We start from the raw sequence: 72,089 nt of genomic DNA, 5'->3' as shown, positions 1-72,089 counted from the left end.
TAATCAACGACTTAAGAAATTAACGATTTCTTAATCAACGACTTAGGAAGTCAACGATTTCTTAATCAACGACTTAAGAAATCAACGATTTAGGAAAATAACGATTTCTTAAATCAACAGAACAATGTTATCAAAGGTCCAAACATCCGCAAACAAACATCCTAAGAGCATTGTAGATTCGCAATGGTTTCGGACGCTTGGACAACGGATCTCAGTCCACGGCACAAAACAGATCGCAATGGCGATCAGGTCACGAACAAGAGCTCGGTTGCTATAGCAAACAGATCACGGGACCACGCTCGGTCGCTATAGCTACCGAGCTTCGATTACAGCTCGGTCGCTATAGCGACCGAGCTCCGAACAGAGCTCGGTCGCTATAGCGACCGAGCTGCGGATAGATCTTGGTCGCTATAGCGACCGAGCTACGGAACAAGTCCAGTCGCTATAGCGATCGAGCATTCGTACATCGACTATTTTCCGAAACGTCTGAAGTCTTCCGAAACGACGTAAAACTATGCATTCTCGACTATCCGTATAGCCGTTCTCCGCAACTCGCGACTATCTGTTTCTTGATCTCTCGATCAAATGGAATCGTCCGTTTGGTTTACGATAAAACCGCGGAAACTTAACCTTATCGGAGAAATCGTAAAAACGTCTCAAATCAAAAATACGGCCCAAGGGGGTCCTAAACTTGATTCGAGGCCCACTTACGATTTCTTAAAAACCCATAAACCTTATGACGGTTTATGCTTGGAGGATAAGCATCAGTTTCCGCGGATAAATGACAACTTTCCGCAGATAATCATGAAGATAGGAAAAATGGAATATTCCCATTTTTCGACTATGATGGCTTAAGGGAAAAAGGGGGAAGCATAAACCGACCTTGGAGGGAGTATATAAGGAGCTCAGGGCGAGAGGCATAGAGGCATCACTTTTTTCAGAGCAACTTAGCACTTAGAGCATTTTAGGCAACTTTCCGTTTTTATTTTTCGAGCTGCGACTCAACTAGGTTTAGCCACCTTCGAATATTAGAACTAGGATCTCGCCGACAGATCTCGTAGCCGAATCACGTTATCCCGTTGTTGTTACGCTCATACGCAGATTCGGAATAAAATCCTTCTTGCTCTATTTTACGATTTTTTATTTTATTTTCCGTTATTGTCGTGTTCTGATTGCTTGGCGTGTGGTTTCTCAGAAATCCGGGACCTCTGGGAAATTAGGGTTTTCCTACTTTCCTAATATATATGGAATATTGACGGTGCGAATTTCAGTTCCCACAGTTTGGCGCGCCAGGGAGGGGGTACGGATCAATCTTACTCACGACCAGCTCACGTTCAACCAGACATGACTAACAACGATTCAGCGAACTTGCAAACTCCTCTAAACGGAGCACCCAAGGACGTCTTGAACACTCCAGCAGCAGATGTTTCCGCGGCCAACACACTTGCTAACGCCGCGTCGCTCGACGAGTTCAAGAAGCTGCTTTCCGCCTACGAAAAGAGGTCGGAAGAGCAGGATAAACTCGTGGGAATCCTTACCAAACATGTTCAAACCCTAACGGCCGGGTCCCGCGCAGTCTTCCCTCGCGGAGCCACAAAACTCCGCTTCAGGAGACTCGAGTTCGCGACCCCACACTATAGGCCTGGAACTTCGCAGGAACGTCCTTCCGACAAAAGCCTAGCGAAACATCCTCTGTCGAGAAAGGCAACTTAGAAAACCCTCTACACTACGAAAACGCCGTAGTGTTCAATAAATTCGAAAACTTAGTCGTGACCTTCCGTCACAGGAAGAGCACTAAATCGAGCTCGTGATTTTTCCCTCCAAACACAAAGGGCAACGATAAAATCTTTCCAACCCCGTGAAATTCTTCTTATTACCGAGTTGGAGAAATCTCAGCGCATAAGGATTCGACCAAGACGATTTATCCGAAAACGTTTCGGAAAAGTAAAACTCGCTCCCCTAATAACTGCGGAAAAACCCTAGGTTACTCGCAGAAAGTTAAACTCAAAAACAAGCTCGGTCGCTATAGCGACCGAGCACCGAGACAAGTTCGGTCGCTATAGCGAGCCAAGCATGGTCGATATAGCGACCCAGCCCCAAGAGGAGTTCTCCTCTGCGTTCTCCTTTGTATCCTCTTCGAAACGCTTTTTATTTCGTCTCAATTGGAGTTTCCATTGAGATTTTACGACGAAAACAAGTTGGACTCGTCTTGGCTCTCTTCCACTCGCTATAGCGACCGAGACACATCCTCACTCGCTATAGCCACCTGTCAGGCCTCAAAGGAGTCTTCCTTTGTGTTCTCTTTTGATTCCTCTTCGAAACGCTTTTCGTTTCGTCTCAATCGGAGTTTCCGTTGAGATTTTACGACGAAAACAAGTTGGACTCGTCTTGGCTCCCTTCCACTCGCTATAGCGACTGAGACACATCCTCACTCGCTATAGCAACCTATCAGGCCTCAAAGGAGTCCTCCTTTGTGCTCTCCTTTTATTCCTCTTCGAAACGCTTTTCGTTTCGTCTCGATCGGAGTTTCCGTTGAGACTCGTCTCAGCTTGCTGTCACTCGCTGGCGCCCGGCGGCCAAACCGACGTCACGGTCCTTGGCGCCGGGCTGCGGGTCAATCAGCAAGTGCGGCCGATTCCTCGTGAAACCATCCCGACACTAGTCCAATCACGTACTCTGCATCCTCGCTCGAAGCCACGTAGTGCAAATTCTTAAAATCGGGAATCTAAAACCCCCATTTCATTCGGTGAGAACGATCAGGAAAGTTACGGAAAAACGCGGAAGTTCCGGATAACGAATGGAATGCAATTCATCGTATAAAACGATTACGGTTATTCTAAAACACCAATCATCTTAACTATTCGAGGAATAGGAATTCATTTGGAAGACCGATACCATTACCGTACTTCTTCCAAACAACTCTTTCGAGCAACTCCCGTTGTGAATGTGGTTTGTCTCAACTCTGTCCCGACCAGCTCCCCATCCTTCTCAACCAGTTTCGAAAAATGGGGTGATTTCTATAAAATCACTCGAAACTTAAAGTGGTTAACGAAGACTAAACAAAGCCAAAACGAGAGATCATATCCCTCACTGCTAAGACGTTTTCTGACACCTAGGATTTTGGTCGTTGCGGACTCTCGACTGTTGTCTACTAAGCTTACTTTTGAAAAACTACTCAAAACTCTTTCGGGTCAATCCTACGGAAACGAGAAAGTTTATGATTAAGTTTAGTCACCAAAATTACGCCTCACCGCAGCAAGGATTTCTGATATTAAGTTCGATAACATTTTACGGAACACTTTTCGTAAAATAATACTCGACAATATTTTACGAGAAGGATTTTGTACAATTAAACTCGAAAACAGTTTTACGAAATGACTTCCCGTAAAATTTACTCGGCAACAGTTGTGGAATAACTCTCGAAAAATAAAAAGTTCGACAGCGCTTTAGGAAACAGCTTTCGTAAGATCAAGCTCGACCATATTTTACGAAACATCATTCATAAAGCCAAACAATATCGTATCTGGAACATAACCAGTTCGCTCACAGCCTGACGAACTGAGAGCCTCACTCGAGTGATGCCTTGTCCATTGAACCGTCTTTCCAAAACGCCCCTCTTTGTCTGCTTCTCCTCCCTTTGGTTCAACGATTTCGTAAAATTCCTTCGATGCATAAAACACAATGTGATTTTACCAGATTCTGCCACATTAAGTCGAAAACATCTATTCATAACGTTCGATAGACTTTTCAACAATATACAAAGCGCACATGGTCAATTTGGTAAAACCAAAGATACAAAGAAACGAGGACGAACTTGGACATTGATATCCCTTCTCATTCCGATATTCTCGTCAGAATTTCATCGGAAACCAATTCATATGAAATTCGGTAACTGACTTTTCGAAGTCCTTTGACGTTGAATCGAAAGTGGCCATTTCTAAATGCATAATAAACTTTCGATAAAGTCAGAAGAAAATAGGAGAAGAAGAAGGAAGAAGGGGAATCTCAAATCATCAATGAGACTAAGATACGTCCGACTAAAAATTCCGTCAAGGTTTTAATTTTTTGGTAGGAAAGGAACGAAAACGTCTTGAAAATTGTCGTAGAATTTAACGAACTTAGAACCTAGGTGGATAGTCTAGCAAGCTAAGTCTTAGGAAAATTTTCCAGTCTTGTTCCATTGTTCATTGACTTTCCAGGCAGAGCATGCAAACCGATCTAGTCTCTCGAAAAACCGAGAAACGATCGCCACGCATTCTAAGGCACACTCGTCATGCTTCCTAAAGAAAGAAAAACCTTCGACAGAACGGTTAACCCATTTTCTTTCGTAAAATAAATTAACGGATCCAACGGATATCAGTCGTAGATAATTTTTTCTCCATAATGTTGTTGATTCCTGCTTTTACTACCCTCGGCCACGTCCAAACAGGAAATGACCCTGCAACCGAATCCGCACATATTTTACGACGATCCTCTACCAACAACTTCCCTGGCTATACGGCTGCACCTAGCCTCCATGCCAATCCAAAACTACTGAGCAACCACCGCTCCAACCGCTTAAACGGCTAACGGTTAATCGACAATCCACGATTTGTCGTGAAACGCCAAATGACTATTATGCAAGCAGTTTGTCGTATAACCCAAAATCGGAAATCATACGATGAATTCTTCGTAACAAAAGTCAGTCGTAACAACCATATGGTTAACGGAAGATGTAAACTTATCATCAATAGATTAAGTTCTATATGCCCCGTAAAACGCGGCATAAAAAGAAACACTCGTAACAAAGCTCCTAGAGCTATACGAGTTATTCTTAAAAATTCAAAAACAAGTTCCGGAAGGCCAACACTTCACGAAACACAGTGAAGTTAGACCCTTCTCCCAGGTAAATTTACACGACCCTTCGGTCCAAAATCCTCAAAACAATTCGCCAACTACTAAACGGCTATGACAACGGATCCAGTATCCACAAAATGATTATCACATTCAGACACATGTCTCCCATCGCTTACAAATAAAAACGCTTGCTAAAAAGTAGCATACGGACAAAGCGACAAAATCAAAATCCGAAATGACTACTCGGATTCTACCATTTACACTTGACGAAAGTATAAATCAAATCATAAGCCAAAGCCCATAATCCTCTTATGGCGTAAAGAAAAATAAAGTCGCAGCACTGCGAGACGTCGCTTCGTGCTCGAATAAACATTTTTCGACCAAAATTTCATACGCCTTCTAAACGGCATCATATCGTTGTTGCTGATCACAACAAACGAACTCTAACGTCCTAAACAGACAAGCCACCTAAGGGTAGGCTCTCTTACATCTGACCAGGATACCATAGCGCGCTATACAAGAAAACCGAAATTTCGTTTGAGTGCTTCGTAAAGGAAGTAGCTCCGACTTGTACCCATAGAAATCATAATAAGCCGATAACACTTCGCGGATTTTAAAACGGTACGAGTCAGGTTAAAATCGCAAACAGGCAAAACGAAAGCCGATTTGTCATCGCAAAGCCTCAGTCCGAAAGTAAACCTAGGTCTTGCCCTAAACCCAGCCTTGCTGGTACTTAACATCTCACAGACATAGTATCAACACCCGATACGAGATCCCAAAACTTGTCTCTTCACTTAATTATATCCGTTTCACGAACCTTCGCATAAATCAGTAAACCGCGAAAAATCTTGCTTTGTACAATCGATGGATACGGTGATCATCGGAGAGGCAGGAATGAGACGACAACTCACACCATGTCCCTCTAACTTCGATAAACGGAAGTTCTCTCAAAAACCACGATTTTATAGATTTGAGCAAAATATTTTTTACAGGCCAAACTTGGCCAAAATAAACAGCCTCCTAGGCTACTCTTGCGGCCGACAAAGGTCCTATACGAAATACCATCGACAGCAACATGCTCGAAATTCACTACACATAACTAGACAATAAAGTCTCACTGGAAAACAGGTCATAAGAATCTTAACTCCAAGACGAACTACGAATATCTTGATCCCCTTTGACAAAGGGTACGTAGGCAGCTTTCATCAAGCGCAGCCCCAATCTTATAAGATTCAACTCTTCTTAGAATGAAGGTACAACTTTCAACGGACATTTTCAACCGTTAATTCCACCTAACTTGACTAACTTGTCTTATCGCCCGCTAAAACCTCGCATCTACGATCCACGGTTCTAACGGGCTGGGGGCTAACTGTTGGGGTCAAAAACGGTCACAACGAAATTAACTTTCGAAAATATTCCTCGAAAAAGATAATTCTCGTAAAAATTGCTTAAACTAATTTTTACGATAAAATTCTTGAATAGATTTGTCCGCAGCGTCGAAACAAGCTCCAATGGTTCGTGTTAACGACGAAGTTAGTATCAAAACATTCGATAAAAATATACGTCTTAAGAATTTCTACGTTTTCAAGGAAAACTTATACGAAAAACTTATACGAAAAACTTGCAGGAAAATCTTGTTTTAAAAACAACGATTTCTTAAATCAACGATTTAAGAAAATCAACGATTTCTTAAATCAACGATTTCTTAAAATCAACGATTTCTTAAATCTACGATTTCTTAAAAATCGTCTCCTTGCAAAAGGTTCCGCGACTAAACAAAGTTCTCGTTAAAACACGATCATCGGAGATAACAAAAGATCGTTAAACCACGAGGATGCGGCTTGGCAATCGCGGAACAACCAAGGGGTCATACAACCTCGGTCGCTATAGCGACTGAGCTAGAGGACCGAGCTCACCAGACCCGTCTCGGCGAGGGCTTCGATTTGATATTTTGATCGTTTTCTGGGTCCTCACGGTTTGAGAGAACGGCCTCTTTGAAGTTCCAAGGCAGATTCCTTAAAATCTTGTTTTAAGACAACGATTCTTTAAAACAACGATTTTTTAATCAACGATTTAAGAAATCAATGATTTCTTAAAACAACGATTGCTTAATCAACGACTTAAGAAATCAACGATTTCTTAATCAACGACTTAAGAAATCAATGATTTTTTAATCAACGACTTAAGAAATTAACGATTTCTTAATCAACGACTTAGGAAGTCAACGATTTCTTAATCAACGACTTAAGAAATCAACGATTTAGGAAAATAACGATTTCTTAAATCAACCGAACAATGTTATCAAAGGTCCAAACATCCGCAAACAAACATCCTAAGAGCATCGTAGATTCGCAATGGTTTCGGACGCTTGGACAACGGATCTCAGTCCACGGCACAAACCAGATCGCAATGGCGATCGGGTCATGAACAAGAGCTCGGTTGCTATAGCAAACGGATCACGGGACCACGCTCGGTCGCTATAGCTACCGAGCTTCGAATACAGCTCGGTCGCTATAGCGACCGAGCTCCGAGCTGCGGATAGATCTTGGTCGCTATAGCGACCGAGCTACGGAACAAGTCCAGTCGCTATAGCGATCGAGCATTCGTACATCGACTATTTTCCGAAACGTCCGAAGTCTTCCGAAACGACGTAAAACTATGCATTCTCGACTATCCGTATAGCCGTTATCCGCAACTCGCGACTATCCGTTTCTTGATCTCTCGATCAAATGGAATCGTCCGTTCGGTTTACGATAAAACCGCGGAAACTGAACCTTATCGGAGAAATCGTAAAAACGTCTCAAATCAAAAATACGGCCCAAGGGGGTCCTAAACTTGATTCGAGGCCCACTTACGATTTCTTAAAAACCCATAAACCTTATGACGGTTTATGCTTGGAGGATAAGCATCAGTTTCCGCGGATAAATGACAACTTTCCGCAGATAATCATGAAGATCGGAAAAATGGAATATTCCCATTTTTTTGACTATGATGGCTTAAGGGGAAAAAGGGGAAGCGTAAACCGACCTTGGAGGGAGTATATAAGGAGCTCAGGACGAGAGGCATAGAGGCATCAATTTTTTCAGAGCAACTTAGCACTTAGAGCATTTTAGGCAACTTTCCGTTTTTATTTTTCGAGCTGCGACTCAACTAGGTTTAGCCACCTTCGAATATTAGAACTAGGATCTCGCCGACAGATCTCGTAGCCGAATCACGTTATCCCGTTGTTGTTACGCTCATACGCAGATTCGGAATAAAATCCTTCTTGCTCTATTTTATGATTTTTTATTTTATTTTCCGTTATTGTCGTGTTCTGATTGCTTGGCGTGTGGTTTCTCAGAAATCCGGGACCTCTGGGAAATTAGGGTTTTCCTACTTTCCTAATATATATGGAATATTGACGGTGCGAATTTCGGTTCCCACAATCGCTAGAAGTCTTTAGTCAAAGCCTAAAAGCGAAATGATTACGTTTGCAGTGCAAACCAGCTGTATAAGATTGTCGAAAAGACTCCTCTTTGATAAGACAATTCGAAGAAACCCTTTCTCTTATAACAGTGATTTATTTTTTAGGCTTGCGTTTGCCTTGCTGAGCCTTGCCATGTTTGTGGAATGAGTTGCAAAATACAAGCGGATTTCTGTTACTAGTTTTTGGTGATCGATGACGTCATAACTTTTTTTAAAGGGTAAACTGTTAATCCAAAATTCTCATGTATCAATCTTCAAAGGACCCGTTATAAAACATCAATATTATTGTATCTTTGTTTAATCAGGATAGTGTGTAAAAGACAAGAAAACCATAAAAAGTTCAGTTATTTACGAGTTATACCTAGTTGTACCGAACCACATCGAAATTCAATTCGATTTAATTCAAACCGCGAACCAAACATAACCCAAAAACAGAAACCCAAGGTAACCTAGACGGAATTGAAAACCCAGACCGACTTCCTCCCCATTCCGGGTTAATGAAACCCTAATTTCCAATTTCGAATTGAACGAAGGACGAAATCAAATCTTCCCGTTGGAAACAAAAAATTGGATCATTCCTTCCAACATTCTGTTTCTTCCTCCCCCCTCTTTTCCCTTTGGACTTTCTTGGTCGCGGAAATCGATTAGTGTAAAAGGCGATGATGGAGACGCCGGATGACGGGTCGCAAGAAGGAGCAACGACGATGGAGACAGATGGAGTAACATCGGAGCCGATAAGTGTCCTTCTCGAAGCTGTAGATGACGACCAGGTAACAAATAGGAGAATTCCCAAATTAGGATTGGATTTGGGGAAGGTAATTATGGAAAATATGGTATAACTATTCGTAATACTAGTAACACTCAGTGAGACATTGAGAATTTGGTAAAATTAGTAATAGGTAGGTATACTAGAAAATACCATTGTATCTTTGGTAAAACCATTTGGAAAAATATCGTGTTTGATCTTAGTTATACCGAAGAAATTAGTAATACAGAAGATATTGATGTGCTTTTGTAGTAATACCGAAGATAATGGTTTGTTTTCCGAGTTTCATAACAAGATAAGATAAGATAAGAACAAGCATACAAGAGGTTCATAACATAACAAGAGGTTCATAACAAGATAAGAACAAGCATACAACATAACAAGATTAGAGTTTTCCGAGTTTTTACAAGTCTTAAAACAACAACAAAAGAAGACTTGAGAGCTCCACCGAATAAACAACAAACAGAAATACCAGATCCGACATCTCAAGGATGGGTTAAACGCCTGAGCTGGTCCTTGAGCGCAGCTATCTCTGCTGCCATTTCATTGTAACGTGTCAGTAAATCCTTAACCTCGTCCTCGATCGCGAAGACCCATGGTTGACGGAAGTGGATTCCATCGTCCTGCATAAACAATAAAATCAAAACCATAAAACTAATATTAGTTTTACTGAGTACTATTAGTTCTACTGAGTACTATTAGTTTTACTGAGTACTATTAGTTCTACTGAGTACTATTAGTTCTACTGGTACTATTAGTTCTACTGAGTAGTACGAGTATATCAGATCTACATCGAATCTACCGATGAATTCATTAAAAAGGAAGAACATGAAGAACCCTAACTTTGTAAATCGAAAAAATCCAGAACAAAACAAACTCTATCAAAGATAACTCATAAATTCTAGATCTAGTTCCGAGCAGATCTGAAAATCGAAAAGTTCGGATTTTGTTTTCCAGATTTGTTGATAGGGAAGTACCTCAAACTTGTCGCAGGTGAAAAATCTTTTTCCAGGCAGAGTATCGAACGTTTTGTCCGCAGCAACCTCGTCCACCATTCTTCCCCCACAAGGACACTTGTTCGGGATCCCGTGATGGGCGTCGTTGACGAACATCCGCATGTCTTGTTCTCTCTTCGCTGCCTTCATCATCATGTACTCCTCGTCTGGATGCGTCATTGTTCCCGGAGAGAGAGAGAGAATTTTGAGAGAGAGAGAGGGAATCCGAGAGAGAGAGAGGGAATCCGAGAGAGAGAGAGTGTGAGAAACAGGAGAGAGAGATTGGTTTCGCAAAAGTGAAAAGTGAAAAAGTGTTCCGGAGGAGAGAGAGATAGATTGGAGAGATAGAGAATTTTTTATTAGGCGGCAAAACAAATTTCATTTCCCTCCTAATATTGGTTCTTAGTTATACAAAGGATACTAGTGTTACGAAAATTGGTCATAGTTCTACTTTTGCTTGTTTCTGATATAATTAGTGTTCCTAAATTTTAAATTTTGTTTTTTAGTTTTACTTTCGATCTTAGTACTTTAAAATACAAGTTATATTGTTCTATACAATAACATTGTCGTAATAGATATAACTCAAGATTTTCCTTTTGCAAGAAGTTCTTGTTTGAAAAGTGTGATTGGAATTACAAGGTTTCGTAATGTATATATCAAGGGTTCGTGAGAAATTTTCAAAAACGTGATGACCGAATTTTCTTATACTTATAAACTTTAATATAGAAAACAAATGTAAAACTACCACAACCGAGATATGATATAGATAATATTATGATAACCTTGTATTGATTATGATATAGACAATAATAGTGTCATTAGAAATGTGATGACCTAGCTTTGTTAGCATTATAAATCATAGCAAAGAAACAAATGTAAAACTATCACATTTTGATATAGATAATATTATGATAACCGAGTTTTGATATAGATAAGACTAATGTCATTAGAAAACAAAGTAGATAACCAAGTTTTACGCAGTTTTCCGAAGCATACAACAGAGAGCTTAATGCATTACTCGTAGATCCAAATAATTAAAATAAACTCTTTTCCTTCCCTTCCGTGTGATGCGATCCGGAGGCATGATCTTCACCTCCCTGATGTAATCCGGTACATTCCAAGAAGACTTGTCGGGCACAACATAAAGTGTCCTAGAATATGCAAGTGCCCAAGTTCCGTCCCAGTAGTATTCTGAGCACAGCTCATGGATATGAATGTGGCTGCCAACGATATGTAAGCAGCCAGTCCGTGAAGACAAGAAAACTTTTCATAATCCCACACCTTACAAGTACAACTTCTCTCAACTAAGCTCACCAAAAACATCTTTCCTTCAGTGTCGGTGATCTCGTACTCAAACACATAACTATCAATCTTCCGCACGTGTAGCTTTTGTGCAACAGGCCATAGCTCGTGCAAGCAGTTCTTAACCCGAGGCACCAGTTTGCTATCAATTGATCCAGAAACAGCATCCTTCCAATGTTGATTGAACCAATCAGAGAATTTTCCGATGATGCAATCCAGCATTGGTATCAAGGCCCACGTCGTTGCCTCTTTATTTATGTTCTTCATTGATTCCACACTATTGCTTGTATCCAAATTGTACCTATCACGTTGAAAAAAAACTCTTGCCCATCTGTCCTCTTCAGTTTGTTCTTCAACATACTTGTAGGCTGAAGGATAGCTTATCTTAAACGAATCGTAAGCTGAGTTGAAGTCAGCCACCGTGTAATATCTGCCCAACTCCATGAATCTATGCCCGACTATATCCTTTCTGACGCCACAAGCATGCAATTTCACATTTTCCTTCAAATGCCATAAACAATGACCATGGTGAGCCTGAGAAAACACGTTTACTATAGCGGAGATCATTATTCTATTTATGTCACTCATGAAAACCAGTTCACAAGAGTCTGGTATAACACTCTTAAGCATCTCGAAAAACCAAGTCCAGCTAGCATCATTCTCTCCATCTAACACTGCAAAGGCAAGTGGATAATCGTGTTGATTAGGATCTTGAGCTTTCGCGAACACTAGAACACCACCATATCCGTTCTTCAGCCATGTCGCATCCACAACTATCACTTTCCTCATAACTGCAAACTCTTCAATGCAAGCTCCCAAGGCGACAAATAGGTACTTGAATTTAGATCCCTCATCCAATTTCACACAGGTTTTTTGTGGGAACCGAAATTCGCACTGTCGATTTTAGTTAAGTTAATACGTAGGAAAACTAAGTTGACCTAGTTTTCCCCGAGGATCCCGGCTATCTGCTGGGCCACGCACGACAGAGTTAAGACAAGTCTAATTTGAGAATAAATGCGGAAAATAAATAGAGCAAAAAGAAAGAATCTTATTTCCGAATCTGCGGAGAGCGTTTGGACAACAGGTCGAGATCTTGGCTGTAAGAGCTGTCGATCCTCGCTAGTCTTGAATCCTAGATCTAACCTAGTTGAGTCGCAGCTCGCTAAAAAAGGAAATAAGCGCCTAAGTTCTAAGTTGCTCTGGGGTGGTTTCTTTCTTCTGATTTCGGATCCCCCTTCCTCTGCTCCTAGCATTGCTTATATACTCCCATAGGACGGTCTATCATTGATGGGCTGAGTCTGCCGTGGGCTGGACTTTTTCCATTTTCGTCGGTTTTCGTGCTTATCGGGAAAGTTGACATTTATCTTTTCGGAAAGTTGACATTTATCTTTTTGGAAGTTTAACATTTATCTTGTCAGGCGAAGATAATTGTAAACCGTCGTATCTATCTTTTTAGAAAATCGTAAACTGGTTGTCCGATCGGAGTTGGTCCCTTTCGGGCCGTATTCCGATCTTCCGCTGTTTTTCTATGACTTCTCTAAAAGGATGCTCCTACTTGGATGTCAAGTCTTTCGGAAGATCTTCGATCCATTGCTAAGGTGAATGGTGTTGTAAGATAACCATCACCGTTCTATACGAAGTCTTCCTGTCCGTTGACGTCTTAGGGGTTTTTAGAAATCCCGGAACAGAAAAAGGAGTTTTACTTGCAAGGACTCGGAAAGTCGCGAAACACGGATTTCTGGCGACCCGGAGGTTTGGAATTTACGCACGAGGACTAGCCGTCCGACGACCCGAGCCAGCACGGGGCTAGCCGCCCGGCGACCACGGCCGGCACGAGCGCTAGCCGCCGGCGGCCACGGCCAGCACGGGGCTAGCCGCCCGGCGGCCACGGCCAGCACGGGCGCTAGCCGCCGGCGGCCACGGCCAGCACGGGGCTAGCCGCCCGGCGGCCACGGCCAGCACGGGCGCTAGCCGCCGGCGGCCACGGCCAGCACGGGGCTAGCCGCCCGGCGGCCACGGCCAGCACGGGGCTAGCCGCCCGGCGGCCACGGCCAGCACGGGCGCTAGCCGCCGGCGGCCACGGCCAGCACGGGGCTAGCCGCCCGGCGGCCACGGCCAGCACGGGCGCTAGCCGCCGGCGGCCACAGCCAGCACGGGGCTTAGCCGCCCGGCGGCCACGGCCAGCACGGGCGCTAGCCACCGGCGGCCACGGCCAGTACGGGGCTAGCCGCCCGGCGGCCACGGCCACGCTCGGTGTTGGCTGCTCGGTTCCTTTGGCGTCTTCGTGTTTCTTGCGTTTTTAGTTTTCCGTAGGTTTTTCCTTGTGTAGAAAATGTTTCTAGCAGTTGATTTCAAGACGATGAATCTCGAACTTAATTTTTCTTAAGGTTTCTCGATTATCAATTAGTCTCTCGAGGTTGCTTTTAACATTTTTCATGTTTTTCCGAGACTTTCGGACATCGATTTCGTCTTGACCGATTTTGACCCCAACAGTTAGCCCCCCAGCTAGCTAGGAGCCGTAGGGTTCGTAGGTCCTAGCTTGCGGTATGGTTCATGAGGAAAGTATGGAGACGAAATCGTGCCGAAGGTCGGGGTGAATAGTAAAAAATTTTGCCTATAAAGACTTGTGAATTCTTTACCACTCTTACTTCACCCAAGATTCTCAAGTTAATCTCTCTCTTGCAAATTCTCTCTCTGCTTTTAAGAAAAGAATGACTTCAAGATCGAAAATCTCGAGGAGGCAGTCTCACTCGTCCTCGGATAGTTTTCGCGCTGAGGAAGAAAATCCGAAGCCCGAGGTTTCGGAGATCAACAGGAACGCGTACTGCAATGTTGTCTTTGGCACTGATGCTCCCCTTCCCGTGATCCCGATTCCCCGGCGACCTCTGAAGGCGCGTGGAGAAATCGACTCACCGAGCGAAGTATCCCCCGAGTATCTTGAAACTCTGCGAGAGTACTATGGAGTTCCGGAGGGAGTCGTGTTCCGCATTCCCCGCGGGAATGAGAGTTCGGAGCATCCTCCGGAGGGTTATTTTACTTGTTACGAGGCGTTCTTGACGCAATGTCGATTGTGGTTCCCAATCCCTGGGGTCATCGTTCAGGCCCTTGACCGTTTCGGAATCTCAATCAGCCAGCTGAACGTGTCAGCTTTGGAGAGCTGGCTCGGCGTCGTGATTCTGAGTTACGAGTTAGGGATAGATCTTAGCCCTGCCGATTTCGAGGGGTTATGGAACTCCAAGGCGACGAGTATCAATGGAGTTTACTCCATGAAGGCGAGGACCAATTTTTCGGTGATCAATGGAGTCACTTCGCATGCCAAGGATTATGTCGATCGTTTCTTTTTTGTGAGGATAGACGGAGAGTCTGTTGAGGAAGGCTTTCTCCACCTATTCCCGACGGACTGGTTGTACCAGCGAGGTAAGAATTATTGCAGTCCTTCTTTTAACATTCGAAAGGCGAATATTGAACGTGTGTTTTTTTTTTTTTTTTTTTTTTTTTTTTTTAGAGAACAGGTGTCTCGCGCATGTTCCTTCCGATCTTGCGGTCAGGAGGGATCTTTTTAGGTCGAGGCCTTGTTCCTGGAACTCCTTCACTCTCGACCGGATTCGAGGGGCTGTCGCGCTTCTCCGATCGCGAGGTGGTACACGTCCTTGCGTCAACGATAGGTCCTACGTTTTTGCCCCTTTAAGGCAGAGGCGGAGACCTCGTAAAGATAAAGGGATCGCTTTTGAGGCCTCGTCGGGAGATGGCGCGACGCCGAGATATGACCCTGGCTTCACCTCAGAGAGTCGGGATGTTCCTCCCCCGGGTGACTTCTTTGACGAACTTCCTCCGGCGTTTTCCCGTGACGAGTCTTTGGACAACGAGGAAAGGGATAAAGTGACTGCGGAGGGTGCTCGCTTGGTCAACGAGGTTTGTTCTTGAAACTCGAGTAACTTCTCTTTTCTTTTTGTTTGACCTAGGCTTCTTTGCAGGCCGTGAGAGTTTGGAATGCATCGATTGATGGGAGTTTCCGCACCGCCCGGTTGGCCCGTTTCAAAGCGGAGGAAACGGCAAGGGAGTTTGCTAAGTATCGATTGGAGATGGAGGAGCAAAATCGCCGGCAAGTCAAAATCCAGGCTCGAGCCCTTGTTCGCGCGGAGAGGAGCGGACGGAGAAGAGCTGCCGCCGAGATGAACCGAAGGGCTGAAGTTTTTTCTACTGAGTTCGAAGCATACAAAGATGCTCAGGACTTTGTAGGTGATTTTCGCGAGTGCCGTGGTTCGGTCGGTATTCTCGGCAAGATGCAACGTGGGAACTTCTCTCTTTCCGGCGAACTTGCCACGATGGATGGCTCGATGAGGATATGTGCCAACGCCGAATCCTTTGTTCCTCCGATTGAAGGAAGAATTCGAGAACTGTGGAATCCTATCCAGGTCTCGGAGGATACGGCGGATGTAGGCGAGGACCCAAACGTGGGCGACGGGGATGAGGAGGTTGATCAGCCCGACTCTTCGTTCGGAATATCTCTAACCGACTGCTATGAATTTGATTATAATTTATGATTGGCCAAGTGTGGCCGTTTGTATGTATGTGTTGCGACCCTTAGGAGGTCGCGTGACTTTATGTTTTTTGGGATCAGCCGTTGGTGGCTTTCGGATCCCTGTTATAAATGTTTTTATGAAATCTGCGTTTTGATTTATACTTTCGTCAAGTGTAGAGGGTTTGAATACGTGTAGTCACTTCGCATTCAATCTCTTTTTTTTTGTCGCTAGGTCCGTAGGTCACCTTGTAGCGAACGTTAGGTTTGTAAGCGATAAGAGGCAACTTTTGGGATCTCGTATTCTGGATACTTATGCCTGTGAGATGTCTTAGATACCAGCAAGGCTGGGTTTAGGGCAAGACCTAGGTCTACTCTCGGACTGAAGCTGTGCGATGACAAATCGGCTTTCGTTTTGCTTGTTTGCGATTTTGACCTGACTCGTACCGTTCTAGAATCTGCGAAGTGCTTATCGGCTTATATGATTCGTTTGGATACGAGTCGAGCTACTTCCTTTACGAAGAGCTAACCAAAATTTGGATTTTTTGTATAGCGCGCTATGATATCCTTGTCGGATGCAAAAAGGACTTCGTTAGAAGCCGGACTACGAATTTGATTGAGTGAAACGTTTCTATTTTTTCCGTCGGGGCCAATCGACGGAAACGAGTTTTAGAGTCGCGGACGGACTGTTTGTTGGTGTCTTTAGAGTCGCGGACGGACTGTTTGGAGGAGAAAGGAAAATCGAGATTTTTCGGGAACTAACGACGTCTCGTGTTCCCCAAAGACATGATTTTCGTTTTCCGTAATGTTTATGCTTTGAGTAAGCATTTGAAAAAGAAGATTTTTTTTTATTCATAAATAGGTTACATAAAGGGCGTTTTTGCGGGAGTACAAGGATGTCCGTCCCTATCTTCCCCCCCCCCCCTTTTTGGTGAGGGGGATAGCTGAACTCGTCGGGTTGCGACGAGCTGCCTACGTACCTCTTGCGAGGATCAAGCCATCTCGTAGTTCTGTTTCTATCACGGTTGTTATTACTCCACGATTTCTGGCGCCTTGACTGTTTCAGCTAAGTCGGCGGTCGCGTCGGGAGTTGGATCATCCGTTTTTTCGGCGACGGACTCGAGGATCTTTCCAGTATCCTGAGTTGTGGCCTGTTCGGATAAATCCGAGTTGCTTTTTGCTGAGTTCTCGGAGGTACTCAGGTTCCTCTTGGTTCGCTTCGGGTTAGCTACTGGGGCGTTCCGATTGCTGCGAAGTTTATGTTCGGCTAGGAAGCAGAGTCGCGACTGTTTTTGGCTTCCCCAGATTACCGCTGTTCCAGTTGGTGTTGGAAATTTGACGCCGAGATGGTAAGTGGACGGGACTGCCTTCATGGCATTTATCCAAGGAGTTCCCATTATGGCGTTATAGATAGCCGGGTTATCCACTACCGCGAATTCGACGATCTTTGTGACTTCTTTAGCCATGACCGGGAGTCTGATTTTTCCGAGGGTCATGGATGTGACGCCCGAGAATCCAGTCAGTGGTCTTGGCTCTGGGATGACTTCTCCGAGGGGTATGTTCATCCTCTGCAGAGTGTCGCGGAACATGATATTGACCGTGCTTCCTGTGTCGATGAGGATGCGGCCGACTTCGAGATCTTGAATCACCAAGTCGATGACCAGAGGATCGTAGTGGGGTTTATCGAGTCCGGTCGTATCCTGTTCCTCGAAGGTGATTGCGTGACTGGGAACGTCGTCCTCCGGGCACCATCCGGGGCTTGTCTCGGCCTTCCGTCCGTAGGCTTTGATTGACGACACAGAGTCCTGGTAAAAATGCGATCCTCCGATGACCATGTTGATCCTTTGGCGGTTGTTGTTGTTTCCTTCGCCGTCTTGTCTCCGTTCGCGTTTTTCGCCCGATTGAGTTCCAGGAGCGTTATTGGGATTGGCTCCGTCGGTCCTCGGCGGACGGTCAGAATCTAGGATCAGGTCTTTCATGCTCTTGACCGTTGCTAGTTTGCCGTCGAGCAGCTTCATAATGAGTCTAGCGCCGAGGACTTTGCAGTTGGCGGTGGAGTGACCTCTCGTCTGATGGAACTCGCAGCTGGAATTGTCCTTGTACGAGTTCCGCGTCCAGGTGTTTCCGGAGGTCCTTCCTTGCTCGGAATTAACGGCGTAATTATGTTCGCCTTGGACGTCTTCCCCCTCGTGATGGACGTACTTGTCGTTACGAGAGGTTTTCTTCTTGCCGGACGCTTTCGGCGGTCCATGCTTTTGCGCTAGGATTTTCATCTCTTCTTCCATGATGATGAAATCCGTTGCCTTGTGGAGGGTATCTTGGATGGTGCGTGGCCTTTCCAGAGAAATCCACTTTCGAAACTTCGACTTGTACCAGAGGTTCTTCCTCAGGGCGTCGATGGCGACTCTATCGCTGAGGCCTGTTACCCTGGACATCACGAGTTTGAACCTCCTTATGTAGTCGCGGAGCGGTTCGTCTTCCTTTTGAATTAGGCTCCAAAGGTCCACGTCGGAAGTTTCCCTGTCCATGAACATGGAGAATTGCTTCAGAAAAGCTGAAGCGAGCTGGCGGAAACTTCCGATGGAGTTTCTTTTCAAGTGTGAGAACCATTCGAGCGCAGCACCTCTAAGGTTCTCGACGAACAGGAGACAGCAGCCGACATCCTTTTCCCGCTCCGGAAGTTTAGACCTTGCCATTGCAATCTGGAAAGACTGCAGATGTGCCTTTGGATCTGTGGTTCCATCGTAGGTGGGAAGCTTTATTTTCCCAGGATCCGAGACTCGCGCCTCCGTGATTCGAGAGGTGAACGGGGTTTTTCTCGACTCCTCGAGGAGCAGGTCGATCTCGGGGGCAGTGCTGGTCACGTGGTGAATCTGCGATTTTACCGCTTTCACCTCGGCTGCAGTTTTGGCGATGTACTCACGTAGATCGTGAATCTCGCTGGTGCCGTTTGCGCTCTTCTGTCTACGCTGGCGGCGATAGGCCCGAGTCTGGTCCTCAGCCAGCCTTTCTTGCTCTGACCAGTAGAGGTCTTCTTCCTCTTCTGTCATGGGCTTTTCGAAGGCTGCCGCCAGTCGAGCTGACTGACTTCGGGTCCTTCGGTGGTGGATGTCGGCGTCTTCGTCGGACGGATCCGATTGATCGCTGACATCCAGATTGATTCTTTCGACGTCGTCTCCTTCGTTGTCCCTTGCGGGAGGTGGAAGGTTGCCCGTCGTTTTCTTCTGCCCCGTCGGAGTGGTATCGTCAGGGACGAGTTCCGGGGACTTTCTCGGGGCATCTTTTTCTTGGTCTTCGGAAGGTCCGAAGTCCAGCCTCCTGACACGCCTCACCTTGGTGGCCCCGCGCGGGAGTTTGCTTTTCGCTGTTAAGGTATTAACCTGTTTAGCGAGTGAAGCCATTAGTTTCTCCTGTTCTTCCGACCGTTTCTGGGCGGTGGCGAACAGTTCCTTCATCTGGTCCAGCATCGCGGTGTTTGCCTCGGCAGTGACCGTCGATACGTTTCTGTCAGGAGTCTTCTCAGCGTTGACATCGACGGCTGGTCCGTCGTGTGTTTGCTTGTCTTTTTCCGCGTCGACAGACATGCTTAACCGGGCGTGCGTAGTTGCGAGAAAGATAAGCCGTGAATCCCCCTCCTTCTAGCGCCAAACTGTGGGAACCGAAATTCGCACTGTCGATTTTAGTTAAGTTAATACGTAGGAAAACTAAGTTGACCTAGTTTTCCCCGAGGATCCCGGCTATCTGCTGGGCCACGCACGACAGAGTTAAGACAAGTCTAATTTGAGAATAAATGCGGAAAATAAATAGAGCAAAAAGAAAGAATCTTATTTCCGAATCTGCGGAGAGCGTTTGGACAACAGGTCGAGATCTTGGCTGTAAGAGCTGTCGATCCTCGCTAGTCTTGAATCCTAGATCTAACCTAGTTGAGTCGCAGCTCGCTAAAAAAGGAAATAAGCACCTAAGTTCTAAGTTGCTCTGGGGTGGTTTCTTTCTTCTGATTTCGGATCCCCCTTCCTCTGCTCCTAGCATTGCTTATATACTCCCATAGGACGGTCTATCGTTGATGGGCTGAGTCTGCCGTGGGCTGGACTTTTTTCATTTTCGTCGGTTTTCGTGCTTATCGGGAAAGTTGACATTTATCTTTTCGGAAAGTTGACATTTATCTTTTTGGAAGTTTAACATTTATCTTGTCAGGCGAAGATAATTGTAAACCGTCGTATCTATCTTTTAGAAAATCGTAAACTGGTTGTCCGATCGGAGTTGGTCCCTTTCGGGCCGTATTCCGATCTTCCGCTGTTTTTCTATGACTTCTCTAAAAGGATGCTCCTACTTGGATGTCAAGTCTTTCGGAAGATCTTCGATCCATTGCTAAGGTGAATGGTGTTGTAAGATAACCATCACCGTTCTATACGAAGTCTTCCTGTCCGTTGACGTCTTAGGGGTTTTTAGAAATCCCGGAACAGAAAAAGGAGTTTTACTTGCAAGGACTCGGAAAGTCGCGAAACACGGATTTCTGGCGACCCGGAGGTTTGGAATTTACGCACGAGGACTAGCCGTCCGACGACCCGAGCCAGCACGGGGCTAGCCGCCCGGCGACCACGGCCGGCACGGGCGCTAGCCGCCGGCGGCCACGGCCAGCACGGGGCTAGCCGCCCGGCGGCCACGGCCAGCACGGGCGCTAGCCGCCGGCGGCCACGGCCAGCACGGGGCTAGCCGCCCGGCGGCCACGGCCAGCACGGGCGCTAGCCGCCGGCGGCCACGGCCAGCACGGGGCTAGCCGCCCGGCGGCCACGGCCAGCACGGGCGCTAGCCGCCGGCGGCCACGGCCAGCACGGGGCTAGCCGCCCGGCGGCCACGGCCAGCACGGGCGCTAGCCGCCGGCGGCCACGACCAGCACGGGGCTTAGCCGCCCGGCGGCCACGGCCAGCACGGGCGCTAGCCGCCGGCGGCCACGGCCAGCACGGGGCTAGCCGCCCGGCGGCCACGGCCACGCTCGGTGTTGGCTGCTCGGTTCCTTTGGCGTGTTCGTGTTTCTTGCGTTTTTAGTTTTCCGTAGGTTTTTCCTTGTGTAGAAAATGTTTCTAGCAGTTGATTTCAAGACGATGAATCTCGAACTTAATTTTTCTTAAGGTTTCTCGATTATCAATTAGTCTCTCGAGGTTGCTTTTAACATTTTTCATGTTTTTCCGAGACTTTCGGACATCGATTTCGTCTTGACCGATTTTGACCCCAACATTTTTCTTCCCGGATTCAGTTGTTTTAACATGTACAAATAGCTGTACATCATCTTGTAGCTCTCTTCCGGACTAACAGGTATATCAGAAACCGCCACATTCCTTCTGCGCAACGATATCATGCGATTGCTCCTTGTACCCTGCAAAAAAAAAAACACTAGAAACTTACTATAGTTATCCAAAGTTATACCAGTTGTTCCTAGTTGTTTCGGTTATCTACAGTTATACCAGTTCTTCCTAGTTTTCTAGTTATCCTTCAGTTACAAAGAACAATTTGAATTATCATGGACAATTCCATTCTCATTCCAACACCGAAATACATTAGGATAACCAATTTCCTTTACAATTCGACCCCCAAACATGACAACGCCGTTGTGATATGAGGATTCCTACTTCTCATCAGATCCCAATTAAAAAAGGAATAAAAAACGGAACCACTAAAACCTACTTCGCAAAGAAAGCTCAGAACTTCCAGAAAGCTTAGAAAGATCGGAACTTCCAGAAAGCTCGAGCCAGAGAGCACAACTAACCTGCAACTCGACCGGCCCCGACAAAGATGGAGAACCTGTGAGTGGAGGAGGAGCTGAGCTATCTTAAAAGTATACAGTGTTTACCACTACTCTTTACTTACGCCAGTAATAATGCTCAATTTTATAAAGTTAAGGGTTTATATCTCTGTTAAAATCATACAACATCAATAATTTTAAAAATAAACATAAAAGCTACAACATCAATCGGCCTTAAAAATAAATAAAACATCAAAAAATTTAAAAAGAAACATAAAGTTCAATATAAAATCAAATTTGCACAGTTTAAATATAATATTATTAACATCATAAATTTGACGAGATGAAAACTATAATAAGAATCAATATGAAAATAAATTTCAACCGCTAGAAGTATTTAGTCAAAGCCTAAAAGCGAAATGATTACGTTTGCAGTGCAAACCAGCTGTATAGGATTGTCGAAAAGACTCATCTTCGATAAGACAATTCAAAGAAACTCTTTCTCTTACAATAGTGATTTATTTTTTAGGCTTGCGTTTGCCTTGCTGAGCCTTGCCATGTTTGTGGAATGAGTTGAAAATACAAGCGGATTTCTGTTACTAGTTTTTGGTGATCGATGACGTCATAACTTTTTTTAAAGGATAAACTGTTAATCCAAAATTCACATTTGTTTAGTGATCTAAAAATGAATGTAAATTTGTTTTACTACAAATCGTCGTAAAAAACTGTCATGTTCGGCATCTTTTCCAAAATATCCCCTCAATCGAACAACACAACCGAAGACACCGAGAGAGGTAAATTATAAGATACATAGAAATCTATGGGTGAGTATAAACATTGATGATAGTAGGGTTAACGATTTTAAATCCTCAGCCGCTAACCTGCCGTTGCCTTGCCATGTATAACTGATTAAACTTAGGTATAACAGTGCAAACAATAATATTAAGATTGTTTAATGTCAATTTAAAAACAGAGAAAACAGACTATAGTAGCATTTCTTTATCCGAGCCGTATTTTGTGGGACCCGTTGTGGTACGTGAGTAAAGTCCGAACTTGCCAATATATTCGCGAAACACCCCTAATTCGGAATATAGTCCCAGCCGTTTTTTGTGGGACCCGTTGTGGTACGTGAGTAATTGGTACGGGTTTATCTGTTTTTCGTATTTATCACTTACATATTAATTTTAAGAAAATAAAAAAAATCCACAAAATAAGGAGAGAGATAGAGTTGTGATAAATACGAAAATACAGATAATGACGTACCAATTACTAAACAGGAAACACACAAAAAAACGAAAATATAATAAAATAAACATAAAAGCACACCGCAAAACAAATAAAACACTCGTAACTTAATTAGTACAGTGTACTCAGTTTAGACACTTGAAATTTTCATTAACCGCGGAACATTCCGAATTTTTCACAAAAGTCACCAGATCTGATTGTAATTCGTGGTTGACATTTGAATCCCGCAACACGGATCTCGCACGTACTTGATTTGCCGCTGCATTATATCCTGTGAAATATCTTCTCTTGCTACGAGATAGAACTCTATCTTCGATTTTCTTTCGACGCTCCCTAAAGTGGTTAACGATAAATCTTTCTTCGATTTCAGACTGCCTTTTGTAAGATTGGATATCAAAAAGAAAATCTGGTGAATCCATTGAATTTTCTTTTTTGCAAGGTGAGATTTGTGGTAGTGGTACAAATACAATAATGGAAGAATGAGTCTCATTTATAAAAAAATAAGAACGACAGGAGTTATTGGTTGGAAGATAAGATTCTCAATTATTAAAGCATAACATGACAATATAACATTTTTAGCAATATTTGTTTAGATTTAGTTACAACCCCCTATGTTTTCACGTTTCATATAAAATTCCGCTTGTAAAATGCATACTTTTTTAGATTTTTTTTTATCTTTCATGTTACTTTTATGATAAATTTTTTTAAATGTTATTTTGGAGATTTATTTTTTATAAAAATAATTAGTTACCTGGAAGTGATCGAGCATTTGCAAGCCAAATATGGGATTGATGGCTCAAAACCAAATCCTTTTATTCAAGACTTTATCTTCTCAGTGGATGATATCAATTATACTCACCCTCAAAACCTTCCAGGTAACTAGTTTTCAAAAAAAAAAAAACTAGTTACCTGGAAGGTTTTGAGGGTGAGTGTAGTTGATATCATCACTGAGAAGATAAAGTCTTGAATAAAAGGATTTGGTTTTGCTACGAGATGGAACTTTATCTTCGATTTTCTTTCGATGCTCCCTAAAGTGGTTAAAGATAAATCTTTCTTCGATTTCAGACTACCTTTTGTAAGATTAGATATCAAAAAGAAAATCTGGTGAATCCATTGAATTGTTTTTGCAAGGTGAGATTTGTGGTAGTGGTACAAATACAATAATGGAAGAATGAGTCTCATTTATTAAAAAAATATTCATTTTTAAAAAAAAATAAGAACGACAGGAGTTATTGGTTGGAAGATAAGATTTTCAATTATTAAAGCATAACGTGACAATATAACATTTTTAGCAATATTTGTTTAGATTTAGTTACAACTCCCTATGTTTTCACGTTCATATAAAAGCACAACATTATATCATTTTTTAAAGTTGAAAAGCAGTAATATCATTTAGTTAGTATAGTGAGTTGAAAATCCTGTTTTATGTAAAACCAACATTCTTATTATACTATAAATAATTAGTAAGAAATAAGAACATAAAGATTTAAAGGACCATATCATTAAAAATAAAAGTTCAACTCCAAAATGGAGTAGTTTAACCCTAGCCATTACTATATTTTGGGGGGCCCAAAAACAAAAACGCATTAGCGAAGCAACTGAAACGACTTAAGTATATAAATTGAATTATTTATTACACTGGGTCACACCATTTATGCAAACCCTAATATCTACTCCTCCAACATCTCCGCCATCCAAATCAAAAAGCTTTTTTAAGTTTTGATTTTTATCTATTGAACGATTCAAATATAGATTTAGAAAACATTTTCTCGATCTTACTTCTATTTAGAAACTGTTTGTCTACTTTCTTGAATCCTAACCTGAAGAAGCTCAATCCACGTAGCTTGAAATTCGATGGAGCAAGTTCTAACCATCTTCCTTGATTGTTCAGCTTCTCTTACTTCTATTGACGTTTATTTTATATGGGTTTTTTTACTGAAGATCATTAGGTCTTATGGATTTGTGAAACTGTAGATTATCTAACTAAGGTATAATTGCGTTGTGGAGTTATACGATCATTGTCTTATATAAAAATAAAAAGATCGTGAGGAATATGGTTAGATCCCATTTCGATGGAAGTTTTTGATCAATGTGTTCTACAACATTATGCCTAATTTTAAGAATTCTCATCGTAGATGATCCAACATTTGTAGCCTGTTTTGTAATTACTAAAATAATTGACCGATAAATTGTTAGATCTTATTTCCTTGGAAATTGATTTTATATTCTTATAGTTTCTTGAACATTAGTTTAGACTTAGGGTAATTCAATTGTTTTTATTTCACATGCGAGATGTCAGACAAGATGAACTTTGCGACAACTCAGGAAGCTTATCTGTCGGGGAAAAGGGAAAGGGAAGAGCATTACAGGGCCATGCTTGCAATTTACAAGGTTCGAACAATTGCTTTGGAAGCCAAGCATGCCCAGGAGATCGAAGTTTGCCGGATTGAAGCAAAGCTGGAGTTGCTTGAAGACCTTATTCGTCTGAAAGCTCTGAAGGTTGAGAAGGCAAAGCTTGAGGCGGATCTGAAGGTTGCACAGTCGAAGGTGGATGATATTAGGGGTGCTGAGATGGATTGGTTCAATCTGAGTGAGCCAAATATGGAAGCTTAACCCTTTCATTTTATTAATCTTTAAAACTTGGTCTATTTGTTGTTTCTGTTTATTTGTCCGCCAGATCTGTTCTAAGATCCTGTTTGGTAAACCGGATAAACTAAAAATTTAACTTATTTTGCTTCTCAATTAATCATTTTTTTAATATTTTGTTGTCAGTAGTTGGTAAAGCTACAATTATAATTTTGTTGTCAGTAGTTGGTAAAGCTGATAATCGATAGAAGATTAGCTGTTGGGAACACATAACAATTGATTGAAAGGAATTTTTTTATAATAGATTGATTTAGAGATTTATATAGATGTTTTTTCTATAATTATTTATATTCTGATAGCATATTTTATGTACTATATGGTATGTGACACAAACTTTGAAAATAAAAAAGAAACTGGTATAGATTGTAACCAAAAGTACAAAAAAAGATAATATGAACGACATAAATAATCAACACTATTCAAACAACTCACGCACACAAATATTAAGACTTGCTTATTTTTTCCGATAACTCCGAATTGGACTTGCTTGTTCGGATAGATTACAATTTATTACGAAAACTTAAAAGTACAAGAACAGATTGGTGTAGTGGGCGGATGTTGCTGTTGCTCTTTCCTTTTCTGTATGATTCTTGCTTGTTCGGATCGAATATACTCACGTATATTATTATCACCTATAGAGCTTAAACTCGTTAGTAATAATTTATTTTCCACCTCCATTTCTTTCAGAGCTAATTTTTTGGCTTCAATTTGTATACGCATTTGAGCCACCATGTAACCCTGTTCACTGGTTGCTGCACTTTCTTTTAAGAAACAAAGGAGTAGCTCATATGAGTTATTACCTTCATCAAGTTTTCTTTTGAGTTTTGCTTTAGGCTTACGAATAGGAGTTTGTGATGAGTTTTGATGTGCTTGTTTTTCCATTTTTTTTGGTTGAGTAATATATAGGTAAGAAACTGTGGTTTTTTCTTTCGGCTGAACCTATTATTTTATACACATTTATGAGTGGGTAAGAATCAAGATGATCGGCCTTAATGGGGTTCAACCTATTATCAACCGCTAGATTTAGACAAAATCGATGGACCAGATCTCTTGACTTTCTTCGGCTCTCTGATTGGGTGTTATATTTATCACGCGGATCACGATCTTGGCTATTGGTCAGAATAAACGGACCAGATATTTCGGTTTTCTTCCTCTACATGCCTTCTATTCTTCCACATCGTGTACGCATTCCTTCATTCCAAACCCTAAACTATACCCCAAAAATGGCAAAACTTAAATTTTATAATACTTACTCAACTATTCTAATAAAACTTGGATCTCGTATTTTATATGTATAGTTACTCATAAAAATAGCACCAAAAAAATAAAAGGAAAATGACCAAAATGGCACCTTTACCCCTTAAATCTAAATCCTAAGTCTTAGATTAATTAACCCAAGGGTTATAAATGCATATTTACCCTTCAATAAAATTTCTTTTGGTCATTTTCTTCCTTGTAATGCTATTTTGTGACAAAAACTTGGTTTGGTTCTATCTTGGAGATGTTTGATTTTCTCCTATAGAATTAGTTTACTTCTACGAAAAACTTCCATTGCACCTGGATGATGACTCGTGACGAGGTCGAGACAAGTTGCAATTATTATCAGCCGCTAAATTAGACAAAATCAATGGCCCAGATCTCTAGGTTTTCTTCGGCTCTCTGATTGGGTGTTACATTTATCACGCGGATCACGATCTTGGCTATTAGTCATAATAAACGGACCAGATATTTTGTTTTTCTCTTCTACATGCCTTCTATTCTCCACATTGTGTACGGCTTCCTTCATTCCAAACCCTAAAATTTAAAATTTATAATACTTACTCAACTGTTCTAATAAAACTTGGATCTCGTATTTTATATGTATAGTTATCATTGAGGTAGCAATACTCTGTTTTGTATGTATTAAACTGACCATAAATCGATTAATTATCTTATATTTACATATGATCTAAACTACAACAATACTCTGATTATATTCGGGGGATAATAACTAAAATTGAATTTTGTAAACTACAGCAATACTCGGTATGCGAATATAATCTTGTTTTTAAGCCCTAGAATTTGTTTACTTGTACATAAAACTTCCCTTGCACCTTAAGGATGATGACTCGTGAAGATTTCAAGACCCCATTGAAGTTGTAATTATTGTGAACCGCTAGATTAGACAAAATCAATGGACTAGCTCTCTAGGCTTTCTTTGGCTCTCTGATTGGCTGTTACATTTGTCACGCGGATCACGATCTTGGTTAATCGGCAGAATAAACGGACCAGATATTTCGGTTTTCTTCATCTACATCCCTCTTCTCCACACTGTGTACGCCTCCGTTCATTCCAAACCCTAAACTATACCCCATACCCCAAACCCATTTTTCAAAATTAAGAATTAGCTTATTTCTTAAAATTTTACTCAAAAACATCAAACATTTAAATTTTATAGGGCAAATCTCTCAAATAGCACTTTTTAAGTTTTTGTCATAAAAATAGCACTAAAAAAATAAAAGGAAAATGACCAAAATAGCACCTTTACCCCTTAAATCTAAATCCTAAGTCTTAGATTAATTAACCCAAGGGTTATAAATGCATATTTACCCTTCAATAAAATTTATTTTGGTCATTTTCTTCCTTGTAATGCTATTTTGTGACAAAAACTTGGTTTGGTTCTATCTTGGAGATGTTTGATTTTCTCCTATAGAATTAGTTTACTTCTACGAAAAACTTCCATTGCACCTGGATGATGACTCGTGACGAGGTCGAGACAAGTTGCAATTATTATCAGCCGCTAAATTAGACAAAATCAATGAACCAGATCTCTAGGCTTTCTTCGTCTCTCTGATTGGGTGTTACATTTATCACGCGGATCACGATCTTGGCTATTAGTCAGAATAAACGGACCAGATATTTTGTTTTTTTCTTCTACATGCCTTCTATTCTCCACATTGTGTACGGTTTCCTTCATTCCAAACCCTAAAATTTAAAATTTATAATACTTACTCAACTGTTCTAATAAAACTTGGATCTCGTATTTTATATGTATAGTTATTCATTGAGGTAGCAATACTCTGTTTTGTCTGTATTAAATTAAATAGATTAATTATCTTATATTTACACATGATCTAAACTACAGCAATACTCTATTTATATTCAGGAGATAATAACTAAAAGAGAAAAACCCATATTTTTATTTTCACAATAATTATAAGTGTCATTATAGACTTCATACTATATATGACTTCGTCTGTATATAATGGTAATCCCACCGAATTCGATTTCTTCAAATACATAATCATTCATAACAAAGAATAAAATATGAAATTGTAAAAATCAAATCAGTAGGGGTACACGAATAACATCCGATTAGTCATATAGAGTATACTCATAACATTTGGAAGGACAAAAATCAACCATACTATTTTGCTTTAAGAGTTTATTTAACATTGATACTATGCACCTTAAATAGAGGGGAGTATTATTGGTGTCTAGATGAAGCCCCAGTGTGAGTTAAATAGAAAAATTAAAGTGTTCCACTAGACCACCAATATTGCTAACCTAAACACCTTTATCAAAGAGTTAATGCATCAATCTATACTATTAAAGTGTTCCAATGGTTAGCTTCATTTTCTGCTTCAAAAATGCACTTTATTCAAATGAAGCACTCATCTTCAATGGATTGCTTCTAAAAGGAATATTCCAAGTATATTCTTTATTCACTTTATCACTAATTATTAATAATATCTTATACTTTTTCGTATTTAGTATTTTTTACCCAACTGTTTTGTTTTAACAATAATTCAACATAATTATTATTTAATATAAATTAAACACTATCATATAAGAAATTTATTATATAACATGAATAAAAACACAGAACACCATATTTTGTAAAAAACAACTTCTTATATATATTTTTCTTAAAAAAGATAATAAAAGTGTTTAGAAGTGAAATGTGAGCTTTTTATCTTCCATTATTTTTAAATGAGTTAAAGTTATTAAAAATGAATATTCTTATGTTTCTAATATAAATATATAATTAAATGAAAAAATAGCCGAAATTTTGAAATTGATTGGTTAATATCAATGTATATTAATTTATTTTGGTAAAAGATAAGAACAAATAAAAGTTAAGAACAAATTTATAATTTAGAAAGTTCAGCTTCAAATATGAAGCAATGAACAGTATTGCTTCAAATTTGAAGCTTTACTGTTCATTGTTTCATTTTGAAGCAAGAAATGAAGCATCATTATAGCAAAAGTTACTTTAAAATGAGGCAAAAAATGGAAAATGAAGCACCATTGGAGATGGTCTAATATCTGATACAACAAATTTGAAAGATAGTATATACAAATAAGATTTTGTGATTTAACTATATGAAAATATAGATTGGGCTTATACAACTCATATTTTGGGCTTATTATATAAGTCGAGTATAGTTGCAAACTTTCAGGCTTATTTATTGGGCTTATACAACTTATATATTAGGTTTATACAACAACATCCTTAAACAATATATTTTATTATCAATTCATATCTATGTATATAGCCACTTAATTTCTATACAATTATCATCATAATTCTTTCTGAAATAATTATACATGTTTATACTCCCTCCGTTTCTTAATATAAGTCGTTTTAGAGAAGTTCATTTGTTCCAAATTATAAGTCGTTTCCGGTTTTCTATGTAAAATTTATTTACACTTAATGCAGTCTAACCAATGAATAAATATCTTCTATTTTTGTATTAGTTAAATTGTGATTAGATAAACAATTAATGACGTTTTTGTCTAGAAAATGTAAAAAATTAATGATTTTCTTAATCCATATGCATAGATCTTCTGCTTTGAAATTTGTTTTCTTTTGATCTCCTCGAGGTTTCAATTGAATATTCCGAGTTTATATAAATGATTTGGTTTTTTTAATATATAAATTAATTAATAAAAATCTTTTACGTACACGCTTCTACAAGCTTCTTTTCTATATAAACTCTCCTTATTCACTTCTCATATACAACCTAACAACATCTCGCCTTTCTGTATTCTCTCTCTAAGATCAAGATCAAGATCAAGGTGTGTCTCTCTGTTTACTTTGTTACAATTAATATTATTTTAGATTTTTTAGTTGTGATACATATAATAAGGTACGATTTTATATACATTTAGATGATCAGAAATAAGATGGATCAAGTTGTCTTTTTGATGCATTATTATCAAAGATATATCCTTAGATTTGTTTTAAATATATTCTGATTGTGATTTGAATGTCTTTCAGTCTTTTAGGGTTTTATTTTTGTATAGTTGTATATGTTTGACGAACATGTACTAATTTCTTATACCATTTTATAGCCATTTTTATTTTAATTGATTTACCTATAGAACAAATATTTATATATTAATTGTCTTCAATGAGTTTTCTTACTTTTATCTGCTTTGAACTCGCTCAATGTACTCTCCATTGCAAACAAACAAGAACTCAAACTCAAAAGTCCAATGGAAGCACACATGGATGGCAAGATGGAGACTAAGCTCCGTTACGAGGCTATTCTTGCACTGGTGAATGAGCAAAACGAGGCTATCCAGGAGAAGCATAAAGAGGAGCTCAATGTCGTGGAGATTCAATCAAAGCTCTCTACTCTTGACCAACTCGAACCCATCTTTACATCTATTATGGATGAGAGGGAGAAACTTGTATCCGATCTTCAGCTTGCCCAAGCCAGGATGAATAATGTGAGTGTTCCTACTATTGATTGGTAAAAGTTGGATGAACCTCAAATGTATAATTAATCTCGGTGATAATGAAGCTCGGTGAAGGTCTTTTGGTGGTGGTTTTCCAGATCTCTAATGTTGTTCTCTTCTTTATTTTGTAATGTTTAATTTAAGAACTTATTTTACGGTTGTTAACAACCGTTTATTGTATAATTATGGTGGATGATGAACTTATAATTATGTTTTAAATTAATTTTCCTAATATTGTTTCATCTATCCTTTTACATCTATCATTTTATATGTTTATTCTTACAGTTGATTGCATTATTTTATTACTAAGATATTATTGGTTTAGCAATTTATATATCATATTTTCTTATATAGAAATCGTGTTTGAAAATTCAATCTATGTAACTAATGATGTTTTTTTGACCACATACTACTCTTCTTCTGACATGATTGTGATATATTAGTTCACAAATTAATCTTCTAAAAATTTCAAACAAAGAAATCGACTGAATCAATGTATCTACTAATGCTCTTTTAAATTGACAATACTTAGCCTCTGACGTGATTTAACAAGCAAGACATGTTCTAAAGCGAATTTTAAGCATCTATGACATCATCAAAGCGAATGGTAGGTTATAAGGGAACAGCAACACTTGCCGAAGTTTAAGGTGATTATTCCCTTACCGATTGCTGGCTGTGGCTAGATTAGACAAAATCATGATGATCATAAAAGGAATAATTGTAATTATTCTAGAAATTATTTCGTTCGTTGCATAATATAAAAATGTAATAGAAGGCAGAAGGCTTAATCTGGGAGATGCCTTAACTGGAACAAGCAAACAACAAGCAACATAAGTTGGTTATACAACAACCACCAACAAGCAACATAAGTTTAACCATAAATCAACGTGATAGTCATAGTAGTAGTAAGCATTTTTCACCATATTTTAACCAAACCACGTAAAAAGCTCTCATTTTTTGCTTCTTACACTTAGGCATTGTCCTGCTCAGGTTGTCATCCAGCTTGTGGTCTGTCCTTTTAACACCCTTTCCCTTTTTCTCCCCCTTCTTCTCATCCTCATGTGAGTCTCTTCACCTACTTTCTCGACATAAGCTTCTGTCTTGTTCCCGACCTCTTTATCATGTCCTTCCAATGTAGCGACTATCTTGTCTAAAGCCTCCATCTTGTTCCCGGCCTCTTCATATCGTTCTTCTAATACAGCGAATCTCACGTCTAACTTGTCTAAAGCCTTCATCTTGTTCCCGGCCTTTTCATATCGTTCTTCTAATGCAGCGACTCTCACGCCCAACGCCCTATATGCTGCGTCCACTCTTCCATAGCGTCAACGAGCTCCTCCAAATCATTTACCGAGATATCTAAGCTACTGAGCGGAGGTTTGAAATTGTGCAATTGTCAAACAATGGGAACAAGAGTATACATCAGACTAGTTTTAGTCCAAATTACCCACTAAATCAAAACGACAATCACTAGTTCACTCCATTTCTCCCAATCAAAACGAAGATGTCATCTTAATTATACCAATTACTTTCACAAACTAAGAAACTTAGAATCACTAACCCGCGTGTCTCCATAGTTGCTTAAGGTCAGGCGACTACTTCCCTCATCCTTATATCCTTTTTCTTCATTTGGCTGAACATCATCAACAACCGGAGTCTCGTGACTCGATCTCTCCTCAGATCCTATTTATCTGTCTTCCTTGCCAGCATTCTTCTCAGAGTTCGCGTTTTCTTCTTCAACCGAGTTCACGTCCTCTTTTACTTCTACGCAGTTCTTTGCATCTACATCTTGTTCTTCACCCGAAATCACGTCTTGGTCTACTTCACCAGTGTTCGGGTTTATGTCTTTATTCGCATCGACCAAGTTCGTATCTCTATCCTCTTGCTCAGGGAGAGTAGGTGTCGCTCCCTTTACCTTGATGACCATTTTTCCAAACCTGCAACAGTCAGTTCGTTTAGCATGGACCAACAAACGAAATCCAAGTTATAACTATTATCATGTGAGTACCGTTGGCGACAGTCGTGAGTAGACTAGATTCGAAAAGCTTGTCATTTTTGTACGACTTCCTTTCAAAACGTGAGAGCGGTCAAAGTTAGGGATTTCGTCGTTGTTTTTTCAGATAATTTTGATATAAGCAATATAATAGATCTGAGATGATTTCTTGCTTTCTTTTGCTGTTAACGTTTGCCACCCTAACAATCAGTTGACTAAGGCCCATTAGAGAAAATAAAGCCAATTCAAACAATCATGCGGCCATTTAGAGGTTTCAGCCCATCTGATGAATAGATAAATGAAATCTATCTTATCTTTTTTTTTTGGTCAACTTATCTATCTTATCTATTTACCTCTAATAACACAGGAGGACTCAATTCTTCCTCAAAACATCTTTGTTTAAAGGTTTTTTTTATATTTATGTCTCTAATAACCCAATAATTTTTTTATCATTTTGAAATCATATTGAAATAATTATTATATGTTCCTACTCATACAATAACCAAGAATACACAACATTAGAGACCAAGATTTCCAAAATAACACATGATGATCATAAAAGGATTTGCACACGACATATAAAAGGTTTATAAGATCAACAAAGGAGCAAATGCTGATCAATCAGAAGAACAAATTCCTTGTCATTAAACGAAAACCTTTTTATCATTGCCATTATCTTGCCATGAAGCCGTGCCATTAACCTGCCATTTCGTATCATTGCCATTAGCTTTCCAAGGGTTTGCTTGCCAAGGGTTTGCCATTAGTTTGCCAATTATGAAAGGTAGCGCTGGTATTTTAAAAAAGGGGACCTGAGGGAACCGAAATTCGCACTGTCGATTTTAGTTAAGTTAAAACGTAGGAAAACTAAGTTGACCTAGTTTTCCCCGAGGATCCCGGCTATCTGCTGGGCCACGCACAACAAAGTTAAGACAAGTCTAATTCGAGAATAAATGCGTAAAATAGAGCAAAAAGAAAGAATCTTATTTCCGAATCTGCGGAGAGCGTTTGGACAACAGGTCGAGATCTCGGCCGCAAGAGCTGTCGATCGTCGCTAGTCTCGAAACCTAGATCTAACCTAGTCGAGTCGCAGCTCGCTAAAAAAGGAAATAAGCGCCTAAGTTCTAAATTGCTCTGGAGTGGTTTCTTTCTTCTGATTTCGGATCCCCCTTCCTCTGCTCCTAGCTTTGCTTATATACTCCCATATGACGGTCTATCCTTGATGGGCTGAGTCTGCCGCGGGCTGGACTTTTTCCATTTTCGTTGGCTTTCGCGTTTATCAGGAAAGTTGACATTTATCTTTTCGGAAAGTTGACATTTATCTTTTCGGAAGTTTAACATTTATCTTGTCTGGCGAAGATAATTGTAAACTGTCGCATCTATCCTTTTAGAAAATCGTAAATGGGTCGTCCGATCAGGTTTGGTCCCTTTCGGGCCGTCTTCCGGACTTCCGCTGTTTTTTTCTACGATTTCTTTGAAAGGATGCTCCTACTTAGATGTCGAGTCTGTCGGAAGATCTTCGATCCATTGCCGTGGTGAATGGTGTTTTAAGATAACCATCACCATTTTATACGAAGTCTTCCTATCCGTTGACGTCTTAGGGGTTCTTTGAAATCCTGGAGCAGAAAAAGGAGTTTTGTTTGCGGGGACTTGGAAAGTCGCAAAATACGGATTTCTGGCGACCCAGAGGCCTGGAGCTTACGCACGAAGACTAGCCGTCCGACGACCCGAGCCAGCACGGGGCTAGCCGCCCGGCGACCATGGCCAGCACGGGCGCTAGCCGCCGCCGCCACGGCCAGCACGGGGCTTGCCGCCCGGCGGCCACGGCCAGCACGGGCGCTAGCCGCCGGCGGCCACAGCCAGCACGGGGCTAGCAGCCCGGCGGCCACGGCCAGCACGGGCGCTAGCCGCCGGCGGCCACGGCCAGCACGGGCGCTAGCCGCCGGCGGCCACGGCCAGCACGGGGCTAGCAGCCGGCGGCCACGGCCAGCACGGGGCTAGCAGCCCGGCGGCCACGGCCAGCACGGGCGCTAGCCGCCGGCGGCCACGGCCAGCACGGGGCTAGCCGCCTGGCGGCCACGGCCACGACCGGGGTCGGCTGTTCGTTTCCTTCGGTTTGTGCGTTTTTCTTTGTTTTTAGTTTTTCCGTAGGTTTTTCCTTGTGTAGAGAATGTATCTAGCTGTTGATTTCGAGATGATTTAATCTCGAACTTTAATGTTTTCCCGAGGTTTCTCGATTAACAATTGGTCTCTCGAGGTTGCTCTTACATCTTTCATATTTTTCCGAGATTTTCGGACATCGATTTCGTCTTGACCGATTTTGACCCCAACAGTTAGCCCCCCAGCTAGCTAGGAATCGTAGGGTTTGGAGATCCTAGCTTGCGGTATGGTTCATGAGGAAAGAATGGAGACGAAATCGTGTCGAAGGTCGGGGTAAATAGTAAAAAATTTTGCCTATAAGTACTTGTGAATTCTTTACCATTCTTACTTCACCCAAGAATCTCAAGTTAATCTCTCTCTTGCAAATTCTCTCTCTACTTTTTAAGAAAAGAATGACTTCAAGATCGAAATCCTCGAGGAGGCAGTCTCACTCGTCCTCGGATAGTTTTCACGCTGAAGAAGAAAATCCGAAGCCCGAGGTTTCAGAGATCAACAGGAACGCGTACTGCGACGCTGTCTTTGGCACTGATGCTCCCCTTCCCGTGATCCCGATTCCCCGGCGACCTCTGAGGGCGCGTAGAGAAATTGACTCACCGAGCGAAGTATCCCCCGAATATCTCGAAACTCTGCGAGAGTTTTATGGAGTTCCGGAGGGAGTCGTGTTTCGCATTCCCCGCGGGAATGAGAGTTCGGAGCATCCTCCGGAAGGTTACTTTACTTGTTACGAGGCGTTCTTGACGCAATGTCGACTGTGGTTTCCAATCCCTGGGGTCATTGTTCAGGCCCTCGACCGTTTCGGAATCGCAATCAGCCAGCTGAATGTGTCAGCTTTGGAGAGCTGGCTCGGCGTTGTGATTTTGAGTTACGAGTTAGGGATAGACCTTAGCCCTGCCGATTTCGAAGGGTTATGGAACTCCAAGGTGACGAGCATCAATGGAGTATACTCCATGAAGGCGAGGACCAATTTTTCGGTAATCAATGGAGTTACCTCACACGCCAAGGATCATGTCGATCGTTTCTTTTTTGTGAGGATAGATGGAGAGTCTGTCGAGGAAGGCTTTCTCCACCTATTCCCGACGGACTGGTTGTACCAGCGAGGTAAGATTGTCGCATCCCCTCTCTTATAATCCGAAAGGCGAATACTGAACGCGTGTTTTTTTTTTTTTTTTTTTTTTTTTTTTTTTTTTAGAGAACAGGTGTCTCGCACATGTTCCTTCCGATCTTTCGGTCAAGAGGGATATCTTTAGGTCGAGGCCTTGCTCTGGAACTCCTTCACTCTCGACCGGATTCGAGGGGCGGTCGCGCTTCACCGATCGCGAGGTGGTACTCGGCCCTGTGTCAACGATAGGTCCTACGTTTTTGCCCCTTTGAGGCAGAGGCGGAGACCTCGTAAGGATAAAGGGATCGCTTTCGAGACTTCGTCGGGAGATGGCGCGCCGCCGAGATATGATCCTGGCTTTACCTCAGAGAATCGGGATGTTCCTCCCCCGGGTGACTTCTTTGACGAACTCCCTCCGGCGTTTTCCCGTGACGAGTCTTTGGACAACGAGGAGAGGGACAAGGTGACTGCGGAGGGTGCTCGCTTGGTCAACGAGGTTTGTTTTTGAAACTTGAGTAACTCCTCTTTTCTTTTTATTTGACCTCGGCTTCTTTGCAGGCCGTGAGAGTGTGGAATGCATCGATCGATGGGAGTTTCCGCACTGCCCGGCTGGCCCGTTTCAAAGCGGAGGAAACGGAAAGGGAATTTGCTAAGTATCGGTTGGAGGTGGAGGAGCAAAATCGCCGGCAAGCCAAGGTCCAGGCTCGAGCCCTCGCTCGTGCGGAAAGGAGCGGACGGAGAAGAGCTGCCGCCGAGATGAACCGAAGGGCCGAAATTTTTTCTACTGAGTTCGAAGCGTACAAAGAGGCTCAGGACTTTGTAGGTGATTTTCGCGAGTGCCGTGGTTCGGTCGGTACCCTCAGCAAGATGCAGCGTGAGGACTTCTCTCTTTCCGGCGAACTTGCCACGATGGATGGCTCGATGAGGATATGTGCCAGCGCCGAATCCTTTGTTCCTCCGATTGAAGGGAGAATTCGAGAACTGTGGAATCCTATCCAAGTCTCGGAGGATACGGCGGATGTAGGCGAGGGTTCAAACGCAGGCGACGGGGGTGAGGAGGTCGACCAGCCCGACTCTTCGTTCGGAATATCTCTAACCGACTGCTATGCATTTGATTATAATTTATGATAGGCCAAGTGTGGCCGTTTGTATGTATGTGTTGCGACCCTTAGGAGGTCGCGTGACTTTATGTTTTTCGGGATCGGCCGTTGGTGGCTTTCGAATCCCTGTTATAAATGCCTTTTATGAACTATGCGTTTTGATTTATACTTTCGTCAAGTGTAGAGGGTTTGAATACGCGTAGTCACTTCGCATTCAATCTCTTTTTTTTGTCGCTAGGTCCGTAGGTCACTTTGTAGCGAACGTTAGGTTTGTAAGCGATAAGAGGCAAATTTTGGGATCTCGTATTCTGGATACTTATGCCTATGAGATGTCTTAGATACCAGCAAGGCCGGGTTTAGGGCAAGACCTAGGTCTACTTTCGGACTGAAGCTGTGCGATGACAAATCGGCTTTCGTTTTGCTTGTTTGCGATTTTGACCTGACTCGTACCGTTCTAGAATCTGCGAAGTGCTTATCGGCTTATATGATTCGTTTGGATACGAGTCGAGCTACTTCCTTTACGAAGAGCTAACCAAAATTTGGATTTTTTGTATAGCGCGCTATGATATCCTTGTCGGATGCAAAAGGACTTCGTTAGAAGCCGGACTACGAATTTGATTGAGTGAAACGTTTCTGTATTTTTCCGTCGGGGCCAATCGACGGAAACGAATTTTAGAGTCGCGGATGGACTGTTTAGTGGAGTTTTTAGAGTCGCGGATGGACTGTTTGGAGGAAAATGGAGAATCGAGACCTTTTGGGAACTAACGACGTCTCGCGTTCCTTAAAGATATGATTTTCGTTTTCCTTAATGTTTATGCGTTGAGTAAGCATTTGAATCAAAAGGATTTATAATTTATAATGTAGACTACATGCGAAAAGTGTTTTTGCGGGAGTACAAGGATATCCGTCCCCATCTCCCCCCCTTTTTGGCGAGGGGGATAGCTGAACTCGTCGGGTTGCGACGAGCTGCCTACGTACCTCTTGCGAGGATCAAGCCATCTCGTAGTTCTGCTTCTATCACGGTTGTTATTACTCCACGATTTCTGGCGCCTTGACTGTTTCAGCTAAGTCGGCGGTCGCGTCGGGAGTTGGATCATCCGTTTTTTCGGCGACGGACTCGAGGATTTTTCCAGTATCCTGAGTTGTGGCCTGTTCGGACAAATCCGAGTTGCTTTTTGCTGAGTTCTCGGAGGTACTCAGGTTCTTCTTGGTTCGCTTCGGGTTAGCTACTGGGGCGTTCCGATTGCTGCGAAGTTTATGTTCGGCTAGGAAGCAGAGTCGCGACTGTTTTTGGCTTCCCCAGATTACCGCTGTTCCAGTTGGTGTTGGAAACTTGACGCCGAGATGGTAAGTGGACGGGACTGCCTTCATGGCATTTATCCAAGGAGTTCCCATTATGGCGTTATAGATAGCCGGGTTATCCACTACCGCGAATTCGACGATCTTCGTGACTTCTTTAGCCATGACCGGGAGTCTGATTTTTCCGAGGGTCATGGATGTGACGCCCGAGAATCCAGTTAGTGGTCTTGGCTCTGGGATGACTTCTCCGAGGGGTATGTTCATCCTCTGCAGAGTGTCGCGGAACATGATATTGACCGTGCTTCCTGTGTCGATGAGGATGCGGCCGACTTCGAGATCTTGAATCACCAAGTCGATGACCAGAGGATCGTAGTGGGGTTTATCGAGTCCGGTCGTATCCTGTTCCTCGAAGGTGATTGCGTGACTGGGAACGTCGTCCTCCGGACACCATCCGGGGCTTGTCTCGGCCTTCCGTCCGTAGGCTTTGATCGACGACACGGAGTCCTGGTAAAAATGCGATCCTCCGATGACCATGTTGATCCTTTGGCGGTTGTTGTTGTTTCCTTCGCCGTCTTGTCTCCGTTCGCGTTTTTCGCCCGATTGAGTTCCAGGAGCGTTATTGGGATTGGCTCCGTCGGTCTTCGGCGGACGGTCAGAATCTAGGATCAGGTCTTTCATGCTCTTGACCGTTGCTAGTTTGCCGTCGAGCAGCTTCATAATGAGTCTAGCGCCGAGGACTTTGCAGTTGGCGGTGGAGTGACCTCTCGTCTGATGGAACTCGCAGCTGGAATTGTCCTTGTACGAGTTCCGCGTCCAGGTGTTTCCGGAGGTCCTTCCTTGTTCGGAATTAACGGCGTAATTATGTTCGCCTTGGACGTCTTCCCCCTCGTGATGGACGTACTTGTCGTTACGAGAGGTTTTCTTCTTGCCGGACGCTTTCGGCGGTCCATGCTTTTGCGCTAGGATTTTCATCTCTTCTTCCATGATGATGAAATCCGTTGCCTTGTGGAGGGTATCTTGGATGGTGCGTGGCCTTTCCAGAGAAATCCACTTTCGGAATTTCGATTTGTACCAGAGGTTCTTCCTCAGGGCGTCGATGGCGACTCTATCGCTGAGGCCTGTTACCCTGGACATCACGAGTTTGAACCTCTTTATGTAGTCGCGGAGCGGTTCGTCTTCCTTTTGAATTAGACTCCAAAGGTCTACGTCGGAAGTTTCCCTGTCCATGAACATGGAGAATTGCTTCAGAAAAGCCGAAGCAAGCTGGCGGAAACTTCCGATGGAGTTTCTTTTCAAGTGTGAGAACCACTCGAGCGCAGCACCTCTGAGGTTCTCGACGAATAGGAGACAGCAGCCGACATCCTTTTCCCGCTCCGGAAGTTTAGACCTTGCCATTGCAATCTGGAAAGACTGCAGATGTGCCTTTGGATCTGTGGTTCCATCGTAGGTGGGAAGCTTTATTTTCCCAGGATCCGAGACTCGCGCCTCCGTGATTCGAGAGGTGAACGGGGTTTTTCTCGACTCCTCGAGGAGCAGGTCGATCTCGGGGGCAGTGCTGGTCGCGTGGTGAATCTGCGATTTTACCGCTTTCACCTCGGCTGCAGTTTTGGCGATGTACTCGCGCAGATCGTGAATCTCGCTGGCGCCGTTTGCGCTCTTCTGTCTACGCTGGCGGCGATAGGCCCGAGTCTGGTCCTCAGCCAACCTTTCTTGCTCTGACCAGTAGAGGTCTTCTTCCTCTTCTGTCATGGGTTTTTCGAAGGCTGCCGCCAGTCGAGCTGACTGACTTCGGGTCCTTCGGTGGTGGATGTCGGCGTCTTCGTCGGACGGATCCGATTGATCGCTGACATCCAGATTGATTCTTTCGACGTCGTCTCCTTCGTTGTCCCTTGCGGGAGGTGGAAGGTTGCCCGTCGTTTTCTTCTGCCCCGTCGGAGTGGTATCGTCAGGGACGAGTTCCGGGGATTTTCTCGGGGCATCTTTTTCTTGGTCTTCGGAAGTTCCGAAGTCCAGCCTCCTGACACGCCTCACCTTGGTGGATCCGCGCGGGAGTTTGCTTTTCGCTGTTAAGGTATTGACCTGTTTAGCGAGTGAAGCCATTAGTTTCTCCTGTTCTTCCGACCGTTTCTGGGCGGTGGCGAACAGTTCCTTCATCTGGTCCAGCATCGCGGTGTTTGCCTCGGCAGTGACCGTCGATACGTTTCCGTCAGGAGTCTTCTCAGCGTTGACATCGACGGCTGGTCCGTCGTGTGTTTGCTTGTCTTTTTCCGCGTCAACAGACATGCTTAACCGGGCGTGCGTAGTTGCGAGAAAGATAAGCCGTGAATCCCCCTCCTTCTAGCGCCAAACTGTGGGAACCGAAATTCGCACTGTCGATTTTAGTTAAGTTAAAACGTAGGAAAACTAAGTTGACCTAGTTTTCCCCGAGGATCCCGGCTATCTGCTGGGCCACGCACGACAAAGTTAAGACAAGTCTAATTCGAGAATAAATGCGTAAAATAGAGCAAAAAGAAAGAATCTTATTTCCGAATCTGCGGAGAGCGTTTGGACAACAGGTCGAGATCTCGGCCGCAAGAGCTGTCGATCGTCGCTAGTCTCGAAACCTAGATCTAACCTAGTTGAGTCGCAGCTCGCTAAAAAAGGAAATAAGCGCCTAAGTTCTAAATTGCTCTGGAGTGGTTTCTTTCTTCTGATTTCGGATCCCCCTTCCTCTGCTCCTAGCTTTGCTTATATACTCCCATATGACGGTCTATCCTTGATGGGCTGAGTCTGCCGCGGGCTGGACTTTTTCCATTTTCGTTGGCTTTCGCGTTTATCAGGAAAGTTGACATTTATCTTTTCGGAAAGTTGACATTTATCTTTTCGGAAGTTTAACATTTATCTTGTCTGGCGAAGATAATTGTAAACTGTCGCATCTATCCTTTTAGAAAATCGTAAATGGGTCGTCCGATCAGGTTTGGTCCCTTTCGGGCCGTCTTCCGGACTTCCGCTGTTTTTTTCTACGATTTCTTTGAAAGGATGCTCCTACTTAGATGTCGAGTCTTTCGGAAGATCTTCGATCCATTGCCGTGGTGAATGGTGTTTTAAGATAACCATCACCGTTTTATACGAAGTCTTCCTATCCGTTGACGTCTTAGGGGTTCTTTGAAATCCTGGAGCAGAAAAAGGAGTTTTGTTTGCGGGGACTCGGAAAGTCGCAAAATACGGATTTCTGGCGACCCGGAGGCCTGGAGCTTACGCACGAAGACTAGCCGTCCGACGACCCGAGCCAGCACGGGGCTAGCCGCCCGGCGACCACGGCCAGCACGGGCGCTAGCCGCCGGCGGCCACGGCCAGCACGGGGCTAGCCGCCCGGCGGCCACGGCCAGCACGGGCGCTAGCCGCCGGCGGCCACGGCCAGCACGGGGCTAGCAGCCCGGCGGCCACGGCCAGCACGGGCGCTAGCCGCCGGCGGCCACGGCCAGCACGGGGCTAGCAGCCCGGCGGCCACGGCCAGCACGGGCGCTAGCCGCCGGCGGCCACGGCCAGCACGGGGCTAGCAGCCCGGCGGCCACGGCCAGCACGGGCGCTAGCCGCCGGCGGCCACGGCCAGCACGGGGCTAGCCGCCCGGCGGCCACGGCCACGACCGGGGTCGGCTGTTCGTTTCCTTCGGTTTGTGCGTTTTTCTGCGTTTTTAGTTTTTCCGTAGGTTTTTCCTTGTGTAGAGAATGTATCTAGCTGTTGATTTCGAGATGATTTAATCTCGAACTTTAATGTTTTCCCGAGGTTTCTCGATTAACAATTGGTCTCTCGAGGTTGCTCTTACATCTTTCATATTTTTCCGAGATTTTCGGACATCGATTTCGTCTTGACCGATTTTGACCCCAACAGGACCTCGTTATACAATTTTCCTTTCATGGGGTACTGACTTCACATTATTCCTGAAAAGTGTGGCACCTCGGACAATTCTTTCATTTATTAATTCTATCTACTATTAGGTCATTTATTTTTAATTTTCTAAACTATATAATCATTCTGGTTATATTTTTGTTTATCAAGGCTCTCATTATGTGAAAGAAGATCACTACTTTTAGTGTACCACCCCTGAGAATACTGATTCTGAGTCTGAGGCTTATTTTGAGACTGAAAATAATGTTGATCACAATCTCAAGAAGACTGAATCAGAATGCAAGCATTCGGTTTTAAGCATGATGGAAGCTGAACTGCAGATGGCTTTTAGTGGTACAAACTCATGTGCTAAGCAAACCAGTTGTAAAGAACTAGGTACAAAAATCACTTTCCAGCTCTAAAAGTTAACCAAGATTGATTTACTACGATCTAATTAACATTTTATATATATTATATATATATATATATATATATATATATATATATATAATATATATATTATCTTCCCTTATGTGTTATATAGATGGGGGTGATCATACATATACATGCATTCATTGTGGAGCTATAATGTGGTTCGGGAATGTATTAATTAAAGTCGAAAGAGACGCAAAACCCATCTTTACGCTATGTTGTATCAAGGACAGGGTTCAGTTGCCGCTACTAAAGGAACCCCCATAAATAATTATAAGATTTCTTACTGGAGATGACCCATTGAGCAACATTTCCAGAAAAACACAAGACCTTACAACATGGTTTTTTTTTACATCGATTGGTGGAAACTGAAAGAGCTGCTCAAAAAGGTCTTGGACCACAAATGTTCCAGATTCATGGGAAAACTATCATTTAGTGGATAGTTTAAAGCCAAATGATGGAGCAGATGTGAATTTTGGATAACTATATTATTGTTGATACTGAAAACGAGGCAGAAAACAGAGCAAACGCATTGAGGTATGTTGTAGTCATTTCAAAAATATCTATCTTCTAATATAGTTGAGTTATAGTTAATCACATTCTTTGTTAATTTCTTTTACGCAGCAAAGGTAAAAATAGTGGCCAACACAAGAAGAAAGATAAGTTGAAGAGGAGTTTAGATCTGCAAGGAAAAAAATTAGAGAACAATCGGAAGAGACTTTTCACATGAGGATTGTTAGTTATCGTGTTATAGATGGAAGGACGTATAACACTCCCACAACTTCTGAAATTGCAGCATTGATTCCAGGGGATTTCAATCTTAAGATGGATAAAAGGGATATCGTTTTACAGTAACATTCTGGAAAGCTTATGAGGATCAGCGAGATTCATGCTGCCTATCTCACACTTCAATATCTTCTAATATTTATATATGGAGAGGATGGATATAGACTTGGGAATAATAAAGGAGTCACAGAGGCTACCCAAAAAAAAGCAAAAAGGCAGACTATTTCCATGAGACAATTCTTTGCATCCCGTCTCCATGAACGAAAGAATGATTTTCACACTCTTTTTCTTTCTAGGTGCATATTCCAGCAGTTCTTGGTTGATGCCTAGACTACTATAGAGTTCAATCGTCTACGCTATTTGAAATTTAATCAGTCATCTTTGTGATCTTATAGTTTTGAATCTATCAAAGAGTCAGAGAGTGCAGGGGCCATCGATATGAACGAGCAAGGTAGGGAATATTTGATACCAGCTACGTTTACTGGAGGTCCTTGGTATATTAAGAATAACTACTTGGATGCAATGCCCATATGCAAGAATTCTGGTTTTCCAGATCTCTTCATTACATTCACGTGCAATCCTAAATGGCCAGAGATCACAAGATAACTAAAAGAGGGCAAGTTAACATCAGAGGATAGACCAAAAATCATTACTAGGATGTTTAAGATCAAACTTGACTATTTTATGAATGCTTTAAATAAGAAAAATCCACTAAGAAAGAAGGCTGCATGTAAGTTATAATTTAACACACTTTATTAATTCAAATTGATTGATGCACTAACAATTATTTGATTATTAATTGTTTTCAACTATTTTTAATGTTTCAGCTATGTACATGATGTAGATAAATATTTGGGATATTTCCAAATATTTATTATTTGTTTTATTAGTTATTTAAATAATTATCTTTATTATTTTAGGGTTTTGTGATTTTATTATATATAGCCGTCTAGGTTTAAGTTTGTATTCAGTTTATGAGATTATAATTTGATTAATAAAAGTTAAGAGTTTTCTCTTTATTCCTTGTTTTCGGTAGATCATTGGTGATCTCAACGAATTTAAGAAGACATTGATCTTAGGTATTCTTAGACTAAATAAGATCCTTGTGATTATCCTAGTTTTCCGGGTATTCTCAGAATCAACGGATCTCTAGTTCTATCCCTAGAAGCTTCCGCTACATCAGTTGGTATCAGAGCGGGTGTTTTGGTTTCTTAATCAAAACTTGGTTCTGGAATCATGGAGAAATTGTTTCTTCAAAGTGAAGAAATCGTTTACATAGATATTGTTGGAAATCCAATCTTCGATGTCTATGATGATGGTGATGATTGGGTTCAATTCAAATACCGCTCGGTGGAGATCAAAAACGGTGTGGTCTATGGCTTTACGCCTAACAAAAGTTTCCAAGTCATCAACAAGCAAAGTGTTGGATTCACGCATCCAGAGAAACATACTACATCGTGTGCTTCAGAGAAAAAAGAAACATTAGTTAAAGAGATGGTGGAAGATGTTACGTGTACAAACCCGCTGGAAGGAAAAGACACAAACAAGTCTTATAAAGAAGACTACACGTTCATCAATGGTGGTGCTCCAACCTGGACTTTTGGACTAGGTTGTATGGTACAAGCTTATACTCTCCATCGTGACAGTGCAGAAAACACAGATGTAAAGAATTTGTTAATGGTGATTAAATTGTCGGAAGTGAGTCAAAATTATATTCTTTATTTGAAGAATATTATGTGTGGAAGAGTCGCAAAAGAATAAGGTTTCATGCGAAGATTTCAAGTTTCCAAAGTTCTGAAGTTGAATACCACGGTTAAGATTCGAGGACGAATATTTCCAACCTGGAGAGAATGATGTAGATAAATATTTGGGATATTTCCAAATATTTATTATTTGTTTTATTAGTTATTTAAATAATTATCTTTATTATTTTAGGGTTTTGTGATTTTATTATATATAGCCGTCTAGGTTTAAGTTTGTATTCAGTTTATGAGTTTTGATATTTGATTAATAAAAGTTGAGAGTTTTCTCTTTATTCCTTGTTTTCGGTAGATCATTGGTGATCTCAACGAATTTAAGAAGACATTGATCTTAGGTATTCTTAGACTAAATAAGATCCTTGTGATTATCCTAGTTTTCCGGGTATTCTCAGAATCAACGGATCTCTAGTTCTATCCCTAGAAGCTTCCGCTACATCAGTTGGTATCAGAGCGGGTGTTTTGGTTTCTTAATCAAAACTTGGTTCTGGAATCATGGAGAAATTGTTTCTTCAAAGTGAAGAAATCGTTTACATAGATATTGTTGGAAATCCAATCTTCGATGTCTATGATGATGGTGATGATTGGGTTCAATTCAAATACCGCTCGGTGGAGATCAAAAACGGTGTGGTCTATGGCTTTACGCCTAACAAAAGTTTCCAAGTCATCAACAAGCAAAGTGTTGGATTCACGCATCCAGAGAAACATACTACATCGTGTGCTTCAGAGAAAAAAGAAACATTAGTTAAAGAGATGGTGGAAGATGTTACGTGTACAAACCCGCTGGAAGGAAAAGACACAAACAAGTCTTATAAAGAAGACTACACGTTCATCAATGGTGGTGCTCCAACCTGGACTTTTGGACTAGGTTGTATGGTACAAGCTTATACTCTCCATCGTGACAGTGCAGAAAACACAGATGTAAAGAATTTGTTCATGGTGATTAAATTGTCGGAAGTGAGTCAAAATTATATTCTTTTATTTGAAGAATATTATGTGTGGAAGAGTCGCAAAAGAATAAGGTTTCATGCGAAGATTTCAAGTTTCCAAAGTTCTGAAGTTGAATACCACGGTTAAGATTCGAGGACGAATATTTCCAACCTGGAGAGAATGATGTAGATAAATATTTGGGATATTTTCAAATATTTATTATTTGTTTTATTAGTTATTTAAATAATTATCTTTATTATTTTAGGGTTTTGTGATTTTATTATATATAGCCGTCTAGGTTTAAGTTTGTATTCAGTTTATGAGTTTTGATATTTGATTAATAAAAGTTGAGAGTTTTCTCTTTATTCCTTGTTTTCGGTAGATCATTGGTGATCTCAACGAATTTAAGAAGACATTGATCTTAGGTATTCTTAGACTAAATAAGATCCTTGTGATTATCCTAGTTTTCCGGGTATTCTCAGAATCAACGGATCTCTAGTTCTATCCCTAGAAGCTTCCGCTACATCAGTTGGTATCAGAGCGGGTGTTTTGGTTTCTTAATCAAAACTTGGTTCTGGAATCATGGAGAAATTGTTTCTTCAAAGTGAAGAAATCGTTTACATAGATATTGTTGGAAATCCAATCTTCGATGTCTATGATAATGGTGATGATTGGGTTCAATTCAAATACCGCTCGGTGGAGATCAAAAACGGTGTGGTCTATGGCTTTACGCCTAACAAAAGTTTCCAAGTCATCAACAAGCAAAGTGTTGGATTCACGCATCCAGAGAAACATACTACATCGTGTGCTTCAGAGAAAAAAGAAACATTAGTTAAATAGATGGTGGAAGATGTTACGTGTACAAACCCGCTGGAAGGAAAAGACACAAACAAGTCTTATAAAGAAGACTACACGTTCATCAATGGTGGTGCTCCAACCTGGACTTTTGGACTAGGTTGTATGGTACAAGCTTATACTCTCCATCGTGACAGTGCAGAAAACACAGATGTAAAGAATTTGTTCATGGTGATTAAATTGTCGGAAGTGAGTCAAAATTATATTCTTTTATTTGAAGAATATTATGTGTGGAAGAGTCGCAAAAGAATAAGGTTTCATGCGAAGATTTCAAGTTTCCAAAGTTCTGAAGTTGAATACCACGGTTAAGATTCGAGGACGAATATTTCCAACCTGGAGAGAATGATGTAGATAAATATTTGGGATATTTCCAAATATTTATTATTTGTTTTATTAGTTATTTAAATAATTATCTTTATTATTTTAGGGTTTTGTGATTTTATTATATATAGCCGTCTAGGTTTAAGTTTGTATTCAGTTTATGAGTTTTGATATTTGATTAATAAAAGTTGAGAGTTTTCTCTTTATTCCTTGTTTTCGGTAGATCATTGGTGATCTCAACGAATTTAAGAAGACATTGATCTTAGGTATTCTTAGACTAAATAAGATCCTCGTGATTATCCTAGTTTTCCGGATATTCTCAGAATCAACGGATCTCTAGTACTATCCTATAAAGCTTCCGCTACATCAGTACACAATTGAGCTCCAAAAACATGGGCTGCCACATGCTCATATTCTTCTTTTCGTGCATCCAAGATGCAAGTGAACCAGAGCTTTATGATGATTCATGGACTGTGTTTTCACGCTAATAGGAATGCACCATGTATGAAGAATGGAAAATGTTCTAAGTTGTATCTGAAATCCTATGCTACGGTAACTAAAGAAAGTTTCCCTGTTTATAAAAAGGCAAGAGCAATCTGATAATTTTGTGTTGAAGAATGGCGTGAAATGTGATAACAGATTTGTTATCCCATACAACAAGAAACTCTCTCTTCTATACAGAGCTCATATTAATATGGAGTGGTGCAACCAAGCAGGTTCTATCAAGTACTTGTTTAAGTACATCAACAAGGGTAGTGATCGTGCCACTGTCGTTGTGGAACCCCCAGGTTGTGGTTAATCTAATGGTGGCAGTAATGGGGAAGCTAACGTTGAGAAGAAAAAAAATGAATTCCAAGATTTTTTCGATTGTAGGTTTCTAAATTCATAAATGTTCATTTAAGCTCGGTTTTAAAGCATTATGCCCAATCATATTATAACCACATTAGTAACTTTTGTAGATATGTTTCTTCTTGTGAAGCTTCATGGCGAACTTTTGCTTTCCCAATACATTATCGATCTACATTAGTTGAGAAGTTTCCTGGAAAACAGACTATTATTTTCAAAGGCAAAAATAAGATTCAAGATGTCGTCAATCGTAAGCTTATCACATATACCATGTTTTTGGCATGGTTCGAGTTGTGTAAAGTTGATGAACTTGTAAGAACTCTTACTTATGTTCAAATTCCCAACTTCTTATGATAAAAGAAATAATAAGTTCTGTAGGCAAAAAAAGGGATTCAGAATAGGCAGAATAAATTATGCTCCACTAATTCAAGAGAATTTTTACTATCTGCGAGTGTTGTTGAACGTTGTTAGAGGCCCTACCAGTTAAGAAGACATGAAGACATTTACCGGTGTTCTATATCCTAGCTATAAAGAGGCATGTTTTGCACTTGGGTTTCTAGATAATGATGAAGAGTATATCATAGCCTCTTCTCACGGCTCTTGGGTGTGGAAGCAAATGCTAAAGATGCGTGATCAAGCTAAGGATTTCGTCAAAATAAAAGTACACAATGGTCGGTCCACTTCTTTTTTGTTTGATCGATGGAACAATATGGGAACCTTAGCCTTGCTCACAGGAGATCCTGGAAGGATTGATCTGGGAATCAGTGCTCAGGCTACGGTTGAACAAGCCATAACTATACATCGAAGAAGGAGACATCGAACCACAATTTACAACAGGATTGAAGATGAGCTTGATCTTGTTCGACAAGACTATAATGAGAATGAAGAAGACGTGGTCTTATGGCGCATGAAGCAAGAGGTTTATAAACCAAAGTTTGTTACCAAACATACTTGGGAACAGAGAAGATCGATCAAGCCTAAAGTGTCTTGGGCGCAGGGTATATGGTTCAGTCGTAATACTCCTAAGTTTGCTTTCAATGCATGGGTGACGGTTCTCGACAGACAACCTACCGGTGCCAGAATGCAAAGCTAGAACACAAATATCTCTGCTGATTGTGTGCTCTGTCATCATCACACTGAGACAAGGGACCATCTTTATTTTTTATGCCCTTGCTCCAAGCAGGTCTGGCAAAATCTGGCTTTGGGTTTGCTTGAAGATGCTTTCAGTCCTGAATGGGATGAGATTCTCGCACTGATAATCAGTCCGCGCTGGTCCAAACTGCGAAGCTACACCATCAAGTACCTGTTCCAGGTGACACTTTATCACCTATGGAGAGAAAGAAATACTCGGAGACATGAGGGGTTAGCTTCAGGACCACAGAAACTGATCAAGGACATTGACAAGGCCATGAAAAACAGATTCAGTTCATTAAGACAGTTGGGAGACGCTCGGTTCGAAGAGGGGCTTCACAACTGGATAGCTTCAAGACCAAGCAATTGATTTTTGACTTATTTCTAATGTAAAAAAAAAAGCTTTAAATCTTGTCAGCATCTTTGGATGCAAAAACGTTTTTTTGGTTTGAATAAATTTAACATTCATGCAAAAAAAAAGAGTATATCCAGGATATAAGAAGGAGAAGTTTTGACGGTTTTGCAAGTTCTCTTAGACATGTTTTTGTCATGATGCTGCTTTCTGGTAGTTTGTCCATGCAAGACGATGTTTAGGAAAAAACATGGGAGTATTTGGCTGAAGATATTGATCATAATAGGTGACGGCTTCTGAATAGGCCTGGTAAAGATTTAACTAACTAATTGTATTTGTATATTAACCAGTCAGTAATTTATAGTGGTTTATTTTCATTTTAACAGTTCCTGACATCGTATTTGTAGATCCCATATAAAATGAAGATGACAAAATCAGTTTGCTCTCCAAGAGATTGAAAAGATTATGAGACGTAATGTGAGTTCTCTTTCACAGTATGAATATATGCCCAAAGTATGTAGTAGCAGTAATCACGACTCCAATGTCATGATAGTAGACGAATGTAACTACAATCGGGAAGAACTGATAGCTACTCTTGATAGTGATCTTCAAAATATGACTGCGAACGGAGGAAAGTTTACAATGAGATCACTAATTCTTTTAAAGAAGATAAAGGTGGAATGTTCTTTGTTTATGGATTTGGTGGCACAGGAAAAACTTTTATCTAGAGATTACTATATGCAACAATCCGATCTAGAGGTGATATTGTTCTTAACGTTGCATCAAGTGGGATTGCATCTTTATTGTTACCAGGTGGACGAACTGTCCATTCAAGGTTTGGGATACCTTTAAGTCCTGATGAATTTTCAACATGTAATATGACTCATGGAACAGATCCAACAAATTTAGTGAAAGAAGCTTCTCTCATATTATGGGATGAAGCTCTTATGATGAGAAAGCATTTTTTTCAGTCTTTCGATAGAAGTCTAAATGATATCGTTGGAGCTAAAAGCAAGGAGCCTTTTGGAGGAAAGGTTGTGGTTTTTGGAGCTGAATTTAGAAACGTACTTCCAGTAATATATGGTGGCCGTTGGGCTGATATAGTTTTGGCTTCTCTGAATTTGTTGTATCTTTGGGAGCATTGCAAAATTCTCAAATTACCAAAGAACATGCGATTGTGGTCTGCTGGGCTATCTCCTGCAGAGGCTACTTATTAAGGAGTTTTTCTGAATGGATATTAGATGTTGGAGATGGTAAACTATCTGAGCCTAATGATGGTGAGGCTCTAATTTATATACTAGAAGAGTTTCTCATATTAAACGCTAATGAACCTATAGAAGCGATAAGCAAGGCATTTTAGGGAGAATCATCTTCATTACAAGGAAACAATAATCCAAAGTTATTCCAGGAGAGAGCTATCCCGTGTCCAACAAACGAGGATGTCAATACTATTAACGAATACATGTTGGATAAAATTGATGGTAAATACTCATATTTCATATTCAATATACTATATCATCTATTTATATATAATACAGTTTCCTTCCTTCCTGTTGCGCCACGTCGGATTCCAGGCTGGAAAGTCGAGAGACCATGGCCCGACACGTGTCCGTCATGGACGAAACTCATCGTTTCATTAAACAGCGGTTTGGGCTTGCTTCGTCATGGGCTTTTTCTCTCCTTTCTGCTTGGCCTGCTGTAATCATCTGAGACTGACGATCTAATCTACTTTTGCGAAGAGTTGGGATAAGATTTTGGAGACGACAATGATGACACTCCTGCTTCCTCCATGGTGTTATAGATTTGTCTTAAATTCATTGATTTACTCACGCACGATGTCGTCTTCAATGTTTAATTTCGTCCTGATAGGCGGTGGTAGTTCCTTATAAATATACGTGAGCATCGGTCTTCTCTTTCACATATTGGTTCGTTCGAAGGTGATATGGCTAATTCTAGGGTTTTTCTCTCCGATCTGAAGTGCTCATCCGTCGTTGAGGCTAGGTTTCTGCGATTTTGGGAGGCTAAGAATGTCAAACGAGGTGGGGAGCTCATGTGGGGCACATGCTTCTGGTAGGACGTTGCTCTCCAGATTCTGATATATCTGTGTCGTTTATAGATTCCAGTGAGTCTTCATTCCGTTTCCTCCATATTTAAAATTTTTATTTTTTTCAAATATAGATTATGTCGGGTCTCTTTACGTTTTCTGAGTATTGAGTATTGGTTTAGATTGGTCACTAGCGACACTGGTCTCCCATCTGTTGCACTGCTGCTGAAAGCATATGCAAAGGTTGAACCACTGTCTACTCCATATGCAGATGGCTCATCTGCCGCTGCGTTTTTGGCTTCGCCGCTGCATCTCTGAACTATCCCTCTCAGGTGATGATTTAATTGACATCTGATTCGACCTGCTTCACCCTTTTGTTTCTTGCCTTTGACTCAATTTGATTTCGATTGCAGATGAATCTCCTAGGCGTCACGAAAAGTTAACCGAAGGCGTCAATCTTAAACCGGTTTACATCTTTGGTGCTTATCTTCCGGTTAGGACTTCTCTGTCTCTCTGTTTATAATGTTCAAAAATTAGTTGTTTGTATTGACTTTGGATTTTCATTTAACTTTGTTTGGTTTCAACTTAGTGTTTCGTAATCATATCTTATATGATTTCTACAACTATGGACCCAAGGACCCCCAACTCTATCTTCTATTGACTGAGTTCTTGCAGGTTTTGTCTAAAACACACTTCTCTTCGTTTAGCTTTGCTTTTACCCTGACAATAAAAAAATGTTCCTTTAAGGCATATTTTAATACTCTATTCTTCTATGTGTCTCATTCTTTTGCATTATATAGTTTGATTGTAGAGCGTTGCGTTGGTGGGGGCACTGCTATTTTTCATTGGACTGAAAAATTCGAGGATGACCTCTTCAAATAGCAGCAACCTGAAGAAGAGACCACCCAAGCCTAAGGCTGCTTAGAGTTGTTCTCTTTTCTTCCACACACGCTTATTAGGCTTTAGAACAGCCTCTGATGTGTTCAAGCTTTGTCGTCATTTGTCTTCCTTACAAGATATATCACCACTTAATTGCTCAAGGCTGCAACCACATGACTTTCCGGTAAGACATACACCCATAGAACGTTTCATATCTATATATTGTTTGGCTTTGTGCTTTCTTATATCAGTGTTGAGATATCTCTTTGTGTTCTTTGTAGGTGTGGGCATGAGTTTTGCTACTGTTGTGGAACAGAGTACAGTGAAGGACAACCGAGTTACTTTTGTGCTGTGTGGTGGATTGTTACAAGAAGTTTACAGAGGAAAGCAACTCCAATATCTTATCTACAAGATGGGGTAGACAAGTTGAAGACTTTAGCAATTATGAGCAAATGATATAGGTTTCACCCTTGACCTTTAAGCATATGATTTAACTAATATTCAATTTTTATGATGCTGAAAGTGCCGCAGACGTTTCGAGGAGTTTTGAGTCTTATTGTTACTCTTTTGTGAGTGTTGGTCTGGTGGCTGAGGTATGGTGATGACGTGGTATGTGTTAAAGCTTCAGCGTTTCATTTTTGGTTCATCGTTTTTAGGAGACTCAAATAGGGTGGTTGGTGTGTGTGTGTTTTGTATGCTGAACTTGAATAATGATTTCTTTTTTTTTTGTTTTGAATAATGACTTCTACTTATGATTTTTTAACGTATAACAAGGTCAACTAAAAACGTTTTTAATAATTATAGATGAAATTACAAGAGAAAACAACATTGCAGACAAACCCACCTACCACAACTTCTGTATAAATGATACAAACCCACAGTTATTCGAATACAAAAAATAACACCAAAATGATAATAGCAACAACTACATATGAGGCAAAAATGGATTATAACAATATGTAATTTATATCTAAACTACATGATAAATAGTTATTTTAAGCCACTGAATAAATAATATAGTTAATTTTATATCAGGGAACATAAACAAATGTGATCCACTTATAAGTATTTTCCAAATAAACTTTGCATCAAAATTATTTTAAACATGAAGTAAATGGTAAAATGATATAGTGTAGTGTTTTGTATTTTTAATAAATATTTTAGTTTAATTTTTTTTTCTGATCGAAATGTTATTTGTTTTGTCAACGATTTTGAGGCTTAATTTACTGAAATTCTATATAAAGCGATTTCACATAAATAATGTCCTATAAAATATATAATTACATCTTCAAAACATGTTAAATACTTAATGAAATCTACTCGCCGCGCGAAGCGCGGCCCGATCCTAGTGTATTCATATAACTAACCTTTTTAAAACATGCAGGTGAAGAAAAGATTTATCTGAGCTCGGATAGTATTGATCTGTCTGATGTAAGATCAATTAACGATGAAGTACTGGGTACTGATTTTATAAACAGCATTAAGGTGTCTGGTTTGCCAAATAATAGTATAAGACTGAAGATTGGATATCCAGTGATGGTATTGAGGAATATTTCTCCTACAGAAGGATTAATGAACGGAACAAGATTAGTGATTACTGAACTGATGTCATTTATGGTGGGTGCGAAGATTCTTACAGGGGAAAAGTTGGTGAATCTGTGAACATTTCTAGGTTATTGATCACACCATCAGACACCAAATTGCCTTTAAAAATGCGTAGAAGGCAGCTTTCATTGGCTGTCGCTTTTGCAATAACCATCGACAAAAGCCAAGGTCAATAACTCTCGGAAGATGGAATTTTTCTAGCAAGACCAGTGTTTTCACATGGACAGCTTTATGTAGCTATTTCTAGAGGGACATCTAAAAAGGGACTGAAGATTCTGATTGTCGACAAAGATGGAAAACCTCAGTGAAAAACAATGAATGTTGTTTTCAAAGAGGTTTTCAACAATCTCAGAGACTGCTGTTCAGAAGGCGAGAAGGTTAGGCAATTTTAATAGTTTTCGATTTATATAACCTATTATCTAGTTTGCTTTTATGCATTACTTATGTGTTTTTGTATTTGATTATATGTTTACAGCGGTGGAAGTTTCTGTTGTGGAAGACATCATGAGAGCTGTTACTATCCATAATCTATGATTTAAGTTTGTTTTGTAATTTTTTTTTTGTTTTCTACAATATACTATTGTGTTTCACGCAATGTTGACATACATTTTTAAAATACATGCCAGTACAATTCATTAGTAGCTTGATTATTATTATTCAAAACAGGAAAAACATTACATCACATCAAACACTTAAATCTTCTTAGAGTAATATAGTACCAATAACAGTTCCACTTAAAACGTCAAGTAATATAGTTAGTTAGAAAACAACTGACTTTTTATATTGAGGCAAGGAATTGTCTCCATTGTATAATTTGATCTGCTTCTATGTATCTACATGCTGCTTCTGGATTTTTATTAAGATACTACAAAATAAAAGAAAAACCATGACCATAAGAACATAACAATAGTTCATGACCAGTTAGTAACCTGAACAGATCATTACAATACTTTCTTACGAGAGTTATACTTATCTGGTTATGGTTTTGCTTTATTCCAATGTCTTTATGACATTTCATATGAAGTGTTACATACATGTCAACATCTTCAGCATGTCCAAACAAACACAGTGACAAATATATGTTAGTATGATTTCAAAACTTAAACTGTACAATGAAATAAACATATCAGTTTTAAATTTGAACTTAACTCTTAGTATTATATGGAATACTAACCTTTGAGATTGAGTAAATAAGATATTGTTGATCAAGTTTGAGTTGCTGACAAGTAAATGTCATTATTAGTTCAATCCAGTGAATTAAAATACCTGAAAGCAAACATAAAACGATTTCGTGAATATAACAAATTATAAACTTACCTTAAACGTACATATTAAGATGCAATTGTTCCAGAGTGAAATAAATTTTATAATTCTGATTTCAATTATATTGACTCTATAATATTCACTAAAATAGCTAAAACTTATCTTTGTATCCTTGGAAACTATGATATCTTGGTTCTGATCCATCTTCAAAGAAGCACAAACTAAAGGTATACTGTTTTTAGGTTTTGTTTTATCTGAAAAGGGATATTTGAATTTTGAAACTCCATCATCTCACTAGAAGGTAATAACCGATCTGGAAATAGAAAGAAGACATATGTCATTTGTTTGGGAGAAAAATATAAATTACTTTTTTCAATTGCATATTTATGATCTCTCAAAGCGATGTCTTAAATATCACATTCAACCATTTTTAACAACATAAATCTGCTTTTTAGTCTAGATTTATATCCCATTTTTTTATCTTTGATGATTACGGATATCGAGAAGACGAACAGAGAGAGAGAGAGAGAGAGAGAGAGAGAGAGAGAGAGAGAGAGAGAGAGAGAGAGAGAGAGAGAGAGAGAGACCGACAACAAAAACTTACAGAGACTATAAAAGGATTCCATGTCTCAATCGAGCATATTGACAGCCAATCCTATATAGGAATCGATAAAACTATAAGGAAACAAACAAATCTGAATAAGAACAAAAAATCAGTATCAATTGAATATTGAAAACAAACAATAAGAATACAGATTCTAACCTTTGACGAGTATATCTATTGATGGGTTCAAAGCAAACGAGAATGAAGAAAGAATTCTTCAGGTTCTCTGAATTCATAAATTTGATCGCGTTATCTATACTTTTTCAACCTGAATTGGTGACTTCGAAGAGGAACAGACACGTTTAGAAGAGAAAAAAACATGTTTATGTCGTTAGAAGAAAATAAAGCAAAGAAAATGAAAATAAGATGTAAATGTTATGAACTAATTATGTGAATGCCCATTAGGCTCATAAGCCCCTAATCTAGAGAGTTCTAAAACCCTAGTTTTGTATCCGTTATATATATGTACCGTTACCTATGGAATAATAAGAACAATCAATTACCTCTTTCTCTGGATTTACAACATGTTATCAGCATGTTCTAATTCTAGCCGCCTCTTGAAAAGAAAAAAAAATTATACCAGTCGATTTTAATTAAAAAAAAACTAAGAGTGAGTGTTTGTCACTCTGTGATATTACGTCACGTTGAAGTTCTGGCCACTTGATCATATGATCCCATCAGTGACTGAAAGAACTCGTGAAGATAAGTTTTTATTTTGAAATTTTCATATTAAAAGATCTGATTGTTTGTATAGTGACTACTAGTGATCCTCTATTCTCCATCGATTTCCAACATCTCTGATTATTACCTTTGAACTATGTGTCTCTCTATCGTTTGTTTGATTGAATCGTATTGATGCAATTATGTTCCAATTGTTTATGACTCCAATTTATTCCTTATTTTTTTATTAGTTACAACTGTCTAGACATGCAAGCATATAGATTTGTGCTTTATTATTTGATCTAGTTGTTTAATATTCTTGTCATATACTGTTTCGCTTATAAACCATTAGTTTGAGTCAAGATAATTAATGACGGGTCTGGTGTAATTATACTGAATCACATGTTGAAAATAGGATGAATAAAGTTTATCTAAAGTTATATATACTTTTTCTTGTTCGTATAAATCATCATATGCTTGATTATGAATCTAAAAGTTTGATGAAAGACAATTCATTGATCTGATTATTTAATTTATTATTGTCCGAACCTGCATGATTTATGATATGGATTCTATTAATCAGAATTCTTTAGCTATTGGTTTAGTTGTTTGATATCGGCAAGATCGAGGGAAGGACGTCTTACTTGGAACTCATCTCCAATTATGGAACCAACACCATTGAGATAAGTAACCTCATGATTTATAATTGAATTGCTCATAAAATCTTATTGGTTTATTGATCTGTTTGATAAGCTATCATTAAGTATAATGTATTTGTTTTGATATGTTCGTTTAGTTGTTTAATGTTTCATGATTGTTTAATAACCTTTGACTATAGATTCATTCAATAATTTTAGATCGCATATATTTTATTGAAATCTTGCTTGACTGAAATATAATTTTACGAAGAAAGAATTGTTTAAACTCGGTCTAACCTATCATTGATGGCACTGTTTTAATTCGGCTTAATGAATCACTGTTTTTAACGCTCTTAACACGTATGGTTTATAGTCCGATAGTTATTTTTTGAGAATTAAATAGTCCGATAGTTGGTGCATATACTTTCCGTCTTTTAGATTAAGTCGTGAAAAGAATCATTGGTTTGATGTTTATCAGTTAAGTTACTTTGAATCTGAAGAGAATCAATGTGTATACATTTTTGTATATTTATATTTACTAACAAATATGTCCATGTTTCCATGAGCAAAATTTTAAAGTTTCAGAGAACGTATCCCCTAGACATTATCTGCGAAGTGATTTGCCATATGTCTTTTCTACAATCGTTTTTACAAAAAAAATTGTGACATGGCTATTAAGATTGATGACATGTCACATGGTTAAATATGACATGGACAATTACATTTAATACTAATATATATTTTTGGAAACCTTTTTAGAATATAACAATAACTCATATATTACATTTAATATTGATTTATATTTTTGGTAAACTTTTTAGAATATGGTAATAACTCATAAATCATCACTAAAATAAATATTCAAATATGATATTTTTAATTTCGAAATATTATTTAATTTTACTTTATAATTATACAATTTTTATTATCTAAAATTTTCTAAATTTTCTGCGTTTAAAAAAAATATCAAATTTTAATCGTAATATCATTAGTTTCTTTTAGATATCTACAAATTATATAATATTTATTTGGTTTTAATTTTTGATAACTATACAATTTTACATGATTTTTAGTAATTTTTTAGAATTTAATTTAATACATTTAACAAAAAGAAACAAAAAAAATTATTTAAGGTTCTAATTTTATACATATACATATATATTCTTAAATATAATTTAAAAAAAAACAAAATTATTGTCTCTTAATTTTTGATTACTTAAATGATATTTGTTTATAGACATTATTTGTGAAGTTATTTGCAACATGTTTTCTCTACAATCGTTTTTACAAAAAAAATTGTGAAATGACTATTAAGATTGATGACATGTCATTTGGTTAAATAAGACATGGAAAATTACATTTAATGCTGATATATATTTTGGAAAACTTTTTAGAATATAGCAATAACTCATATATTACATTTAATGTTGATTTATATTTTTGCTAAACTTTTTAGAATATGGTAATAACTCATGAATCATCACTAAAATAAGTATATTCAAATATGACATTTTGAATTTCGAAATATATTTAATTTTAATTCAAATATGATAAGTGGATTAATTACTAAAATTACTTTCTCTTAATTATGCTTAATTAAATGATATTATATTAATTATTGGTAAAAATAATAAATATATAATATTAATAAATTACATTTTTAAATATAAATTTTAACTTTTAAAAATTCATCACTGCAGATGGTGCAGGAAAACACCTAGTATTTATATACAAGGCGAGATTTTTGCAAAGTGGTTTGACCATTAACATCATCTCGATAAATCTCCGGTCTCCGCTCCATTCCCTATATCGAGATAAGTATTATTTTGTCATGCTTTATATATGGTTAGTTAAAGTTTTATTAGCTAATTGAATACTAGTCAATATAGAAATGATGAATGGCATGATAGTAAAAAATTAGTGAGAAATAAAATAATTTCTATATAAGTCTTATCTATTTTTAATATAATAAGATACTTATAATAATATCTATCTTTATATTATTTGAAATTATTTATTATTATATTACCATTATCTTTTGGGTTTTAAGTTGAAGGTTTGACCATAAAAGATCTATAAGTTTTAAAGAATAATCAAAAAAAAAAGAATATCATATGAGTTTAATGATCTAATGTTCATTATGTATTTTGCAGTACAAGACTCAAGTCTGTAAATAAAGCCAACTATGTTGTATTGTTCAAGAAAGTGAACATAAAATTGGATGTAGACTTAAATATGGATATAAATAAGGTAAAAAGCCAAAGAATTTCTTTATAGAATTCATATTCTCACATGAATTAGAGAAAATAAAAATGATAATAAAGAAGAGATATGATTCAATCTTCTGAAGATGAAAAAAAAATGTTGTAAGTACAATACAAGATTATATAAATCTTATAGAATATATATATATATGCTCTAATAAAAATAATATTATTGCACATAAGAATGCAATATAAGAACCTCAATGTACTATATTATTATAAGTCAAGTTAGAAATAATATAAAACCAAGTTGGTATGTTGTTGGTTCTAAAGTGGGATGCAATTCAAGGTATATGAACTTGGAGTGTCATTATCTCGAGGGGGAGAATTAGAGAACCCCACATCCCTATTAATTGGAACATCTAGAAGTATGTCCATACTTGAAGTAGACTTGATGAGTCATTTATAAAACAAAACCAGGGGATTTAGAATCTAATAATGTTGAGACAATAAGTAATGGGAAATGTTGAATACCTTCATTCAGAAGTATTACCCAAGGCATTATTGTATTGTACCACATAAGGATTAGAAAATGGAGATAAATGTAATAGCAAACCAAAAGTTTACCAACAATATAATGTTTGGCGAACCGATTATGTCATTCCGGTTTAGTAATGATGCGAAAGATATCATATGGACATTCGTTATTGTTTGGCGAACCGGTTATGTCATTCTTGTTTAGTAATGATGCGAAAGATATCATATGGACATTCGTTAAAGAACCAGAAGATTCTTACCAATGATCGACTATATGCTGCTTACTTACAAGGCAATATAAGAATACGGTTTTTACCAGTCACATAGATTTGGAATCTATTTATACAAGAAGATGTTTGTGGACTTGATCACCTACTGGTGGACTGATCATCCACCATATGTTTATAATTAGTGCATCGACAATAAGGTCGTATGTATCCTTGTCATAGTTCCGCAACCTGATGTTTGCGAGATTAATCAGTAATACTAGTGAATTCACAAGTCTTTGATGATTATTTTATGCATGTGGAGCTACATGATGAACATCTTGTAGCTAATGTTCATATGAAAAATGCAGCAGCATTGATTTGCATAATGCCAAAGAGTAATGAATAGTCTCCCCATCAAATTAGTTTTGGGTCAGCAACCAAAGATCCCCATCTAGAAAATTTGGATAAGTTGTAGTTGCTCCACCACACCACTAAAAGATGGGACCGCAAAGGAGGTTATGAATATGTTGGATATGATCTCCATTGATGATAAAATTATAAGATTTATATAAAGACTTAAAGTTAGTCTATCCAACATTAGTTGGAGAAAATAAACAGCTAGAGAATGAATGAGTTGAAATGAATTACCATTGACCCTAAGACTAAAGTCCAAAATGAATGTATGAAGATAATTCTACTAGAGAGATTAGCATATGAGTTGCCAGACTCATTTACTGACCCTAAGAAAGTGATTAAGTCACAAGTATCAGCTGTAAATTCTCCAGTTAAAATGAATGTCTCAGAAGGACAATATAAACTGCTAATGATTCTAAAGAGCGCCCGAAGCGTGATAGACCTATCGGTTTCAAATATAAAAATCCTCGAAAAAGAAAAGGAGTATGAATAAGAATGGCAGAATCGAGGAATGAAATATTAATGATCTTGAGAAGAGATAGAAAACATGACAAAAAAAATCAGGTACCTGAGAATAAAGAAATCTCAAATAGCTATGTCATGTTGCAATATGGGACTGATATCAAATCGACGTCGTAAGTATATATGCATGCAATGTAGCAGTTGTTGAGAATGAGGATCATGAATCATCTATTGAAAAGTGTACATAAAGAAATGATTGGCCAATATGATATAAGCAATAGATGCGAGTTTAAATCTCTTTGAAAGAGATGAGTATTCGGACCGATAGTCTGTACACCTAATGGTGCAAAACCAGTGGCACACAAATAAGTTTTGAGGTGAAAGAATGAATGAGTTGATGAAAGTTTTGAGATGCAAAAGAGTAGTTGCACAAGAGTTCTCACAAAGACCTGAAATTGGTATAAGAAACACATCATCATATGGTGGAAGCATCAAGTTTTTTTAGTCTGGCAAGAATTGAAAGCCACTAGAAAATGATAATTATGTGAAAGATCTAAGAGGATTAAAACTGCAAGAAGCACTAAACCCCATAAGAATTCGGACTACTAGAAGCAGTAAATGCTAGTTCTCGAGAACATTACCGCGCGAGTATATTGAGCATATAAAAGAAATCATTATTGGTCATGAAGTACCATGATATTGGAAATTCACTGATTTTTTTCATGATCGAAAGATGTGATCTATATGACAAGAAAAATAGTCATACTAATAAAAATTTTAAGAAGAGGGAGAATAACTCGTATGTACAAGTATGTACAATATGAATGTGTAAAAGATTGTCTATAAAAGGAAATTTGGACATGATGTCCAAATAGACCAAAATATGACCTTTTGTGTGAAACTAATTTTATGGACAAGAAGTCCATTGGTCTAAGAGATCATCTTACAATCAAACGAATTAAGGATATGCTTATATCAATTCTTAAAAGGAAGATATATATGAAGATATATATGGTGAGAATACATCTCCCTAAGATGATGCTTCCAGGGGGAGAAATATGATGATGTTCGTAATTGTACTCTTTTTCCTTGTCATGGTTTTTGTCCCATTTGGTTTTTCCATGTCAAGGTTTTAACGAGGCAACAAAAAACACACAAATGATAAATACCTGAAGAGGAATGTTATTACATTAAATGATAAATATCTATCAATCTTCCAATGTATTTTTGAGATTGAAAGAAGCGGAAAAGAATGATCAAAGATCAATCATACTTGATGAAGAATCAAGGTATGAACACATTCCATTCGCGAGACAGAATCGAAAGTCGAAAGTTTAACAATCAAAGAGGATCTTCTAGATGGAATTAAAATATGGACGCAGTATCCAGAGAAAGATCTTTGAGTCTACTTTCATCTCCAATTGAAATCAAGTCATTATATATGAGAGAACTCGTGATATGACTGTTTTCATGGGACATGTACAAGCCGTCCCAAAATACCTAATATTGTTTACTATTCAAAATATAACTCCAATCCTACCAGAGACATATTGGTGACTAAAGTTAGACATGGATGTTAGCTTCTATTTCCAAGTGATTTGAAATCATTCCGTCATACGGTCATCAAAATATTCAAGTTTCAGTGAGAAGTGTCAAATCTCCCAAGAGAAGTGAACCGGTTCAAGCCCAAGCTAAGGAATTAATTCATCACATTGGAGAGTGTCTTATGAGATATTTCAAGTTATGTTTTCATCAGGGGGAGTAGATGCGCGCTGCACTCTTTTTCCCTTAACCATGGTTTTTCCTACTGGGTTTTCCTGGTAAGGTTTTTAATGAGGCAGCATCCTACGCGTTTTATAAAATATTTTTATAATGAACATCCTAGGGAGAGTGTTATGAACTAATTATGTGGATGTCCGTTAGCCCATATTCTAGAGAGTTCTAAAACCCTAGTTTTGTATCCGTTATATTTGATACTTGCTTAAATTACCCTATAGCAATATTACTCTCATCAAAAGAGGTCAATTTGTAGTACTTAGGGATCGAATCCACAAGGAGCTGAGGAATCAATAGATCTTATTATAACTAAGCTATGGTGAAGATTATTAATTGCAGTGAAATAAAAGTAAACAAGGAAACTGGTTTGAGCAGGATAACTACTCAAGATGATTGGATGGATTTAACTAGTATGATTTAAAGGAGTTAGATCTAAGGTTACTATTCAGGTTATCAGGATTATAGAAGTATGATTCCTATGTGAGATGCTTGCATAATATTAAAGAACCCTACTAAGCAATAGCCCAACTGTCGTTGTGACCATCTACTAAGCAATAGCCCAACTGTCGTTGCGAGTCATAGATTAAGATATCGATCGATATGTTGTCGCATGTATCGATCGACTTGCTGTCGCATGTCTCGATCGATATGCTGTCGCATGTATCGATTGTCATTTACCCCGTATCTATCGATCGATCACTCTATAGGAGTATCGATCGATGCGCTACTAGTAAGCTTTACCGTGCATAGGTTGAATACAGTTCACCAAGCAACCACCCAGTCAGCTGTCGCTTGTTCCAAGTGAATTTCTGGCTCATAGAAGATAGATCCAAGGATTATATCTTTGTATTCATGTGTAGGTTAGCTACTGCTACACAAGGATTATGCATGATCTTCTAAGATGAATATCACATGCTCAGGTAATCATATTTTGTGCTAATCCCTCATACCTATTTGAACCCTAAATCTAACAAAGGTGTCTACTCAGACATAGCCAAGTAAGACATAGACAAAATCATAAAAAGCTTCCTAAATAGATAGATAAATAAATGGTGTTCAAGAACGCTCTCAATTTGACAACTCTCTCTCTCATCAAAACTATGAAACTAAAAAGCTATTGTAAAAACCGTGTCTGCCAAAACACATAGGCAAGACTTTAAATACTTAGAATAATTAGTTTAAAACACGTCAGGGGCATTATGGTACATAGATGGTGTCTTGGGCTTCAAGTCAGCTGTGACCAAATCCGGGCTTCTGCGGTTAAGTGTCAATCGATATCACTGAGTGTGCATCGATCGACGCGCATCTCTCTTTGTCGACCTTGAGTGGTCGATACGGTCCTTCTCGGGTGTAAACTCTAAAATACTCCAAAATGCTCCAAAATCATCATCTTTCTTCCATTAGCTCATGAACCTATAAATATGCAATATAGACCCAAGAATGGATAGAATATATCCTAAAATACCAATATACCATGACTAAAAGTGAGTCAAAATCAATGGTATATCAATATATGTGTACCATTACCTATGAAATAATAGGAACAATCAATTCCCTCTTTCTCTCGATTCACAACAGTAAATATTTTTTTTTTTTAGGACAATTGTTGTTAAGGGGCTTATTAATTCTATATGGACATGGACATTTACAATGAATTTTTTCCTTTTTGGGGGATAATAGTTTGATTGTCAATAAATAGAAACAAAAACATTTTTAATTGCACTTAACTTAATAAAAAAAACACATTGTCATTTTTTATTTATTGAAATTTTTGCATAAAAATTCAAAATACTATTCTATTAATAAAAACAAATCGAAAATATAATTTATTTTTGGATTAGTACAGTTTCATTTAAATTATTTGAACAAATATAAAAAAAAATATATCGTTAATCTTTCTTGCTATTTGTTTTTCATAAAATTGTTTGTTTATCTATCTTATAAATGATAACTATTTTATTAAATTATAATGAAGACTTCAGTTGTGTTGGTCTAAATCGTATTGGTTAATAATAGATACGTGTCTTCACCTTACATCTGTATTTATAATACACTGTTATGTTAAAGTACATCTATAATACACTGCTATTTTAATCCAAGTCTTATTGGTTAATATTATATTAGCGTATTCACCACACAGTTATATTTCTAATCCACCAATGAAAAACTATTAATACAAAAGACTGTTTTAACATTGTTCTTTTTTTTTACACTGAAACGTTAGATTCATATGAGAACCATATTACACAAGAACATAAAGTAAACAGAGGATAAAACACAACATCAGAAACAAAGCCGACGAGTTAAACAAACCCCCGGTGTCCAAAGCCAGTGGTTAAACAAAAGCCAGCGGATAAAGAAACTATCTGGAAAATTTATGCATGTCGATTGAGGTCTTAAAACCCAAAAGATAAAACTAGGTAACATAGATGAATACAATAATGAATCTCTGTAGTAGCAAGACACCTCAAACTCCAAGTGGCTCTTCGATGATAAGAACACGAACCAACTACCTCCCGTAGTGAATAGCCAGACGGATTATGGACCAAAGCTCCAAAGTTCAGGGAACAGAACATATAGTTCCATTAAAGAGACCAAAGAGAAGTCTACGCCAAGGAGAAGCAAGAAAGGACAAGGCTTCGATCAGACCTCTTGGTTGAAGACAGGAAGCGCATCACCTCACACCGGCCTAAAAAATCTTGAGAAGTAAGACGGAAGAAGAATCGAGTCTTTAAAGAGACCATTAAGGAGAAGAAGGACCATGCAGACTTGGAGATGAACCACCATACCGTTAATCAAATAGATCTGGAAACTGCAACAAAAAACTAGCCAAAGTCTGATCTGATATCACCCAGATCAGAATCTATAGATTTATAATTCCGAATCGGCATACAACAACACCGAATAAAAACTTAATGAAAATAGAGAGGAGAAATTCAAAATTCTCCTCTCTATTTTTTTTAACATTGTTCTTTAAACAATGCATTTTGGACAAACTCGAAATTATATAAAACTATACAGTATATAAGTGGACAAAATCCAAATTATATAACTACTATAGAATATATGTTATGTGTTAAAATAAAAAGAAAACATGCTTGATTGTGCGGGTCATGATGTAGTATAATGAGTAGAGTCAGCAAAAGAGGAGGATATATAAGCTTTTAAATATTTGTACTGTCAAAGTTGAAATGATGTAAAATAAACAAAAGAAATTCCAAATATTTAACACACAGGTTCTAGATGTTTTTTGTCATCAGATATAGAGAATATGATATGCTAAAGGTTAGTGATCTCAACAATAGTTTTTCATTACTATATTTATTTATCATAAAAATTTTTATTTATTTATCATAAAAGTATATAAATAGTTATTAGTTGAGTAAAATAGATAGATAACTGTGTTCACACATAAAATATGGAACTTTTTATGCTGGTAGTAGAAACAAGCTTTTCGCTAAGAAAATTAAACGCATTAAATGATTCTTCTTTCATTGGAAATGGAATTGTATTGATGTAAAAACATTTCTCGACTTGATTACGATCAAGACCTTCAGAAAATAATATGGTCAAGAAGAGACCTATTTATGTTCATAAGAAATATAAATCTGTTGATCAAAAAAATAAATAAATGTAAATCTATTTTGACCCAAAGTTTTAATCTCAAAACAAAATTAAAATGATAAATCTCAACAATACCGATTTTCAGGTATGGAGAGATTTTCGTGTGATATATTTGGATGTGATAGAATAATTTTTCTGAACACACAAATCTTATCTACACCGATTTAATAGATGAAATTTTTTGACGCCTTTAAAAAATTCACATGTACTAGCAAACAAAATTTAAAGACTTTGCAACTTGCATAAAACTTCGTGAGGCTGTAATTAGAAAAGTCAACCCTAAAGCTTCCTGAGATTTATTATAAACACAGAACAAAACACTTTCGTCCTCTGCATGTCTTTGTTTCCCACTTCTCTCACCAATCTCACCCAAGATGTCCGGAGCTTTATCTTGCTCTGCTGCTGAACTTGCAGTCTTGTTAGGCCCTAATGCCACGGTCGCAGCTGAGTACATCTGCGACCAACTGAGCACCGTTAACAACAAGTTTACGGACGTTGCTTTCGCCGTAGACAACACATACCTTCTCTTCTCCGCTTACCTAGTCTTCTCTATGCAACTCGGCTTCGCTATGCTCTGCGCTGGCTCTGTAAGAGCCAAGAACACGATGAACATCATGCTTACCAACGTCCTTGATGCTGCAGCTGGAGGTCTCTTCTATTACCTATTCGGTTACGCTTTTGCCTTTGGATCTCCCTCAAACGGCTTCATCGGAAAACACAACTTTGGTCTCAAAGACTTTCCTTCAGCCTCAGCCGACTACTCTAACTTTCTATACCAATGGGCTTTTGCTATTGCCGCTGCCGGAATCACCAGCGGCTCCATTGCTGAACGAACTCAGTTTGTTGCATATCTGATATATTCATCCTTTTTAACAGGATTTGTTTACCCGGTTGTTTCTCACTGGTTCTGGTCTGTTGATGGGTGGGCAAGTCCTTTTAGGATTGATGGAGATTTACTTTTCAGCACAGGAGCAATCGATTTCGCTGGCTCTGGTGTTGTTCACATGGTTGGAGGCATCGCTGGTCTATGGGGTGCGTTGATAGAAGGTCCCCGACTTGGTCGGTTCGATAACGGTGGACGAGCTATCGCTCTACGTGGCCACTCCGCGTCACTAGTTGTCCTTGGAACATTCCTCCTTTGGTTTGGATGGTATGGGTTCAACCCTGGTTCCTTCAACAAGATCCTCGTCACTTATGAATCAGGCACGATAAACGGGCAGTGGAGTGCTGTTGGACGTACAGCTGTCACAACCACTTTAGCTGGCTGCACAGCGGCGCTCACAACTCTCTTCGGGAAACGCCTTCTTTCGGGACACTGGAACGTTACTGACGTATGCAACGGCCTCCTTGGAGGGTTTGCAGCTATAACCGGTGGCTGCTCTGTCGTAGAGCCGTGGGCGGCGATCATCTGTGGGTTCGTAGCAGCCTTGGTACTCCTTGGGTGCAACAAGCTCGCAGAGAAACTCAAATACGATGACCCGCTTGAGGCAGCACAGTTACACGGCGGGTGCGGAGCATGGGGGCTAATATTTACTGCACTTTTCGCTAGAGAGAAGTACTTGAACCAGATCTACGGCGAGAAGCCTGGAAGGCCCCACGGTTTGTTCATGGGCGGTGGAGGAAAACTGCTTGGAGCTCAGCTTATTCAAATACTTGTTATCACAGGCTGGGTAAGTGCGACCATGGGAACGCTTTTCTTCATCCTCAAGAAAATGAAGCTGTTGCGTATATCTGCGGAGGATGAAATGGCCGGTATGGATATGACCAGGCATGGTGGCTTTGCTTACATGTACTATGATGATGATGAGTCTCACAAAGCTATTCAGCTAAGGAAAGTCGAGCATAGATCTCCTTCACCTTCGGGTGATACTACCACTCCTGTTTGATTTCGATTTTTATTTTGTAAGAGTATTTATACTGTTCTCCAATACACTAATATTATTTTGGATATTTTTGCATTGCAATAATGTTTTAGATTTTACAGTTTTTCTGGGTTGTGATGGTTATTGTCGATGTGTTCAGTTATGTTCGGTTAATTATGTTATCCCCCTTAAATTGCATTAAAAGTTATCGTTTCCCATTTAGTGGAATCATTCCATGTTTAAGCTTCAGTTACTCTGTATCTCCTAATTTGGCTTTTAAATATCTACTGCAAATAAATAATTAAATAATTAAATATATCAATAAAATTTTATGGCTTACATCACTTATTGGACTTTAGATGCTTGCAACTTGCTGCAGAACTTTAGGTGTTGTTTTCAAATTTCAAAGTATAACCCATCACGTCTCTCCCAAATCATTTATGTTTTATAATTTTTTTTTTGCTAAAATTTATGTTTTATAATTCAACATTGTTTATTATAAACATTAGTATATGATTTATTATTTCAACATAATTATTTGACTCGACAACTTTTGAGATTCGTTCATTGTTGACGCACATCAAGATTCAGAATATCCTATCCCACTAATATATCAACAACCATGATTCGCACATATATATAAAGTACCACCAATAACTCGGAGCTTGTACTGATTCTGTCTTTATAATTAATGGTAACTCCGTACATATATAAAGTATACGAGTAACGTTGGTCTTTTCAAAAAGATGGAAGAATAAGAGCATGGCTAACCGTAAGAAAAGATAGGTAAACGAGATTCTAAATCTATCTATCTTATTAAAACAGAAACATTTTGTTGGACCTAACATTTATTTTGTAAGTTTTTAAATTAAATACACCTTTATACTTTATAGTTAAACCTGCATTAAATCACTAATGTTTTTTTCTTTATACTATTATTCATGTTTCCAAACAATATACTTATTTCTTTATACTACTATCAATGTTTCCAAACAATATATTTTTTATACTACTATTAATGTTTCCAAACAATACAATAATTAATCTTATTTATTTTATATCTATCATTTTCTCTTTAAAATTTTGTAAAAATGTCATAATTTCATAAATTGTAAAATAATGAACTTTAAAATTTGGATTATAAGATTACAAATTATGAAACTATTACAATTTAAATCCAATTAGATTATACATAGCGGTCATCCATCAGTTCAATCGGTTAGTCTCGGGTTTTACTGATTTTTTTTAATATGAATATTTAGAAACCTAAATTGAATTGTCAGATCTCCGGATTAACCGGTATAATCACAATCGGGTTGAATTTAAAAACACTGATTTAAATGCAAAAATATTTTAAATACACACTCTTTAAAAATTACCAAAATATTTGTTAAGTTATTAGTGAATTTTTTTATCGTAAAATATTCCGCGCTTCCAAAGCGCGGGTCAAAATCTAGTGCATTCTTAAAAATCCTAAAAAGATACTTTTGATTAGTATCTTACTTATTTATTTCCTTTTTATATAGGATAATAATGATGAAAAAGATGATAATGCAAGCATGATTGAGGCACATGACTATACGACCAAGGATAAGATTAGATGGATGAATGGAAAGCTTAAATAACAAAACAAATAAAAAATATACAGAGCAGGATTATTGGTAGTTTCTTATAACAAATTCTTTAGAAAAATAATAATAAAATATAATAAAGAATGAAACAAAAGATAGAAAAGGAAACGTGAATCTCTTTAGGAAGAGATGTTGGTCAAGGGGGAAGAGCTGAGTTGTGCAGCTGTCGGGCTTCTATTGCTGTTTTTGTTTTCCAAATATTTAATTTAAATCAACTAAACAAATTAAATAAAATATTAATAGAATTGCTTAGGAATTTGTGTTGAAGAAACCCTACCGTTGATGATGCTCTGCAATAGACACTACAAAAAATGATGATTTAACATTATTTATTTTTAATATTTGCATTAGTTATAAATGATGCAAAATAGTTTTACATCACTTAATTAAATGATTCTTAAAGTGATGATGCAGATAATTAACATCAATTGATTAATAATTAATTCAAAAAAATTAAATATTTTCATCAATTATTGTAAATGATATAAATATGTATTGCTTTTACGAAAATGATATTAATATTTGCATCAGTTTTCTAAGTGATGTTAGTTCAGTATCAATTAAAATAACTGATTTTCATTATTAATATCATTTATCAGCAACTGAAGTAAATTTAATTTACAATTTTAAAATTAATTTGATAATATTGATAACTCATTATTATCGACTAAAATTATTATTATTATTTTGAATTAATTTTTATTAATTTACTAGATATTAAATTTATTTCTGTGGACAAATGTATTAAAATAATTTTTAACAATGCAATCTGAAGAAAAATACAAAACAAATAAAAAATATACAGAGCATCTATGAAAGATTTAGAAGAAGAAAGGATAAATCTAGAAAAAATGAATCTAACACAATTAAAACAATTCTTCTTCTTCTTCATTTTCATCTTCATCTTTAGTCTTCATTGTAAAGGAGAAACTAAATGGAATCAGTAAACTATCCATCAACGACTTTCCACTTGAACTTCTACTCCTTTTGAATTTGCAAGAGATTCTGCAAATGCCACTGAAGATAAAAAGAAATGCGTTCGTAAATCATAAAGAGAAAGAAAAGAAATTATGATTTCCTAAAAAAGTCAGACTAGAAAAAGATGAACAAAAGAAAAATATTACCTTTACATTTAGATTAGAAGAATTTAGATTTCTTTCAAGTCATGCATAATAGATACTAATACAATCACAATTCATACGAAAGATGGTTGCTTGCTGCTTTTTTTATAAATCAAATAGCCCAGAATTTACTGTATAAACTGATAAAAAGTTAAGAAATAGAGTAGAAAAACGAATAAGGTTCGAAAGTAATATACCTAGTTTGTTTTTTGATTATCAAAAAAAAAGTAATATACCTAGAGGATGAAACAGTTACAGAAAAATATGGGAGCATAACAATTAAAGTCACGAAAAAAGTAACTAAAGCCATGAAAATAGTAACCACATCCCGTAAGGTTAGGTGTTTCAAAAAAGGTTATAATAAAACAAAGTAAGTTTTTAATAAAGTTATA

At 38.9% G+C, this 72,089-nt stretch overlaps 3 protein-coding genes across 3 annotated transcripts; 2 read left to right on the top strand and 1 right to left on the bottom strand.

Annotated features, from left to right (window-relative positions):
* Positions 1 to 11,151: 11,151 nt before the first annotated feature.
* On the bottom strand, positions 11,152 to 12,153 carry LOC108835572 (uncharacterized). Its single transcript, XM_018608809.1, has one exon. The coding sequence runs from the start codon at positions 12,151 to 12,153 to the stop codon at positions 11,152 to 11,154; it is 1,002 nt and encodes a 333-aa protein (XP_018464311.1).
* Positions 12,154 to 49,174: 37,021 nt separating this feature from the next.
* Positions 49,175 to 49,774, top strand: LOC108824965 (uncharacterized). The gene has a single exon (XM_018598323.1). It carries the CDS (start codon positions 49,175 to 49,177, stop codon positions 49,772 to 49,774), a length of 600 nt encoding a protein of 199 aa, XP_018453825.1.
* Positions 49,775 to 67,376: 17,602 nt separating this feature from the next.
* Positions 67,377 to 69,179, top strand: LOC108823602 (ammonium transporter 1 member 1). Its single transcript, XM_018596843.2, has one exon. It carries the CDS (start codon positions 67,458 to 67,460, stop codon positions 68,967 to 68,969), a length of 1,512 nt encoding a protein of 503 aa, XP_018452345.2. The 5' UTR covers positions 67,377 to 67,457; the 3' UTR covers positions 68,970 to 69,179.
* The last annotated feature ends 2,910 nt before the right edge of the window (positions 69,180 to 72,089 follow it).

This window comes from Raphanus sativus, chromosome 7 (assembly GCF_000801105.2).
Source record: "Raphanus sativus cultivar WK10039 chromosome 7, ASM80110v3, whole genome shotgun sequence".
Taxonomy (NCBI): domain Eukaryota; kingdom Viridiplantae; phylum Streptophyta; class Magnoliopsida; order Brassicales; family Brassicaceae; genus Raphanus; species Raphanus sativus.
The sequence above is the reverse complement of the archived record's forward strand: the minus strand, read 5'-3'. Positions and strand labels throughout refer to the sequence as shown.

What these genes read in the sequence shown, in the direction of transcription:
- LOC108835572 (XM_018608809.1), bottom strand. Translation starts at nt 12,153, where the DNA reads ATGAGGAAAGTGATAGTTGTGGATGCGACATGGCTGAAGAACGGATAT.
- LOC108823602 (XM_018596843.2), top strand. Translation starts at nt 67,458, where the DNA reads ATGTCCGGAGCTTTATCTTGCTCTGCTGCTGAACTTGCAGTCTTGTTA.
- LOC108824965 (XM_018598323.1), top strand. Translation starts at nt 49,175, where the DNA reads ATGAAGACATTTACCGGTGTTCTATATCCTAGCTATAAAGAGGCATGT.